Source organism: Enoplosus armatus, chromosome 4 (assembly GCF_043641665.1).
Source record: "Enoplosus armatus isolate fEnoArm2 chromosome 4, fEnoArm2.hap1, whole genome shotgun sequence".
NCBI lineage: Eukaryota > Metazoa > Chordata > Actinopteri > Centrarchiformes > Enoplosidae > Enoplosus > Enoplosus armatus.
Window position 1 is genome coordinate 332,080 of NC_092183.1, and position 69,985 is coordinate 402,064.

The 69,985-nt window shown below is 44.5% G+C and overlaps 5 protein-coding genes across 5 annotated transcripts in view; all 5 read left to right on the forward strand.

The window, feature by feature from the left end:
* Positions 1–11,912, forward strand: part of LOC139283711 (rap guanine nucleotide exchange factor 1-like) — a 12,763-nt gene extending 851 nt beyond the window's left edge. The window contains exons 3-23 of the mRNA XM_070903736.1: positions 892–1,088; positions 1,178–1,334; positions 1,966–2,234; positions 3,196–3,310; positions 3,595–3,661; positions 4,027–4,149; positions 4,959–5,120; positions 5,803–6,026; positions 7,138–7,187; positions 7,269–7,392; positions 7,467–7,545; positions 8,134–8,218; positions 8,811–8,903; positions 9,041–9,229; positions 9,313–9,397; positions 9,484–9,578; positions 10,288–10,366; positions 10,545–10,646; positions 10,751–10,848; positions 11,033–11,173; positions 11,282–11,912. Coding sequence (XP_070759837.1) covers positions 892–1,088; positions 1,178–1,334; positions 1,966–2,234; positions 3,196–3,310; positions 3,595–3,661; positions 4,027–4,149; positions 4,959–5,120; positions 5,803–6,026; positions 7,138–7,187; positions 7,269–7,392; positions 7,467–7,545; positions 8,134–8,218; positions 8,811–8,903; positions 9,041–9,229; positions 9,313–9,397; positions 9,484–9,578; positions 10,288–10,366; positions 10,545–10,646; positions 10,751–10,848; positions 11,033–11,173; positions 11,282–11,417 — 2,670 coding nt within the window. The 3' untranslated portion in view covers positions 11,418–11,912. The remainder of the gene's footprint in view (positions 1–891; positions 1,089–1,177; positions 1,335–1,965; positions 2,235–3,195; positions 3,311–3,594; positions 3,662–4,026; positions 4,150–4,958; positions 5,121–5,802; positions 6,027–7,137; positions 7,188–7,268; positions 7,393–7,466; positions 7,546–8,133; positions 8,219–8,810; positions 8,904–9,040; positions 9,230–9,312; positions 9,398–9,483; positions 9,579–10,287; positions 10,367–10,544; positions 10,647–10,750; positions 10,849–11,032; positions 11,174–11,281) is intronic.
* A 5,527-nt stretch (positions 11,913–17,439) lies between these two features.
* Positions 17,440–25,807, forward strand: pomt1 (protein-O-mannosyltransferase 1). Its single transcript, XM_070904095.1, has 20 exons — positions 17,440–17,524; positions 18,523–18,644; positions 18,999–19,105; positions 19,232–19,282; positions 19,854–20,000; positions 20,404–20,512; positions 20,583–20,639; positions 20,725–20,818; positions 21,172–21,327; positions 21,771–21,901; positions 22,002–22,097; positions 22,174–22,266; positions 22,676–22,772; positions 22,968–23,060; positions 23,174–23,294; positions 23,540–23,637; positions 23,908–24,021; positions 24,134–24,260; positions 24,818–24,995; positions 25,135–25,807. Exons 2-20 carry the CDS (start codon positions 18,532–18,534, stop codon positions 25,307–25,309), a joined length of 2,157 nt encoding a protein of 718 aa, XP_070760196.1. The 5' UTR covers positions 17,440–17,524; positions 18,523–18,531; the 3' UTR covers positions 25,310–25,807.
* Positions 25,808–26,921: 1,114 nt separating this feature from the next.
* snapc4 (small nuclear RNA activating complex, polypeptide 4) lies at positions 26,922–45,250 on the forward strand. The gene is made up of 21 exons (XM_070903737.1): positions 26,922–27,033; positions 27,198–27,241; positions 28,216–28,312; positions 28,469–28,491; positions 28,578–28,700; positions 28,831–28,971; positions 29,125–29,209; positions 31,061–31,142; positions 31,655–31,756; positions 33,221–33,293; positions 33,415–33,579; positions 33,732–33,882; positions 34,035–34,141; positions 34,684–34,775; positions 35,150–35,244; positions 36,616–36,728; positions 37,227–38,969; positions 39,736–40,437; positions 41,356–42,238; positions 43,317–43,621; positions 44,503–45,250. The coding sequence occupies exons 1-21, from the start codon at positions 26,922–26,924 to the stop codon at positions 44,617–44,619; spliced, it is 5,355 nt and encodes a 1,784-aa protein (XP_070759838.1). The 3' UTR covers positions 44,620–45,250.
* A 3,561-nt stretch (positions 45,251–48,811) lies between these two features.
* card9 (caspase recruitment domain family, member 9) lies at positions 48,812–57,631 on the forward strand. The gene is made up of 13 exons (XM_070903710.1): positions 48,812–48,925; positions 49,498–49,567; positions 50,493–50,630; positions 51,590–51,708; positions 51,827–52,033; positions 52,114–52,197; positions 53,322–53,573; positions 54,258–54,383; positions 55,504–55,692; positions 55,771–55,828; positions 56,394–56,521; positions 57,260–57,318; positions 57,409–57,631. The coding sequence occupies exons 1-13, from the start codon at positions 48,812–48,814 to the stop codon at positions 57,500–57,502; spliced, it is 1,638 nt and encodes a 545-aa protein (XP_070759811.1). The 3' UTR covers positions 57,503–57,631.
* A 1,069-nt stretch (positions 57,632–58,700) lies between these two features.
* Positions 58,701–69,985, forward strand: part of ccdc180 (coiled-coil domain containing 180) — a 29,605-nt gene continuing 18,320 nt past the window's right edge. Inside the window, exons 1-14 of the mRNA XM_070905011.1 lie at positions 58,701–58,760; positions 59,439–59,536; positions 59,623–59,723; positions 60,548–60,657; positions 60,809–60,937; positions 61,484–61,594; positions 63,295–63,390; positions 63,480–63,643; positions 64,801–64,902; positions 65,081–65,160; positions 65,563–65,651; positions 69,177–69,296; positions 69,406–69,579; positions 69,697–69,812. Coding sequence (XP_070761112.1) covers positions 58,701–58,760; positions 59,439–59,536; positions 59,623–59,723; positions 60,548–60,657; positions 60,809–60,937; positions 61,484–61,594; positions 63,295–63,390; positions 63,480–63,643; positions 64,801–64,902; positions 65,081–65,160; positions 65,563–65,651; positions 69,177–69,296; positions 69,406–69,579; positions 69,697–69,812 — 1,550 coding nt within the window. The remainder of the gene's footprint in view (positions 58,761–59,438; positions 59,537–59,622; positions 59,724–60,547; positions 60,658–60,808; positions 60,938–61,483; positions 61,595–63,294; positions 63,391–63,479; positions 63,644–64,800; positions 64,903–65,080; positions 65,161–65,562; positions 65,652–69,176; positions 69,297–69,405; positions 69,580–69,696; positions 69,813–69,985) is intronic.

A 69,985-nucleotide genomic window follows, 5' to 3' on the forward strand; every position in this document is an offset into this window, starting at 1 on the left:
AGATACACACACGTACACTGCAGCACACACACGTACACTGCAGCACACACACATACACTGCAACACAAGGTACACACACTACAATACAAGGTACATACACTGCAACACAAGGTACATGCACACACTGCAACACAAGGTACACACACTACAATACAAGGTACATACACTGCAACACAAGGTACATGCACACACTGCAACACAAGGTACACACACTGCAACACAAGGTATACACACTACAACACAAGGTACACACACACACACACACACTGCAACACAAGGTACACACACTACAACACAAGGTACACACACACACACACTGCAACACAAGGTACACACACACACACACTGCAACACAAGGTACACACACACACACACACACACACACACACACACACACACACACACACTGCAACACAAGGTACACATACACACTGCAACAAGAGGGAACACACTGCAACACAAGGTACACATACACACTGCAACACAAGACACACACACATACACTGCAAAACACACACATACACTGCAAAACACACACAGCTCCAGCACAACACCAGATATGACATGTTAATGAGTGTTAGAGGTGCTGGAAGGTGGATTCTGTTACCTTTGGACAGAGCCAGGCTAGCTTTTTCCATCTGTTACCAGTCTTTATGCTAAGCTAAGATAGCTGTTTCCATGTGAGCAGAAATCTGAGCAGCAGGTCAAGATATCCTGACTTTGAGTCCAAAAACAATGGATCCAACATTTCCCATAATGCACCTGGAGTCTAGTCTTTCATTAGAGCCACACCTCTACTTTGTTACACAGAACGTATGTTTGAAACATATGATATCATCTACAGTCAGTGGGCTCATGGGAAATGTTGTTCATTTAAGCTGTGTGTGTCAGTCGGTGTGTGTGTTAGCGAACCAGCAGCTGGCCGTCGTCAGCTCTCTGCAGTACTTCAAAGCTTTGGTGGACAGACTGGGAGTGGACAAACTGGTCCTGAACCAGTCTGTGGTGGGCGGACTGCTGGGAGGGGCGTCAGGTGGAGTCCTGGAGGAAGTCCAGACTCTAGTCCAGCTGGAGCCACACCTACACAATAGGTAAGTGACACGTGTTGACCTTTGACCTTGAACATCAATGAGTGACCTGTCTCCTGACCCGTAGACGTCCCTGTCTGTCCTCTCTGCAGTAAGACCATCGCTTCCTGTCTCACTCGTCTCTACCAGTCTGTGGCTCAGCTGATTCGCTGGACTGATCAGGTGATGCTGCAAGGTGTCGCCCATGACAGCAAAGAGTCCACAGCCAGCGTTACCACGATGATCAGGGCTGTGCTGGATGGGGTCAAGGTGAGGACAAATGATAGACTGGTGTTTGTGTCCTGGTTTGAATGAAAGTGGACACTGACGTAGACGAACTGAGAGCAAAGGATGAATTGTCCTTTCATGACCTGTCCCTCACTGGTCTTGTTGTTGGTCTAGTTCTGGCCTGTCATATTTTTTTTCTCAATGTACTTTTTGTCCTCTTTGGCCTGTCTTCTCATGTCCTTTGCGGTTTTGCTGTCAAATTCTGTCCTATTATTTTGTCCTCTTCTTCTTTTCCAAAGCTATTTCACCCTGCCTTGCCCTGTCTTGTCTTTTACCTCTTGTCTCTTCCTGTCCTTTTTTGGTCTTTCTTGGCCTTTCTTGTCCTGTCCTGCTTTGCCCTGACAAAAATAATTGGTATTTTGTCTTGTTCTTATTGTCCTGTCCCGTCCTGTATTCTGCCTTGTCTTTCCCTGCCCTAGCCTTTTCTTACTGTCCTTCCATGTCCTGATTTATCTTGTTCTTATTGTCCATCCTGTCATCCTCAGCCTTGTCCTGTCTTGTCTTCCTCTGTCCTATTATTTTGTCCTCTTGTTGTCCTCATTGTGCTCTCCATCCTGTCCTGTCCTAGCAGCATGTGATTCTGTTGTGTTGTAATCACCTGTTTGTCTGTCAGGAACTGGTTCGTTTGGCTGCAGAGAGACAAGATGGCCCCTCCCCCCTGTCTCCTGTCCAATTACAGGCTGCTGTGGGACAGCTAGGTGGGTTTGACGAGCAGCAGACATCAGACAGGACTTCTACCCGCAGGAGTCCTGGAGCTCCTGCAGAGGAGGAGGAGGAGGAGGAGGAGGGGTTGAGGATGGAGAGCAGAGGGGAGGAGCAGACAGTTTTAGCTCCTCCCAAACCCCTGATGCCCTTTACAGAGTCCCTCCCCCAGGGACTGAGGTGAGTAACCGACAACCGACCAGACATGTCAACAGATCCTCCAAAAGCAGAAAGGAAGCTCAGCATTCAGTGTTAAACACACTGGATGTGTTGCATTCACTGACCTCCTCCGGCTGCACGTTGGTGTTCATGTTAACTAGCGACAGTGAACACACCAGCTGTTCTCAGTGGTCTCTGTTTAAACCACAGTGTCCCTGATACACATGTTCCAACGTACAGATATGTAGAGGACACCACCGGTCAGCTGACTTCCATCACATTATTGGTATTTGGTATTTTCATGTCTTGCCCCAATTCAAATATTATGAAAGTATTAGATATTCAGTTCATGTGGTCTGTTATTGAGCCCCCCCAGACCTTCAGGAGGGACTCGGCTGTTAGGTTTAACGTTGCTCCTCTATCAGATATTCTGCTGTCAGGGAATCTGAACTGACTTTGAAGCTGTGAGGAGAGAACAGGCACTTTCAGTCAGCTATGTGAAGAGCAGAAATAGATCTATATAACAGGAAGTAGAAAGACTAAACACGTCACGTGTCGTCCTCCCCCCTCCTGTCTCTGCACTTCCTGTCTCTGTTAACTGAACGACAGCAGGAAGGAGAAGAAGTGAGAGAGACAGTTTCAGCTTCTCCTTGTTTCTTTTTATGGAAATCAACAACTTTAAACTTTAAAATCCTAGTAGGTCATGTGACATCACCTCCTGCTGCTGTTCAGTGAAGAAGAAGATGTGAAGATGTCTTCTTAAAGGGACGGACTTCACCTATAAAGAGCTTCACAGCTTGGTCTCATTCACACATTCACACACCGAGCCGCCATGCTGCCTCCATCAGGACCACCGTAGGGTTAGGTCCTGCCCATGTGACAGTGTAACCACTGCACCACCAGTTAGAGACTCACAGCACACAGAAGCTGGAGACATCATCCTCTAATTAATCTGTCTGTCTGTTTGTCTGTCTTCCCTCAGTCCTCCAGCCCTGCCGCCTAAAAAGCGTCAGTCATCATCAGGCCCTGCCCCCTGCAGGGTCGCCATAGTAGCACCAATGAGACGAGAGCCTGAAGTAGACAGACAGGTACAACAGGTACGCACATGTGACCGCTTTCATTCACACTGACTCAGAAATACACTGTTTATATGTGATAATTACACACAGGTCGTCTTAGTAACAGTAACTTCTCTTCAGAAACAGAATCAGATTCAAACATCAGAAAGTCTTTAAACCAGATTCAAACTGGTTTCATCAAATCTGAGACAAAAAAAACCCAGCAGATGTAAATGTATTTGTGTTTATTAATGTGTGTGTGTGTGTGTGTGTGTGTGTGTGTGTGTGTGTGTGTGTGTGTGTGTGTGTGTGTGTTACAGGAGGAGGATGACAGTTTGAAGCGTTGCTCTTCTTCGTCTGCAGACTCTACTGCTGAGAACACACACTGTGGTAACACGCATGCACGCACACACACAGACACACGCGCACACACACACACACACACACACACACACACCCGTACATTTCCAGTCAGCAGTGGGGTGTGAGTGACATCACTTCCTGTCAGTTGACTGAAACAGGAAGTAGTGTTTGCTGTTTCTTCCTGTCTGCAGCGAGGTGTTGAAGGCTCACTGCTGCCTTCTGCAGGACAAACACACATACACAAAACTAATTATTAGGGTTAATCATTATTGGTGTTGTGTGTGTGTATATATATATATATATATATATATATATATATGGTTGAAGAACTTAACTTAGTTAACAGTCTCTCTCTCTCTCTCTGTCTGTCTCTCTGACTGTCTCTCTCTCAGAGGAGGATCCAGACTATGACTTCCTCCACACTGACCTCTCCTCCTCTGAGACTCTCCCTCCTCTTCCTCATCCCTCCTCATTCCCCCCCGCCCTGCCAGAGAAGAGACGTCGCAGCGCTGCAGGTGAGGAAACACCTCAGCTACCTGTCTGTCTGTCTGTCTCTGTCTGACTCTCTCTGTCTGCCTCTCACTCTGTCTGCCTCTCTCTGCCTGTCTGTCTGTCTTTCTGACTGTCTGACTCTCTCTGTCCGTCTGCCTGCCTCTGTCTGTCTGTCTGTCTGCCTCTGTCTGTCTGTCTGTCTCTGTCTGACTCTCTCTGTCTGTCTGCCTCTGCCTGTCTGTCTGTCTGTCTGTCTGACTGTCTCTGTCCGTCTGTCTCTCTGTCTGCCTCTGCCTATCTGTCTCTGTCTGTCTCTCTGTCTGCCTCTGCCTATCTGTCTCTGTCTGTCTGTCTGTCTGTCTCTCTGTCTGTCTCTGCCTGTCTGTCTGTCTCTGTCTGTCTGTCTTTCTGACTGTCTGACTCTCTCTGTCTGTCTGTCTGCCTCTGCCTTTCTGTCTGTCTGTCTGTCTGTCTCTCTGTCTGCCTCTCTCTGTCTGTCTGTCTACCTGTCTGCCTCTCACTCTGTCTGCCTCTCTCTGCCTGTCTGTCTGTCTTTCTGACTGTCTGACTCTCTCTGTCTGTCTGCCTGCCTCTGTCTGTCTGTCTGTCTGCCTCTGTCTCTCTGTCTGTCTGTTTCTGTCTGTTTCTGTCTGTCGGTCTGTCTGTCTGTCTGTCTGCCTCTGTCTGTCTGCCTCTGTCTGTCTGTCTGCCTCTCTGTCTGCGTCTGTCTGTCTGTCTGTCTGTCTGTCTGCCTCTGTCTGTCTGTCTGTCTGCCTGCCTCTGTCTGTCTGCCTCTGTCTGTCTGACTCCTCTCTGCTCTTCTGAACAACAGGAACTACCAATCCTCAGGCCTCCCCTTCTTTTGGATTTGACCCCCTTACTCCAGAACAGAGCCCCACCCAATGTGATGATGCCGTTGTTCCTGATGAGTCACTCTCCTCCCCTCTGTCCCCCAGCAAGATGCCCCCCCCCCTCCCTGAGAAGAAACGACACAGTGAGTAAAAACAGAGCAGATTTTTGATACAGGTTGATCCATAATCCACCAATGATCTATCAATGATCCATCAGTGATCCATCAATAATCCACCAATAATCCATCAATGATCCATCAATTATCCACCAATTATCCACCAATAATCCATCAATAATCCACCAATAGTCCATCAATAATCACCAATAATCCATCAATAATCCACCAATAGTCCATCAATTATCCAGCAATAATCACCAATAATCCACCAATAATCCCCAATAATCCATCAATGATCCATAATAATCCACCAATAAGCCATACAGCAGCAGTGATGAAGACGAACAGCTGAAACTTTTTCTCTGTGATGAAGAGCAGCTGCTGTATCCAGTCTCTGTTTAATAGGATATCTGTCTCTCTCTCTCCACCTGTCTGTCTGTCTGTCTGTCCGTCCATTCGTCTGTCTCTCTCTCTCCACCTGTATGTCTCTCTTTCTCCACCTGTCTGTCTGTCTGTCTGTCTCTCCACCTGTCCGTCTATCTCTCTCTCTCCACCTGTCTGTCTGTCTGTCTGTCCGTCTGTCCGTCCATTCGTCTGTCTCTCTCTCTCCACCTGTCTGTCTGTCTCTCTCTCTCTCTCTCCACCTGTCTGTCCGTCTCTCTCTCTCTCCACCTGTCTGTCTGTCTGTCTTTCTGTCTGTGTTCAGTCCATCAGTACCTCCAGGTCTTTTCGTCATATAGCGCTCAGTCAGCAGCCATCTTCTACCAGCGACCTTTGACCTCCAGCCAGCGATACAGCAGCAGGCAGCGAGAGGTTGAGACCACCTACCACCTCACACAACTGGATGCACACCTGGAAACTCACACGGCAGACTCCGCCCCCTCCCCTGACCTTCCTGCTCCAGTTCTACCACCAAAGAAGAGACAACAGGTACAGACAAGCGATACACAGCCAGGTGGTTTCACCTGAGCTCTCAGTTGCTTAAAGAGACAGTTCACCAGTTTAAACCCGGGTCACCACGAGACCGCCGGTCTGCAACGCTCTGCAACCTGCCACTTTAAATATGAGTGAGGATGGTATGGTGAGGGTCGGGATGACCAGCTGACTTTGCTACAAGCTGATTGGTTGTAGAGACAGTGGATGTATAAAAAGAACTGGACAGCCTCGGAGGCGGGCCCCGTTCATTCCTATGATCATATGACCGACAGTGACAGTGACTCGGAACAAAACTCCACACCTTTTAGGACGTAATGATTTAAATAAGAGCTGTTTAAGCGTTCGGACTGGGAAGTTGATGAACCTCAAAAAAATGTCTCTCTCTCAATGTAAGTCTATGAGAAAAGACTTTTTGGGCCAGTGTGCATCACGTGACGGACCCGGAAGTTCTAATGACACGATTTGGTCAAACTGGCTTCAAAGCCCGGGCGCACCTTAAGCAGAGTCGCAGGTGACTTATATATGTATATATATTATAGCTTGTTCATCGTGTGGCAGCTGGTTTGAATTTATCTTTAAATTAAGAAGTTAAAGCACTTAAAAATGATGATGATCAATGAATCAATGATCAAATGATCTTCATGACATGACAGGTGTACTGATAGAAATGGACGAGACAGTATAGTACAGGTGATTACTTCTCCTTCAATGGTTTTATTACTGCTTCCTGCCGTTCTCACAGCCAGTAGAGGTCAGAACACACACAGATAAAACTTAATATGGAAATATGTACATGAGTGACAGTTGACATCGTCAGCCACCAATATGATAATAATCATCAGCTGACTCATACTTAGTATATAACTTGATGACATAAGAGGTCAGATAATTCCTCACATTGTGGGACCTGGTCTTTGGTCTCAAACTCTCCATATAGAGGACGTTAAAAAGAAGCGCTGTGAGACAGATCAGATCCGGTAACGTGCTGCAGCCTGAAGGAGATTACAAAGCTTCATCACGTGATGATGATGAAGCAGGAGCTCTGCGACCTGATCACATTGTTATCTGGAGTTTATCTGATTCAGTTTGTTCTTGTCTTCATCAGGATTCAGCTGAAAGCTACAGTCAGTTCGAAGAGGACCAGACCGGAGACAGGTGACACTCACAGACAGACACACAACACGCAGTACACAACACACACCGACACAGAGGCAGTGACGCTGCTCTGTTCTGCAGCTCCCACAGTCTCCAGCAGGAGGCAGAGCATGGCAGGAGGAGCAGGGAACAGCTGGAGGAGCAGGAGGAGGTGTTAGTGACCGACCAACAGGAGATCCTTCACAGAATCACAATGAAATCTGAGGTACAGTCCTGACCTCTGACCTCTGGACAGTTCATTTAGTGTCCTTACTCCTAACTCACCTGTGTCTGTCTCAGGAGGAGGAGGGGCAGGACGTGAAAGCAGCCTCTCCTGAGATCCTATTGGTCTATGCCACAGAGACTGACAGGAGCCCCGGTAAGTCTTCATCTCAGTCCTTACTTTATTATTATTAATATTTATTAAAATTCCCAAAAGCAACCAATTTGTGATTCCCACCGGAAACAAGATGACTGATAGTTAGTTAGCTAATTAGCTGGTTAGTTATAGCATAGAAATTAGTTGTATCTTGCGCACACAATCAGTAAACTTCCGTGGATTTATTGGGTCTAACTTGTGAAAGAAAAACAACAAATATTATTCACATTTGAATCAGAATCAGAAAAACATTATTGTCCATCGCAATGTTTAGCAAAAATATACACATAGCACTAAAAATAAAAATATTTATACACATGTAAAGTGATACAGCCAGATGGGAACTTATGGCACAACAAAGTTATTATCTTACATTCACATGCTTACACAGCATTTTTGACATTTTCCACAATAGAACTTTACTGGGACCAGTTAGTCTGCTGCACACTCCTGCTCCATAACTGACCCCCCCACCCTCCTCCAGAAACAGCAACCTGAACTTCAGTTCCTACTGAAACAACATGATGCAAAATAATTATCTTACCGTAAATAACTGATGCACTGGTGTGTGTGTGTGTGTGTGTGTAGAACAGGGCATGTACCGTGAAGCCTTCCTCGCCACCTACAGGAGCTTCATCAGCCCGAATGATGTCATCAGCAAACTACAGCACAGATATCCTCTCTGAGTCATCAGCTGTATAAACCTTCATCAGGACTGGTCAGATTGTGATCTCTGTGATTGGTCAGAGGAAAGAGAAGAACACCATCCATTTGATGGGAGAAATTGACAAAAGAGGGGAGATTTCCTGTCTCATGTTCACGGCATACATTTGCATGAGCCCTCTGGGTATTTCATTGAAGATTCAAATTCCTCTCATTTTATGTTTTCTTACTCACTATCACCATCCTCACTTTTTTAAGACATTACAAATGATATCTAGCTAAAGAAAAAGCCTGGAAAGAGAGAGAGTGGTTGCTATGGAAACGATACGCCGTCTCATCTAGTCGCGTTGGTGTAAACTGGCAGGTTTCAGAACGTTGCAGACCGGCGTGTTGCAAGTGAGAAAGAGGCTGACAGAATATCACAGATCAGAAAGTGTCTTTATATGCAGACGATCTGATGCTTTATGTTTCAGATTTTCTTTTATCTCACCTGTTCTTCTGGTCGGTTCTCCAGGTGTTTAAGGTGCCTCATGGTTCACAGACAGCTTGATGACAGTTTCAGTCCAGACTTTAGTTTGTTGTGAATCTTTAACCATCAACACGTACAGACACCTGTGTGAAGCACATGAACCTGCAGACCTGACAGCTGCCAAGAAGACTTTTCATCTGCTGGTCAGAGTGGTCGACGAGCTGTGGTGAGATCACAACGTAGTAATCTCATTATCTGGAGAAAACAAATGTTGCTCATTAGTTTTTCTCTGGCAGGGCACTGGGAGCTGTCCACATACTTTTGGCCTCATTGAACAGGTGTGAATAATGTTTGTGTGTGCAGTGCGATAGAGCTGGACTCTGATTTACTGCTGCTGCTGATGGACCTGGTGTTCAGCCTCCTGATTGGTGGAGAGTTGGGACTGGCCCACCTGCTGCGCTCCAACATCCTGTCCAAGATGGAGCAGAGGTGGCAGCTGATTGGCTCTCCTCAATCACTCCGCCCCCTCGCAGCCAGGGGCGTGGCTGCCAGGTAGCCTTTGACCCCTGACCTCTTGGATGACTGACAATTCTTTCACTCACTCAGACATGAACACCTCTCTTGTCCTCTTTTAGACCTGGAACTCTTCTGGACTTCAAGAGTCAGGATTTAGCTGAACAGTTGACTCTGTTGGACTCTGAGCTCTTTTGCAAGATTGAGGTACAAAGTTTTACTTTAATCTTTCACTTGTTCCAGTTTTTCTCCGTCAGTTGTCTGTCATTCACCTGTCTGTCTCACCTGTCTAGCTTCCAGAGATGTTGCTGTGGTCTAAAGAGCAGAATGAGGAGAAGAGTCCTAACCTGACACAGTTCACCCAACACTTCAACAACGTCTCCTTCTGGTAAACACTGACACAACTTGCTGATACACAACACTCTTCATCTTCTGTCAACTAACAATAGTTTAAATGAACTAGTTCATATGATGTCCACACTGAGGTCATGTCCCTGATCACCTCTGTGTCTCAGAGTCTCCATGTCTCTGTCACTGTCTCTGTCACTGTCTCTGTGTCTCTCTGTGTCTCCTTGTCTCTGTGTCTCTCTGTGTCTCCTTGTCTCTCTGTCTCTCTGTGACTCTGTTGTCTCTGTGTCTCTGTGTCTCTCTGTGTCTCCATGTCTCTCTGTGTCTCCATGTCTCTCTGTGTCTCTGTTGTCTCTGTGTTTCTCTGTGTCTCCATGTCTCTGCATCTGTTAGACATTCAAAGTGTTGCACGTGAAATAGCAAAAGTGAAATAGCTGTGTATTGAATGAATAAAGAGACTTGAAAGAGAAGTTCAAACCCCACCCACTTTCACACCTCCACACTGAGGTGACCAATCACTGAGTGACGTGTGAAAGTCAGTTTTAGTTACAGAAACTGTTGGACCAAGTCCCTTGAGTCCACTTTTGGAAAAGGGGTACAAGTACTTGGTTCGAGGCTGACTGAGGCCTTAAATATGAACACATTTAAAAATCTATATTTTTATTAGAAACAGGCTCAGTTGGTTTCTTAAACAATTATTATTCAGCTATTTATCGAATTGATAAGACCTCACCTCTGTGTGATTTCAGGGTGCGTTCTGTCATCATTCTTCAGGACAAACCTCAGGACAGAGAGAAACTACTGCTGAAGTTCCTGAAAACCATGAAGGTAAACACACACAGGTAGAGGGAGGAGCCTGGGTGGAGCTCATGTGGAATGATGCTGTATTTAAATCAAAGCTGCACCTGTACAGTTAAAGCAGCTTCAAGGCAGTGCTCAGGTTTAGAATAAAGAGTGTGTGTGTGTGTGTGTGTGTGTGTGTGTGTGTGTGTGTGTTTTCCTGTAGCACCTGCGGAAGCTGAACAACTTTAACTCATACCTGTCCATCCTGTCAGCACTGGATTCCGCACCCCTACGACGCCTAGACTGGCAGAGAAACACAGCTGAGGTCTGTGTGTCTTACTTACTTATTACTTACTACTTATTAATGAATATGTTAATGAGGCATGTGTGTAAAGTGTGTTAAATGTTTGTATGTTTATATGTTTCCAGGCTCTGGAAGATTACAGCTCTTTGATTGACAGCTCATCATCTTTCAGAGCCTACAGAGCAGCTCTGGCTGACGTGGAACCTCCCTGTATACCCTACCTGTAGGTTAATACCCCGTATACCCCATTATATATACCCTAACTGTAGATTAATACCCCACATACCCCACTATATATACCCTACCCGTAGGTGAATACCCTGTATACCCCACTATATATACCCTACCTGTGAAGTCTGTAAACACCACTGCATACCTGTCTCTCTCTAACCTGCCTGTTTGTCCAGGGGTTTGATCCTTCAGGACCTGACCTTTGTCCACCTTGGGAATCCTGACACGTTGATGACTTCACAGGGTTCAAAGGTCAACTTCTCTAAACGCTGGCAGCAGTTTAACATCCTGGACACTCTGAGGGGCTACCAGCAAGTGTCAGTTAGCTGTAGTACTATTTTTCCTGTTATAATTAGCAGTATTGCAGTATGTCCTCATCTATATTCACTTTTTGAAATAATACCTAAATATCTCTCTCTCTGCAGTCCTTACTCTCTGCAGCCTAATGATGACATCATATCCTTCTTTAATGACTTCAGCGATCACCTGGCAGAGGAAGCATTGTGGGAACTCTCTCTCAGACTCCGCCCACGAAATGCTCCGCGAGCCAATCAGAGATGACAGACTAAAACAGGACAAAACTGAGTTAACCTGCGCTAACCTGGATCGCTACAAGGCTAAACTATGGTAGCTTAACGTTAACTGTTGATATTGAGGAATGAGGTGGATAAACCTGGTGCTAACCTGAGCTAAACTGGTACTGAAGTGGACTAGACTGGTGATAGTCTGGTGCTAATGTGTCACAGAAACAAGGATTGTTCAAAGCTGTTCACATACTGGGCTAGTCATGGTTAATAGTGTGCTAACATGTGCTAATCTGGATTGTTGCTGCAGTAACCTGTAATTGTCCTAGCCATTTTGTTGAAACATAGGTTAGCCGGGTGTTAGCTGAGGTTAGCCGGGTGTTAGCTAAGGTTAGCCTGGAGCTGGTCTGGTAGCCAGGTGTTAACGTGGACTAACCTGTAGTCCCAGTGGGCATGGCTTCTTCCTGTATCTGACCTCAGAACTGTACATGTATTCACAACAATATTCCAGTAAACATTGCCGCTCACCTCATCTGTCTTCATATACTGTATTTATTAACTATTCTCTTTCCAGACTGCTTAAACAAAAAAAACCTTGAATATCTTTGGGTGTATCAGTCTGCTGTGTGCAACGCTGCAAACATCAGGACTGATTTATGATAATGATTTTTTATCAGTGTGAAGTATTTTTATTTGTCAGGTGTTTTATTTGCTGGATTAAATTACAACAGACATTCCTGTTTTTTACCTGTATTTTATCTGTAAACAGTTTCTCAATTGAATTTTCAGAGTTTGTTTTTTATATATTACGATATATATACACAATCAGTATTTCAGTATAATATTACAATTCAATTCAATTTTATTTATATAACACCAAATCACAACAAAAGTCTTTACAAAGACACTTTACAGATAGAGCAGGTCTAGACCGACTCTTTATAATGTTATTACAGAGACCAACAGGTCCCACCATGAGAAGCACTTTGGCGACAGAGGAGAGGAAGAACCTCCTTTGAGCAGAACCAGACTCTAGGTGGGCGAGAGAGAGAGACAGACAGACAGAGACAGAGAGAGACAGACAGACACAGAGACAGAAAGACAGAGAGGGACAGAGAGAGACAGACAGGCAGAGATGTATAGTAGCACTAGCAGTAGCCATAGCATCTGTAATTATAATAATAATGGAAATATGACTGATAATAGTAGTTACAGCTGTAATAATAACTGAGATATATGATTGATTCATTTTTAATGATGATATGATTAATAATATCAACTTTAATAGTAACAGAACTATGACTAATAATAATAACTGTAGTGATGAGAGGCCCATGGCAGCAGCACCCAGGCGTACCAGGACCACGATCCACAGGAACCTGCGAGACGACAAAGCACAAAGAAACTCCGGGAAGATATAAAGTTATTAACATGCATTGGACTGTGATGAATGTGTAAAGATGGAGATGGAGAGGGGGAGGAGGAAAGCTCAGTGCATCATGGGAAGTCCCCCAGCAGTCTAGGCCTATAGCAGCATAACTAGGGGGCTGGTCCAGGCAGGCCTGAGCCAGCCCTTTACTATAAGCCTTATCAAAAAGCAAAGTTTTAAGCCTACTCTTAAAAGTAGAGTGTGTCTCCCGGACCCAAACTGGGAGCCGATTCCACAGGAGAGGAGCTTGATAGGATCTGGCTCCTGTTCTGCTTTTGGAGACTCTAGGAACCACAAGCAACCCTGCATTCTGGGAGCGCAGTGCTCTAGTGGGGTAATAGGGTACTATGAGCTCTTTAAGATATGATGGTGCCTGACCAGTAAGAGCTTTGTAGGTCAGGAGAAGGATTTTAAACTCTATTCTGGATTTTACAGGGAGCCAGTGCAGAGAAGCTAATACAGGAGAAATATGATCTCTCTTCCTGGTTCCTGTCAGTACACGTGCCGCAGCATTCTGGATCAGCTGGAGAGTCCTCAGGGACTTATTGTGCTATGGTTACTATAGGACTTGGACTCAAGAGCAGACTTAGAGGCAGTTGACAGAGTTAAGAGAGAGAGAGAGGGAGGTGAAGGGCTGAGGAACAAGGAGCAGGGGATGTTCAGATGTCCGGGGTCCAGGTGAGGGAGAGGAGGTCCGGTGATGGGAGAAGGAGGCAGTGAATGGCGGAGAGCAGAAAGGCTGGCGTGCAGAGGGGTGTAGTGGCGGAGGCTTGAGGGAGATCCAGGGAAACGCTTGAGTGGAGCAGACAGAGGGAATGCAGGTAGATCTGAGACACAGGAGATGAGAGGTTAGCAAAATACACTTCACAATGAGAGATTACAGGATAAGTAGGCGGAGACTCAGTACCACGCAGGTAAACGGATGAACTGGCGAAAACTGGAGAGAAGAGCCGGTGTATATATGCCGGTGTGGCGGTGAGCAGACTTGCAGGTGTGAAGGTGAATCAGCAGGGCCAGTAGCTCCACCCAAGCGGACACATGGGAGAGACAACCCCAGGACCATAACAGTACCTCCCCCCCCCTAAGCAATTTGGATATATGCAAGGTTCTTATGGTCGGTCCACACGATGAAAGCGATGAAAGGGAGTTCAGCCCCCTCCAGCCAGTGTCTCCACTCTTCGAGTGCCAGCTTGACTGCCAACAATTCCCTGTTGCCGACGTCGTAGTTAGACTCTGCTGGAGAGAGCCTCCGTGAAAAGAAAGCACAGGGATGCAGCTTTTGGTCGGGCCCAAAACGTTGTGACAATACGGCCCCCAACCCAGTCTCTGAGGCGTCAACCTCCACGACGAACTGAGAGGAGGGATCTGGCTGCTTGAGGATGGGAGCAGATGTGAAGAGGTCCTTGAGGTGAGTGAAGGCAGTTTGAGCTTCTGGGGACCATGAGAAGGGCAAAGAGGTGGAGGTGAGTCTGGTGAGGGGAGCAGCTACTTTGCTGTAATCTCGGATGAAGCGCCTGTAGAAGTTGACAAACCCTAGAAATCTCTGGAGCTGTTTGTGGTTGGTGGGGAGTGGCCAATCAGTTACTGCTTGGATCTTGCAGGGGTCCGTGTGGAACTTGCACTTCTCAGCCTTGATGTAAAGGCGGTTCTCCAGGAGCCTCTGTAACACCAGACGAACATGGAGGATATGTTCCTCTTCGTTTTCGGAAAAGATCAGGATGTCATCCAAATAAACAACAACAAAACGGTTCAAAAAGTCTCTCAGTACGTCATTGACCAGGGACTGGAGGACAGCAGGGGCGTTAGAGAGGCCGAAGGGCATGACTAGATATTCATAGTGTCCAAGGGGGGTGTTGAAAGCCGTTTTCCACTCATCTCTTTCCCTTATCCGGACGAGGTGGTAGGCATTGCGTAGATCCAGCTTGGAGAATATGGTGGATGTGTGTAGCGGCTCGAAGGTTGATGAGATTAAGGACAAAGGATATTTGTTCTTAATGGTAATTGCATTTAAACCGCGGTAATCTATACAGGGACGTAAGGTGTTATCCTTCTTAGATACAAAGAAAAAACCAGCGGCTACGGGAGAAGTGGAGGGTCGTATTAAGCCGGCAGCGAGAGGGTCCTTGATGTATCTCTCCATAGCCTCTCTCTCTGGACGGGACAGGTTGTAAAGGCGGCTGGATGGCAAGGGAGCACCAGGGAGCAGATCTATGGCACAGTCACAAGGGCGGTGAGGAGGCAGGGATAGCGCAGAGACTATACTAAAAACTTCAGCCAGGTTGGGGTATACAGACGGATCTGTAGTTAAATCAGGAGGGGGTGGACTGGGTGGAGAGACAGGATTAACGGCAGGGGGAAGAGCTGAGCGCAGAAAGGTGGCATGACAGGAATCACTCCAGTTGATTATCTTGTTGTCTGACCAATCTATATGGGGGTTATGGGCAGACAGCCATGGGTGACCCAGGACTAGAGGTGCATGTGGCGAGGAAATGATTTTAAATGGAATTCGCTCATGGCCACCTCCTCATCTAGAAAATTGTCTTCTGCGCCGGAGTCAACAAGGGCTAAGAGGGGTAGTGAAATCTGTTCGAAATGGAGGGTGGCTGGGATTTGTAGCTTTCTACCTGTTGATGGGGCTGATGAAGTGGGTGAGCTCGCCAGTACGCCCACAGCTACTGGCTAGCTCTTTTGGGCGAACAGGGCAGGAAGCAATGAGATGTCCGGGTTTGCCACAATGCAGGCACTAAACCCTTTCTGATGCGCCGAAGACGTTCCTCTGATGTGAGGCGGGCGCGACCCAGCTGCATGGGTTCGACGGAAGCCTCAGAGGCGGGTGGTGACGGAGAGCTCCATGCTACCACTAGGGAGGAACGCGGAAGTGGGAGCCGGGCCGCCCGCTCCCAGCGCCGCTCGCGGAGCCAATTGTCCAACTTTATGGCCAGGGAGATAAGGGAATCGAAGTCAGGGGGTTCATCTCTGGATCCGAGCTCACCCTTCAATTGTTCACTCAACCCCTGGAGGAACGCGTTGTAGAGAGCCGGGTCATTCCACCCAGCGTCCGCAGCCAGAGTGTGAAACTCGATGGAGTAATCGCCTTAAATAACCCTGTCGCAGGTTATACAGCCGCTTGCTGGCATTGCCGTGGTGATCGGGGTGATCGAACACGCTCCGTAATCGGGCAGCGAACTGCTCAAAATTCAGGGAGGGGATATGAATGGCCGAGTTTTCGGCCTCTGCCCAAGCCAAGGCTTTCCCCCGCAGCAACCCGACAACATAACACACCTTAGATGCATCCGAGGTGAATGTCTGGGCCACTGGCTAAAAATCAGGGAGCATTGAAACAGAAAACCCTGGCACTTATCAACCTCCCCGGAGAAAGGTTCAGGGTCGGGCTGCAGGAAGAGACCAGGCCCAATCTGGGGGGGGGGGGGGGGGGGGCTGGTCCATCTAGCCAGCAGGAGCGCTGCTTTCCGCCTCCAATTCCTACAAAGACTGCTTACTGGACCAAAGGACACTCTGGAGACCTTTATCCTGTTGCATCCTGAAACGTTTTAGCAACCTAGATTTTAACCTGTTTTTAATGGATTCCACTGAGATGAGCACATCATCCCTGCCGGGTTTTTATAGGGTTTTAGGGTGTGGAACCTGCTGAAGAAACAGAGACAGGAGAAGGCGGGCTCCCTGTACTGGCTCCTACAGGAACCCGTCCTGTTGGGCACTTGACTGGATTGTCCCAGCTGGGGAGGAGCCACACTGTCCAGACTGCTGCAGACTGCAGGGGTCTCCATGCTGGGACAGGTAGTGGAGCTGTCTGGGCCTCGGCTGGAGGACCCCGTTAGGCTGGCCGTTCGGTTGGGATTAAGGTCCATCCGAGTCACCGAGCAGCTGCTGGAGCACTGGAGACATAAACTGACAGGACACGAGTGCCTACTATTTTATCAATGGTACAGTCGCTCCAAACAGAGAGGATCCGTATCCTGCCATCTGCCTGGTACCGGATTATAAAAACTGTAGCGGGCCTCTGATGGAGCCTGTAAATCCTGCCTCCCTGGAGGGGGCCTCAGGGAAAACCCTTTACAGACTAATGGTAAAAACTTTGAACAGAGACAAACTAAACGGACGGACTGACACTCCATGGAGTAGTTACCTGGGTTTGTACCCTAGATCTAGACCTTCATGGAGGTCTTTGTAAAAGCCTCCGCTGTCAAAAAAAACATGCTGACTTGCAGTGAATTGCACTGAACTGAATTGTATATACGTCTTTCATTATGATTATCCATATTGTAATTTTATCTATTTCCTGCCCATTTTCTGTTGCTCTTCCTGATCTTTGTTACATTTTTTTTTCTACAGAGGGTGCAGTGATATGTGATATTGGGTTATATAAATAAAGTTGGCTTGACTTGAGGATAAATTCATGTTATAAGTAAATAACAAATACAATATTTACAAAGGAATAAATGAATAAGAATGAATAAAATAATGGAAACATAAACATGATGTTGCTCTGTTGAATGTTTGTAAACATTAAGACGAAACCCTGGCTGCTCTCAAGCGCTGCAGCGGAACTCCGAGCGGCTCAGCAGGCAGCACTAATCAAACACCGGAAACATCGAGCGGAGAAGCAGCGAAGAGCTACCGGCTAATGGACTAGCCTGACCAGGCAGTTTACCGGCAGGATGCTCGGTTTGAAGTTCACGAAGTGACGTCGGCAGGTGAGCTTAGATAGCAGGAATGCAGCGGGACTCTGATAACGGTGTCTGATAGGTACCGGCTATCAGTGTGGCTAATGCCAACGGCTAATGCTAACAACTGCTAGCTGCGAGCTGGAAGTTTGAACCTGCAGGTGAGTCTGTTTCAATGTGTGTGGTTGTACTGACAGGAGTCAGGGGCATCAGGACTCTGTTCTCTGCTGGGGGGGGGGGGGGTGTTAATGATCGTTGTGGTTTTACATATTTACATATTGAATGATCCCCACGTGTTGCTGTACAGTCCTGTTGTCTCACTGTCTCACTGTCCTCTGACCAGATGAACCTCCTCTTTAGATCATGAAATTGAATTGACTCACAGCTTCATTTGAGTTTAGATGTCAGCTGTTGAGATCTGTGGAGGAGATTTACTGCAGTCAATATACATTTTATTGTGCAACGTGTTACAGTTAAATATCAAATATTCTCAGGAAATATGAATGGAGTTTGGTGTAGTATAGACTCAGAGTCACAGTGGCCTGGATTACTTGGTGTCATGTTCTATCATCAAACTGACTGAATCTTAATGAAGCAGCAGAAACGTCTTCAGTCTCCTGGTTTCCTCCATTTAACACCAAACTGACTTCAGAGCTTCTGTATCACCCATCACTCATCTCTAATATATAATAACATAATTTAACATAATTTAATACATTATACGTTTAAAATATCGGCCCTGCTACATTAAAGTGACAGCGAGTTGAGGTGCAGCAGCGTTGAGCCTCCACGATACAATAGCTGGACTCGTGTGGTGCTGATCTGGTTCCTGGTCTGGTCCCTGGTCTTGTGTCAAAGTCTGTTCCTTTATTTATTTATGTATTTATTTATGTATGTATAAATGTAATAAATGTGTTTCTGATGGTGCGACTGAGAGCAGAAGAAAGATAAAATATAAGTAGTAAAATAGTAAAATATAAATATTCAGGGTCTGTTCACTGTGATGAATCAAGTCTCACCTGTTTCAGGTGTCCACGATGCTGCAGCTCCCCCTGGTGGTGACTGCTCAGGTGGACCTGGTCCTGCTCCTGGTCTCCCTACTGGCCCTCTGGACCAGACTGAGCCACCTCAGCTACCCCAACGCTGTTGTGTGAGTGTATTCGTTTTCTACACCTGGTCATCCTGCACGGGGGGGCACAGACACACAGACCAACATTTCAATTCAATTCAATTCAATTTTATTTATATAGCGCCAAATCACAACAAAAAGCCATCTGATGACACTTTACAGATAGAGCCAGTCTAGACTGACTCTTTATAATGTTATTACAGAGACCAACAGGTCCCACCATGAGAAGCACTATGGAGACAGAGGCAATGAAAAACTTCCTTGCCACATTCACACCAAATTACATTATATTTTTGACAATTTTAAAAACTAATTGTTGGTGCATTTAAGGACCCTCAGAACACTTAAGTTTGATTTTGTGTATGTGTGTTTTAGGTTTGATGAGGTGTATTATGGTCAGTTTGTGTCTCTCTACATGAAGAGAGTTTTCTTCATCGATGACAGCGGACCGCCACTCGGCCACATGATCCTGGCCTTCGGAGGTCAGTTACCATGACAACCACACAACCGTATAAGATACTACATATGTGTGTCAGTTAGACACGTGTGATAACATGTTGTTGCTGTTCTCACTGTATATAAGTCATTCATGTGTGTGTGTGTTGCAGCCTACCTGGGTGGGTTTGATGGGAACTGTGTGTGGAACAGAATCGGAGCAGGTAGGAACATCTGTTACTATAACACCACCGGCTACTTTAAACCAGCTTTGATTTAGTTTGTATTTTATCATGTATGAAATGAGGTGTATGGTATATAAACTCTTCATCAGTAAAATTAAGTTGTGATAATTACACCAACAGATTATGATGATTTCTCAACAAGCTGCATGAAAATCATAATCATATCAACACTTTGAACATGACTTCCTGTTTGTGGTTCACAGAATAACTTCTTGGCTAAAGGACTTGTTTCTATGGCAACGGTTCCAGATATATTTTAAATGAACCAATATCCCCAGAGTCACGTCAGATCATCACATTTTAATCGGTCAAATCAGTATATGTCTTTTTGAAACCAGTTTGAAATGGTTCAAACTGTTCATCTCTGGTTAAAATCAGTTTAATATCAGTCACATATTATTTATATTTGATATTAAACCCTTTAAAACCAGTTTATCAATGGTTAAAAATAGCTTCATCCAGTTTGTCTCTGCTGTAAACTGGTATAAAACCAGTGTAAACCAGTTTATCTCTGTAAAACCAGTGTGGGTGTGTTTGTTTTGTCGCACAGAGTATCCCAGCAGTGTGAGTGTGTGGAGTCTGCGGCTGCTGCCGGCTCTGTGCGGAGCTCTCTGTGTTCCTCTGGTTTACCTGTTGACTCTGGAGCTGAAGTTCTCTCACCTGTCGGCTCTGGGAGCTGCACTGCTGCTGCTGCTGGGTGAGTGTGGACACATCGTACACCACCACACGATTATTAGGAACGTTGTTGTTCTTCATCAGTGCCTATAAGTAGGCTGCGAAACTCAGACTTCATGCTATCGGCCTGAAAATATGTCAAAATATGTTCCAACTCTACAGTCAACTAAAACGAGCGTGAGGCATTCAGGGGCTAAAATAAGCACAGGGCGTTTGGGAACTTAAATGCGTGTGGGGCATACAGGAGTGAAAATGAGCGTGAGGCGTTTGAGAAGTAGAAAGTGTGCAAACTAAAACGGACCCAGGGACTTCACAGACTAAATGAGCGTGGGGCATTCAGGGACTTAAACAAACCAGGTCTAATGTGTGTCTGTCCGTTTGACGGCTGGTTTAAACTTTTTTGTCTTTATTTGTTGTATTTCCAGAGAATTCTCTGATCGTCCAATCACGTTTCATGTTACTGGAGTCTGTTCTCATCTTCTTCGTGTTGTTGGCCTTCTTCTCTTACCTGCGATTCCACAACGCTCCCAACAGGTGAGACACCTTCAGAGTTGAAACAGGTGTCTTTGTTGTCGTCAGTAGTTCTCATTTCCTATCTCCTCAGCTGGTTCAGGTACTGCTGGCTGCTCGTCTCTGGAGCTTCCTGTGCTGCTGCTGTTGGGTGAGAAAGTGCTCTGAGATCAGTGGAAATCAAAGATATCGCCTCACGAACATTCAAGTCTTTGAATGTGTGTTTGTGATGTCAGGGTGAAGTACATGGGTGTGTTCTCCTACCTGCTGCTGCTGGGCGTGGCCTCTCTGCACACCTGGAACCTGATTGGAGACCGAACTGTCAGTCATGTGAGTCCAGATTCACACTGAGCACGCTCAGGGAACAGAAACATGTTATTGGTCACATGGTTTCACGCGTTCACTGCTGATCAGTTTCCTTCTGTTTACATTACTTAACTGTGTCGCCATCAGGCGGTGATGCGTTTGTGACTGTTGTCAAAACTATCTCTGTTGGTGCATTCAAGGACGCTCTGACATTTGAGATTTGAGAGAAACGTTTTGTACAATAAGCTATGAAATGAAAACCTTTTATGATTGTTGTTGATGTTGTTACAACAAACAGTGTGTGTGTGTGTGTGTGTGTGTGTGTGTGTGTGTGCGTGTGTGTGCGTGTGTGTGCGTGTGTGTGTGTGTGTGTGCAGCTGAGTGTGTGTGTGCAGTGTGTATGCCGAGCTGTGTGTCTGTTGGTGGTTCCTGTCCTTCTCTATGTGTTCTGGTTCTACATCCACCTGAGTCTCCTGCACCGCAGCGGACCACATGACCAACTGATGAGCTCCGCCTTCCAGGCCAGTCTGGAGGTACGCACACACACACACACATTTACACACGTATACACACATATGTACACACACACTATGGGGGGTGGAAAGGGTCACGGAGGACCAGACGCACATACACACATTCATGTGATTATTTTCCCGTGTGTGTGTGATTAGTAGAACCCAGCCATGCACATGCACGTGCGTGCGCACAACGAACAACAGTCTCTCATGTTGTCTTGGCTCCGGCTGTCCTTCAGCTGGACCCTTGATTGATCACAAACAGTGAATCTTCACAGCACAACACATTCACACATCCTGTGTAGACAGGAAGTTAAAGAACAAAATAACATGGAAGGAGCACCTCCTGTTTCAGTTTCATTTATTTATTTATTAAAATTTGACAAGGTAACATGAAGACATCCTGAAATGTGTCAAACATCACAGCGATCAACTTGGTTGTTGGTTGTGTCCCTCTTTAGGGCGGTCTCTCAAGAATCACTCGGGGTCAGCCTCTGGAAGTTGCTTATGGCAGTCAGGTGACTTTAAGAAGTTCCGCCTCCCAGCCAATCCCCTGTTGGCTCCACTCACACAAAGCCAACTACCCAATCAGGTGCTGCCAGCTCACACTGACACAACAGTCAATCAGAAATCTATCAGTTAAAGTTTTAATCACCTCACTTCCTGTTTCCTGTTTGTGTGTGTGTGTTCAGGTATGAAAATGGGCGGGGCAGCTCTCACCAGCAGCAGGTCACCTGTTACCCCTTCAAAGATGTCAACAACTGGTGGATCATCAAAGACCCCGGCAGGTAGGTCCCCTGTCTGTCCCAGGGCATGCTGGGAGATGTGGTCATCGTCCAACCTGTCTCTCTCTCTGTCTGTCAGACAGGAGCTGGTGGTCAGCAGTCCTCCTCGGCCTGTCCGTCATGGTGATGTCATCCAGCTAGTTCACGGGATGACCTCACGCTTTCTCAACAGGTAAACGGCTCACCTCGCTGCTGCTCTGGTGGTGCATTCGAGGACAGTCCACCATCTGAGAACTGATGCTCAGCTGCTGGAAATCATGGTGACACAGACAGTTTCTACTCAGGTTCTCTCAAAGGGTAATTCATTGTAAAACCTGGGCCCTATAAATGAGTCAAAGGTAGCAGTATTACTTTGCTAACACTTCCTGCATGAAGCTAGTCGCTAAGACCCGGGCACATCTGTCACACAAGTCTCCTGTGACCCAGGGACAACTTCACCAACTACCCAACCCATCACCGTTAATGTGAAGCTCTGTGATTGGCTGTTTGGTTTGTTAGTGAAATGCACCCTGGGAATCAGTGAGGACCTTTGTGACTCCATTAATCTGTGTCTCTACTGACACATTTGTTTTGTGTTGCAGTCATGATGTAGCAGCTCCCATGAGCCCTCACGCTCAGGAGGTGTCGGGTTACATCGACTTCAACGTTTCCATGCCGACACAGAACCTGTGGAGAGTGGTGAGATGAGCCGATAACCAATCGTTGTTTTTATATCAGAACGGTGAATTTTTTACATAAGAGCTGTGATGATCTGCCTGTCGCAGGGTTCAGTTCAAACTCCTCAAAAACTGGAAAAACCCAAGAAATATCATGCTCTGTGTGTGTGTGTGTGTGTGTGTGTGTGTGTGTGTGTGTGTGTGTGCCTGTGTACAGGACATTGCTAACAGGGAGGCCGAGTCAGAGTCATGGAAGACGATCCTGTCTGAGGTTCGATTGGTCCACATCAACACCTCAGCTGTCCTCAGGGTACTGACAGGAAGTGACCTCATATGACAGAGTGCAGTTCCTTGTGACCTGAGATAAATGTGTGTGTGTGTGTGTGCGTGTGTGTGTGTGTGTGTGTGTGTGTGTGTGTGTAGCTCAGTGGTGTGTCTCTTCCAGACTGGGGTTTCCGTCAGTTGGAGATCGTCGCAGAGAAACTGTTTAAATCTCACAGCAGCAGTTTGGACTGGACAGTCGAGGAGCACCGATATGGAACCAGTACGACCCTTGACCTCTGACCTCTTTCCTGCAAATATTATAACTGTCTCTCATGTTCTTTATGTTTCATGTTAAGGCTAATTAAAGATATTTTATTTAATGTTATTTATTATTTTACCTATTTTGTGACCTCAAACTATCTCGCAATGCATCATTACAAGTTTAGTGTGTGTGTGTGTGTGTGTGTGTGTGTGTGTGTGTGTGTGTGTGTGTGTGTGTGTGTGTGTGTGTGTGTGTGTGTGTAGGTCAGGAGCAGAAAGAGAGGGAGGCGGAGCTTCATTCTCCGACTCACATCGACGTTGACAGAAAAATTTCCTTCTGGGCTAAATTTTTAGAACTTCAGGTATAACAGTGAACGCATCATCACTTTATTTTCCAATCAGATCACAACTTTAGGTTAAAACTAAGAGCCAATCAGTTGTTTCATCAGGCCAGGCATTTCCCATCATGCCCTGACTCTTACAGTTGATGGAGAGCAGCTACGGCGCCTCGATCTTGTAAGGTTATTGTCGCCCACGTCTGCATGACGTCAGTGAGCGGCCTGGCTCATTTCAAAGCCTGTCGTGTTACCGTGGCAGCAGAGTGATGATGTCATGTTGTGTTGTCACGACAGGGGAAGATGCTGACGGTGAAACAGGAAGACTCTGAGCACAAATACAGCTCCTCCCCCCTGGAGTGGATCACTATGGAAACCAACATTGCATACTGGCTGCACTCCTCCAGCAACGTAACACACACACATTCATTAACCACCACATAACAAACACTAACCAGGAAGCAGGTTTTACTGTCTCAGTGTGTCTCCTGTTCTGTCCTGTGATTGGCTGTCTGTGTCTCAGGCTCAGATCCATCTGATTGGTAACCCGGTGTCGTGGGGCGTGGCCAACCTCAGCCTGCTGGCCTATCAGCTGCTGGCAGCCGTCTACCTGCTGAGGAGGAGGCGGGGCTTCAAAGACCTCCCTGATGGTACACACACACACACACACACACACACACACAGTCATGTTTCCATCACTTCAGAGGACATTACATTGACTCACATTAATTTCCTGGAGACTGACTCTAAACTAACTCTTCATCCTGAAATTTAATGACTTAAATGTGTTTGTTCCTTTTACCAAAAGGAAGGCGAGTCCCCACAATGTCACTATGTAAACTGATTTATGTCCCCACAACATGAGTAATACATGTCCACTCACACACACACACACACACACACACACACACACACACACACACACACACACACTAAACATCTACATGGTTTTAGTATTGACCTCAGGGGGGGGGCTGTTTTGATGTCCATGAGTCAGGATGGGGTTCTTGAACGTCACAGAGACGTGTTGTCACATACTGAAGACTCATTCATAAACCTCATTAACATAACGCTGGTGTCTGAGCGTATTCCAACATGCCGTTATTATAATAGTACAAATAATAATAATAATAATGATACTGATGTTTCTTCACACCTGATCTCTTTCTGTGTGTGTGTGTGTGTGTGTGTGTGTGTGTGTTTCCAGGTGTGTGGTGTCAGTTTGTGTGTCTGGGCTGTGTGTGTGTTGGTGGTTGGTTGGTGAACTTTGTTCCATTTCTCCTGATGGAGAAAACTCTCTTCCTGTATCACTACCTGCCTGCCCTCTGCTACCTGTACCTGCTGAGCCCCGCCCTGCTGGAGCACACACACACTCACCTGTTCAGGTACACACAAACACACACACACACACACACCTGCTAATGATATTATTGATGGACACACAGATGAGCCATGTGATGTGTTGGGACGTTGTGTTTTAAATATTACGTTCATCATTAATAAATAAATATTTGTTCTCTGCAGCAGAGGGACACACCAGCGGGCGCTGTGTGTGTGTGTGTTGGCCGGGTTGTTGTCGGTCTTCCTGTCGTATCGGACCTTCTGCCCTTTGACCTACGGCAGCCCCGAGCTGTCAGCCAATCAGCTGCAAGGACTGAAGTGGAGAGAATCCTGGGACATCCTGTACCGACGCCGGTAGAGAGAGTGAGAGAGAGAGATACTCTCTCTGTGGGACAGGGTGCGAGCTGATGCTGGGTCCTGATCCAGGAGGCTCTGAAGTTTGTGTTTCTGGACGGAATACTTCATAAAGGTCTGAAATCTATCACCTGAACACACCATCAGGTGTGTCTGTAAGGTCATGCTGAGGTCATGTTGAGGAGGAGCTTCAGTCCTCTGACCACAGACTGCAGACTCCCTAAACCAGACTGAGTCTCAGCAGGTTCACACTGTATTCAGACAGAGCACATGGAGGAGGAGGGAGGTGAAACAGCTCCAGGATCAGCTCTGAAAAACAAAAAAGAACTGATCATTTTTTGGAACAACTTTTTGATGTTTTAAAGTTGCAGTTTGATCGACATGTGACATGTCACTTCCTGTGGACTTGTGTAACGTTTATATCCTGAAACACAGACACTTCCTTCGGACTGAAAATAAAATTCAAACTGCTGCAACAGATTAAATGTGAACTAAAAGAAAACATGAACAGTAAAACTTGCTTTTATTTTGACTCTTTATAAAATGTTGAAGTGGTTTCAGCTGATTGGTGTGTGACGTTTCCAGACTTTATGTACATAGAAACAGTGTGAGCCTGTAGACCTGATCCAGGACCATCACACTCTGCATCAGGCTCCTGGGTCACCATCTCCCAGAACTCAGACATGAGGACAGACTGCCTCACAAATCTTGGTGCCCTAAAAAGTGAAACACAACCACAGACACACAGTATTAACGTCAACACAAACCAGGAAACATCTTGAGTTACTTCTCCAGTGTTCTGCTCCAGACTGAAGGCTGCACAGGTTTTATCCTGTAAAACATGTTGAATCTGGATTCTGAGTCTTTACTGTGATCCAGGAGACAAACCTTTCATGTTTTATTTGTTACTAATAATTTTAGAAAACATGTTTACATGGTGTTGTTACGAAATAATCTAGAAAATATTTAACCCTTTTTTACCTAACGCTAAGGTGTTTATGCCGAACCGTTGTAATGTAAAGTTACACCGAACTAAACGACCGGAAGTGAGGTCGGGAGGGGGGGGGGGTGAAGAGCGTACGGTCTGAGCTGCGGTTTGTTTTGGATGTTTGTCAGTTTCTTAGTTTAAACAGACAGACAGAAAATAAAACGTGCTTCTGTTCTTATCTGAAACGTTTAAACCGGAACTCCGTGTGGACGGGAAACATCGCGGGACAAGTTGCCCCACCGCACAGCCTGCTGGGTAATGTGGTAACGTCAGAGCTGCGTTGATTGGAGCTCCGCGGCGCGTGGAGGCACAAAGTAAAGATACAATATAGTAAAAAGTGGATTTACTGAAGAGACGGGAGCTGCTGCAGGTCAGAAGAGTCCCCTTATGACTGTATGTTGATGTTAGCTGCTGATGTTAGCATCAGAGTACTGCTCAGCGTAGTAATAGTACTGTGTTTCTACTACAGTTGCTACAGTAGTATCTGCTATACTGTCAATACTACAGTGGTATCTGCTGTGCTGTCAGTACTACAGTAGTACATGCTGTAGTAGCTGCTGCTTATCAGTATTTCAGTTTTTAAACAGGATGTGACTGTACTGACGTGTGTGTGCGCGCGCACGCAGACATGTCTGTCTCTCTGTCAGCAGAGAGAGACAGGATTCAGCGACAAGTGGAAAAGCTGGAACAGAGTCTCTCTGCAACACACACTGAACTGGAGATGCCGAGCAGTGAGACAGGTACCTGTCTGTCCGTCTCTCTGCATCTCTCTGTCTCTCCCAAAGGGCAGATTTTGATATTCCCGCCCCTCTGCCAGCTGTTTTCACTGCTGTTCCCTGTGTTTATTAAAGTACATGCAGAGAGCGAGACAGACAGTCTCAAAGGTCTTTGTCTCTTTGATCAGGTGATGAATCAGATGGTGATGACACAGAGGAGGAGGCGGGGCAGGTAACAGACACACACACACACACACAAATTCAATTCAATTCAATTCAATTTTATTTATATAGCGCCAAATCACAACAAAAGTCATCTCATAACACTTTGCAAATAGAGCAGGTCTAGACCGACTCTTTATAATGTTATTACAGAGACCCAACAGTTCCCACCATGAGCAAGCACTTTGGAGACAGTGGCAAGGAAAAACTTCCTTTAAGAGGCAGAAACCTCAAGCAGAACCAGACTCTAGGTGGGGGGTCATCTGCTTTGACCGGTTGAGACAAAGTGTCTCATTAACATAAAGACCATGTGTGTCTGTAGCTCAATTCAATTTTATTTATGTAGCGTCAAATCACTTAGGTTCTGTCAGTAGTTGTTTCTGTAGTTCTGTCTGTGGTCCTGTCTGTGGTCCTGTCTGCGGTTCTGTCTGTGGTCCTGTCTGCGGTTCTGTCTGCAGTTCTGTCTGTGGCTCTGTCTGTAGTCCTGTCGGTGGTTCTGTCTGTAGTCCTGTCTGTGGTTCTGTCTGTGATTCTCTCTGTGGTTTTGTATGTAGTCATGTCTGTGGCTCTGTCTGTAGTCCTGTCGGTGGTTCTGTCTGTAGTCATGTCTGTGGTTCTGTCTGTGATTCTCTCTGTGGTTTTGTATGTAGTCATGTCTGTGGTTCTGTCCGGGTCGGAGGTTCGATCCCCGGCTCCCCCTGTCCACATGTCAAAGTGAACTTGAGCTGAATAAGTGAAGTCCATTTATGTTCACTTCTGAAGACCCTGATCCGTAGTAAAATGTTTAAACTAACAAAGTAAGCGTGACATTTTACAGTGTATAAACTGATCAACTGACTGATGCTGATTTAACTGCAACAAACTGATCAGCTGATTAGTGTAGCTGTAAGATCACTGCAGTATGTTGATCACTGAATGATCATCTATTGATCAGTCTAAACATATTGTCCCTCCTGCAGTGTGAGACTGTGATACTATGTTCAGTCTGCAGTAGGTCTGTTGGCTCAGAGAGAGAAGATCCAGAGGGAGATCCAGAACCTGGAGAACGTCCTGGGACCACACAGTCCCATCTGTGTGTCAGGTACCTGTCTGTGTAACTGTCTCACTGTCTGCCTGTCTGTCTGTTTGTGTAACTGTCTGTCTGTCGGTGTGACTGACTGTCTCTGTGTTTCCATGTAAAGATGATTGTTAACAGACAGTATATTAATATCTGATCTTGTCTGGTGTGTCTGTTCAGATGATGACAGCAGCAGTGAGGAGGTCAGTATCAACTTTAGCTCACCACATATTCATCACTTACAGACGAGTCAGTGTTTTACTGACTGCGTCTGTCTGTCTCTCGTCAGAGTGAACTCGGTCTGTCTCTGTCAGTGGACTCGTGTCTTCAGATGAACCTCGTCTACCAGCAGGTGGTTCAAGAGACCCTAGACCAGCTGGAGACACTACTGACACACAACCACAGACAACAGGTCAGTACTGACACACAACCACAGACAGGAGGTCAGAACTGACACACAACCACTGACTACAGGTCAGTACTGACACACAATCACAGACAGCGGGTCAAAACTGATAATAAATATTTTTTTCTCTCTGTAGAAGGAGGTGGTGTCTCAGCTGTCTGGACCAATCAAAGAGTCTTCCAGGGAACAGCACCCCCCTTCCTCCTGCCAGCAGCCAATCAACATGTTCCTGGGACGCTTCCTCAAACCGTACTTCAAGGACAAACTGACCGGACTGGTAAGGCAGGCTGACCGACCCACCTTGTCTGTTGTAAAGCTCTTTGACATAAACCTGGTTTGTTTTTAAAGCGTGCTATAAATTTAACATTTGACCATGACAGTTTTGCTGTTGGCAGCTGACCAATGAGATGCTGTGTTTGTCGGTCTCCAGGGTCCTCCAGCCAATCGGGAGACAAAGGAGAAGGCCAGCAGGATGGCGGGCTGTCTGGACAACAAGAAACTGAAATTGAAACGATGTAAGAGTAACAAATTTAACAAATCACTAAATTTAATTGATCAAAGAGGAAATCAGGGTTCATATAAACCACAGAAACCTGAAACCTTTATGTGTGTGTGTGTGTGTGTGTGTGTGTGTGTTTATATATATATATATATATATATACATATATACACGGTTGTGGTCATAAGTTTACATACCCTGGCAGAGTTTGTAAAATGTGTACCATTCTTTAATGAAAACATGAATGATCAGGCAAAATAAATTTATTTTATTTTAAATGGGATTCAAACTAAACTCTGAGGCATCTAAAAAAAAAAGCACAATCATTAAATAAAGTATAACAATAGAGAAAATACTGAGATGGTCCCTGTTCAAAAGTTTGCATACCCTTAGTTCTTAATACTGTGTATTGCCCCCTTTAGCATCAATGACAGCTTGTAGTCTTTTGTGATAGCTGTTGGCCCTTTATTTTCTCAGATGGTAAAGCTGCCCATTCTTCTTGGCAAAAAGCTTCCAGGTCCTGTAAATTCTAGGGCTGTCTTGCATGAACTGCACGTTTGAGATCTCCCCAAAGTGGCTCAATGATATTGAGGTCAGGAGACTGTGATGGCCACTCCAGAACCTTCACTTGTAGCCAAAGACAGGTCGACTTGGCCTTGTGTTTTGGATCATTGTCATGTTGGAAAGTCCAAGTGCGTCCCATGCGCAGCTTCTGGGCTGATGAGTGCAAATTGTCCTCCAGTATTTTCTGATAACATGTTGCATTCATCTTGCCATCCATTTTGACCAAATTCCCTGTGCCGCTGTAGCTCACACCCCCCCAAAACATCAGAGATCCACCCCCATGCTTCACAGTAGGGATGGTGTACTTTTCATCATAGGCATTGTTGACGCCCCTCCAAACATAACGTTTATGGTTGTGACCATCAAGTTCAATCTTAGTCTCAAATGATCTTGTTCCAGAAGCTTTGAGGCTTGTCCAGGTGCTGTTCAGCATATTGTAAGCGGGCTGTTTTGTGGCACTGGTGTAGTAATGGCTTTCTTCTGGCAACTCGGCCGTGCAGCCCATTTTTCTTCAAGTGTCTCCTTATTGTGCATCTTGAAACAGCCACACCACTTTTCTGTAGAGAAGTCTGTATGTCAGCTGAAGTTTGTTGTTTTTTGTTGGTTCTACCTGACCGTGGCTTGGTATCAACAGAACCCCTTATTTTCCACTTTTTTATCAGAGTTTGAACACTACTGATTGGCATTCTCAAATGTTTGGATATCTTTTTATATCCTTTTCCTGTTTTATAAAGTTCAACTACCTTCTCTCGCAGGTCCTTTGACAGTTCTTTGGCTCAGAATCCAGCAAAGTCAGTGCAGCACTAGAGGAAATGTGCAGGAGCCTAGAGACTCACTTACTTTTTATACACAGACACTAATTACATGCAAACAGATGACAGGTGTGGACAGTTACCCTTACTAGCTATTTAAACCTGTTTGTGTCAACTTGTGTGCATATTATCAGGCCAAAACTCCAAGGGTATGTATACTTTTGATCAGGGCTGTTTGGGTGATTCAACTTGTCATTATGATTTAAAAAGAGCAAATACAATTGCGTGATAATGAATAACTTCGTCTGACCACTAACCCTGAATGAAAGAAAGGTTTTTCCATGATCAAACATATTTTCTGAAAAAATGGACAATATTTCACAAATTTTGCCAGGGTATGTAAACTTATGAGCACAACTGTATGTATATATGTATGTGTCTATATATGTGTATATGTATGTATGTGTATATATTTGTATATGTATGTATATATGTGTATATATGTATGTATATGTCCTCTTAATGTCTTCTACATGTCTCTGTGTCTTCAGGGGAGAGCTGGCAGAAGACTCTGTTGATCCACTCAGTTGCCAGAGACAGTCTGAGGAGACTCATCCAACCCAAACTCTCCAAGTAACATCTATTTATTATTATTATGAGCAGTAGTAGTAGCAAAATGTTGTTCTTAACTAATACTTGTATTATATTTTAGATATTTATATTATTACTTCGTGCCGCTATTTTACCGTCAACAATAATTCATTTTTATGTTCTCCAGACCAGCTCCTCTATTTCCTTTTGTGCAATGCATTGTGGGAGAATGTGTCCATCAACAGCTCACTCAAAAATCCAACAGTTTTTGGTGAATTCTGTCTGATTAGAGTGAACTTCATTTCCCAGTGTGACACAACAAGCCAACACACGATTAAACATTCAAACTTCACAACAACTTATCAACAGCCTGTTACCATGACAACAACTGTGTCTTCTGCTGTATCAGCTGAGGACATTCACAGAGTCACAGTTATTAGTTACTATTGTTCTTCATTTAGACTATTTAACATTCATTAGCTCTTGTTTTACTTACATCCACATAACCTCTGCCTGTCTGTCTGTCTGTCTGTTTTTCTGTCACTCTCTTCCAGGGTGGACTACCTGAGTCAGAAGCTGTCCTCAGCAGTGGAGACAGACAGGCAGCAGCTCAGACAGCAGATAGACAGTCTGGAGAGAGAGATTGACTTGCTGAAGTATGTATGTGTGTGTGTGTGCGTGTGTGTGTGTGTGCGTGTGTGTGTGTGTGTGTGTGTGTGTTTTGCTGTTGTAATTCTAGTTTTGTGAGGACCCATTTGAGTTTAAAACCTCAGGGTGTGAGGACATTTTGGCTTTTCTTCTCTTCTTGAAAGAACCATTTTAGAGTTTAGACCAAAGTTCAGGTTCAGTTTCGGGCAGAAGTTTTCAGACTGTGAGTTGAAGGGGGGTTGAGGAGGGAGAGACATGAGACAAAGACACCATGTGAGGTGAAGGGGGCAGGTGCATGCACAAAACTAACAGGAAATTAGTTATTGTAGTTGGTCAGCAGGTGGAGCTGCAGCAGCGACTCACACAACTCAGTCAGATCTGAACACAGACATGAAACACATTAAATCATTCAGTGTGACTTCCACTTCCTGAGGAGATCATTATCTCTGATGTCCATCCAGAATAAACCTCCAGAAATCCACTTAGACGTCAGAGAAGAGAGACGCTGCAGAACTGAGAATCATGAGGTTTTTCAGTTTTCTTCAGCATCAAAGTGATCCAGTGATAGTTGACTGTACATCCATGAGTACCAACCACCAACCGGGTCTGCAAAGTCAAGCCAGCGCTGAAGTTCCTTAAACCTGCATTCTTTCTAATGACCAGCAGGGAGCGACTCCACTGGTTGCTAAAAGAAGTCCGATTGTATAGAAGTCCATGAGAAAATGACCCGACTTCTCACTTGATTTATTACCTCAGTAAACATTTTCCTCATGAGTTTATGGTCTCAGTCTCTAGTTTCAAGTCTCCTTCAATACAGCATGATGTTCATTTAGTAAATTATGGTCCCATTTAGAGTAAAATAGACGATAAAGCAGAGTCTGTTTTAGGGCGGGGCTACCTTGTGATTGACAAGTTGCTACCACAGCAACCTGTCAGGACAGAGGTGTTAGGCTGTACTAAAAGACACTCTAGGAGTCCGCTGTACAAGCTAACTTTGTTAGCAGCTACTTCGCGTAGCCAGGAGCCAGGTGCAGTCAGGTTACAGGTGTAGGTAGGCCTGCATAGTGTCCTCAGGTTCTCAGACCCCCAGCTCCACCCTCTTGTCCAAATATGGTCACTACTGGTTCCAAAAGACCAAGATAGCGATGGCCAAAATGCTAAACTCAAGGCTTCAAAACGGTAGTCCACAAACCAACGGGGGACGACAGCCTTAGCAAATGGTCCACCAGGTGAGCTACAGGGGCACCACGTTCAGCACTTTTAATGGTGCTAATTTGAAACAAATAAAGGTTAAAGATGTCAGACGTTGAAACACTCTGATGTAGAGTAACAGTGGTTCAGGTGACAGAGGTTTAGGAATGTTTTATGTCAGATAGCGTCCTCACAAGTATTGAAATACAAACGTGTGTGTGAGGTGTGGTGTTTAATGGGAGTCTGTGACTGTGAGTCATTCTCTGTCTCTGATTGGTCAGAGGGAAGAAGGAGGAGGAGCTGATTGGTGCTCGATATGAAGAACATGACTGGCAGAAAATCTCTAATATTGATGTAAGTCCAAAAATCAGCCAATCACACGATGTTGACTGTAGAAGCATCAGACTGTCAGTCAAAAAGATCTCCTCCTCCTCTTCTCTCCCCCTCCTCTTCTCTTCCTCTCCCTCCTCCTCAGTTTGAAGGAACGAGGGATGCGGAGGACATTCGTTGTTTCTGGCAGAACTTCCTCCACCCGTCCATCAATAAGACTCGGTGGAGTCAGGAGGAGGTGCAGCAGCTGAAGGAGGTCAGCAGGAGACACGGAGAGAGACACTGGAAGACCATCGCCACAGAGCTGGGGGTGAGGACGAGGAGGGGAGGAAGTATCTCCTGTCTGTTTCTCATGTCTGTCTGTCCTCCCATCTTCCACCCTTATGTCTGTCCTGTCTCTCTCCTGTCTATGTGTGACCTGTCTGTCTCACCTGTCTCTCTCTCTACCTGTCTGTCTCTCAGACAGGGAGGACGGCCTTCTTATGTCTTCAGACGTTCCAGCGTTTCGTCTCTGGTTCGTTGAAACACGGCAGTTGGACTCCGGCTGAAGACGCTCTGCTCAGAGAACTAGTGGACAAGATGAGGATCGGAAACTTCATCCCCTACACACAGAGTACTGACATCGCACTCTGACGTCGCACTCTGACGTCAAAGAATTATGTTGATTTAAGAATTTTACCATCTGATGTTATTCAGCAACTACACAACAACACCTGTCTGTCTCTCCTGTCTCTTTCTCTCTCTCTCCACCTGTCTCCGTCTCAGTGAGTTACTTCATGGAGGGTCGTGACCCTGCCCAGGTGATCTACAGGTGGAACCAGGTTTTGGACCCGAGCCTGAAGAAAGGACCGTGGACCAAACAGGAGGACCAGGTATGCTGGGGGGAGGCTAAATGACCTCATGCAGTGATAGTAGGTCACATGGTAGTACTGACAGGAGTGCTGACAGTAACCATTAAATAACCACATGAAGAAGAGTTATACATGGAGGGATCCAGTCCATGCACATGTACACTATTTTTAACGAAAGTTCTGTGGACCTGACCGACTGAATCTTTAACGCTAAAGAACTGATCTGTTTCCTTTTAAAAAATAAATTGAAATCAAATATGGACACTGGTGCATTGAAATGGAAAAAGGTATTGCAGTAGTAAAAGGGAAAATAAAAATGGATACTCTGCTGGATGTACCTGTCAACAGAGCTGTGCTACAGTAGTTAATAAGTCATGATGAACAGCATGTTGTCAGTCGGTGTCAGTTGGTGTTGGTGTTAGCATGGTTAGCTTGGTGTCAGTAGGTGTTAGCATGGTGTTAGCAGGTGGAAGATGATCTTCTGTCCTGAGTGTGTCCATGTAATTATGGACTGATATTGTTTTAAAAAGCTCTGTCTGTCTCTCTGCCTGTCTGTCTCTCAGCTGCTGCTGCAAGCTGTGTCTCTTTATGGAGAGTGCTGGTGGAAGATCAGGTTGGATGTTCCTGGGCGCACCGACAGCGCCTGCAGAGACAGGTGAGAGCTGATTGGATAATACCGACTGTCCAGACATTAGCTGTAAGCTAGCTGATATTCAGCCTCTGACTGATCTCTGAACTTTCTCTCCTGTTTCCTCCGTGGGTCTAATCGCATCTCTCCTCTAACATTCACTTTGGTTTCAGTCAGAGCGTCTGACAGACAACATTTACTGTTATTATGCTCTTTTTTATCACTCAGACATATCAGATTTGAGAAAAGTTACAGTATGTGGCCAAAAGTATGTGGAAACCCCTGTGTTACAAATAACAACAGGGTTGTTTTAACAGGACGTAATTGTCCAGTTGACCTGTGTGTGTGTGTGTGTGTGTGTGTGTGTGTGTGTGTGTGTGTGTGTGTGTGTGTGTGTGCAGGTATCATGACTGTCTGAAAGCGGGAACAAAGAGAGGACCGTTTGACAAACAGGAGAAAGAGCTGCTGCTGCAGCTGGTGGAGAAACATGGAGTCGGTGGGTCACAAACACAGAATTCACTGCAGTAACTTCTCTGTTCTCTCTCTGTCTCTTCATCAGAGCTCAGAGTAGAAAACATTCAGGAAGCAGCTTCTCATCTCCGGCTGCACCTCAGATCAACTGTCACTGATTCATGTTCATTCAGAACAAAAGGAAACTGGTCTGTTGTCTGTGTTCCCTCTGTGAGGGAGGAAGCTCCATTCTGTGACACCACTGTACAACCAGAGTGTTTCTGTAGTTCAACAACTCCAACAGAGTGAGCTGTCTTCTCTTATAAAACCAGCAGCTGATCTCACGTCAGTTTCAGGAATCACATTCTCCAGTTAAACTTTCATTAATTTCAGGTCAATAACACTGGGGAACAATTTGAAAAAAAATTTCTGTTGAGTTAGATTTTTATGCTGATTAAAACTAAAATTGGCATGCTGATTCCAAAATTGCAGTCAGTTTTTTTCTAGCACGTCAAGTTTTTTCTCCACAGCTTACCCTCCAGATAAGCAAAATTCCACTGATTAGCTGTAGTAAGACTTGCCAGCTGATTACGATTGGACTCATCTACAGCTACGTGGCAACTTGTTTGTGCAGTCACAATTGAGACAGTGCGGTGAGAGGTGTGTGCAGCTCCCAATAGGTCAGTACTATCACACACATATCTGTTAAGTACAGTATTTTTCATATTTTTTAAGAAAACGGGGATCCTATAGTTCAAAAACTTGACGTGATAGAGAAAAACTGAGATCAGTTTTGGATTCCGCACCCAAAAATTAGTTAAAAACAGCTGTCAGACCTAACTCAACAAAAAGTGTGTTCCCCAGTGTAATTTAAGCTCCGTCCATCCATTTTCTAGATGTCCCTCCCCAGCAACGTTTTCCAGCTCCTCCTCCAGGCATTCCCAGGCCAGATGAGATATGTAATCCCTCCAGCGTGTTCTGGGTCTACACCAGGGTAGATCATTTAAGCTGATAAGCTTAATAGTTTTGGATCAAGTAGTTTGTGAAAAATCAGATGTGTCAGATTTAGATTCTACAGCTGTTATTTCAGTGTGTCATACATATTTAATCATCATTCAGGTAAATGGAAGTATCTGATCAGACTCAGTATCAGCAGATAATCAATATTTAACTCTGATCAGGGACAAAAAAAATTCTTCAAAAAACATCTTTAATTCATACAGAAGAAGTTAAAAGCTCACTTCTCTTCTTTTAACTGTTAGGCCAACACTCATTGGTTCTGCTGATGTGCTGTAGCCCCGCCCACTGGTGCTGCAGTGGTAGCTGAACTTAAATCATCAACTTTATTAGTCCACTTCCAGTTTGTCTCATGTCTTCATACAATGATGATAAGTGTGTATGTGTGTTTGTGTCTCAGGTCGCTGGGCAAAGATCGCCGCTGAGATTCCTCATCGTTATGACGCTCAGTGTCTCAGAGAGTGGAGGAAACTATCCAGACAAGCTCAACTTCCTATTGGGGTACACTCACCTGTTCTCTGGGAGGGTGGGGCTGTCTTTTTTTTTGGGGGGGGGGTCACCTGTTACACCTGTTACACCTGTTACACCTGTTACACAGTCAGTGATGCTGAATGCCCTCCCACAAATGCAAACCCCCAGGCCGAATTACTTCTCAACAGGCACGTTTCATTTGTGCCTCTATATATTTGAAATGGATTTTGTACCCAGAAAAAGAATACCATATATTAATATTTAATAATTAATCGTATGAATGTGGGGTCGAATACCAGGAGAATCTAAATACATAATTACATCATCAGCATAAAGTGAAATCTTATATCTTGTATGTCCTGTCCTATAGCTGTGGCTAATGGTTCATTGGCCAATGCAAATAATAAACACCTTATTGGGGCTGTGTCTGGTACTTGGTCCAATATCAGATATATGGGAAACAGAAAACAAGCTGCTGGACTCCAAGAGAGCTGACCGTGACTGATTCTAACTCTCTCTCGCTGTCAATAGAAAGAGAAGAACAATAAAAAAACACCAAAGAGTTGCGGAGGAGAGAAGAAGAAGAAGGTTGTCCCAGCCAAGAAGAGAATCAGGAGACAACTGATGAAACTGGAGGAGGAGGAGGAGGAGGAGGAGGAAGAGGAGGAGGAGGAGGAGGAGGAGATGGTGGTGGAGTACATGGACAGTGATGAAGAGGAGAAGAAGAAGAAAAAGAAGGAGGTAGTGGAAGAAGAGAGGATTGAGGAGGTTGAGAAGGAGGAGGAAGAAGAGGAGTACACCTTTCCCCCCATGCAGGAGTGGACTCCAACAGAAAAAGCACAATGTTTCACTTTCCTGAGCTTTCGACCCGTGGAGTTACCTTCCTCTGGAGGCATCCACAATAAGAAACCTGTCCGGTCAACCATCCTAGGCCGATTTGGACGCTCCGTGATCATCGGACCACATCCCAGAGAGCTGCAGTGGGAGAAACGCCACAGCAGCAACACCATGATGATGGTGTCACCTGACCAGCTCCGAGCCCACCTGTACCGCCAGGTGCAGAAGTTCAACAATCTGAGCTCCAGCCCCAGTGAGAAGGTCCAGACCGGCAAACCGAACCACCTGGGCAGAGTGACGGACATGGGGCTGGGCTACGAGCTGCAGGCTGCGGTGACGCCATGGATTGGCAACCTGCTGATCCCAGCAAAAACCAGACTGACGGCAGCCGATGCACTGAGGGAGCAAGGAGAGAAGACGGAGTTCTCCTCGACCCCCGTCTTCCTGCTCTTCCTCCAGACCATGAACGTGGACGCTGTGGGCTGTAAGGGGATGATAGAGCAGAGGAGAAACAGAGTGGACCTGACACCACTTTCAGGTCCTTTCTCTGTCCAGACGAATAGCCTGAAGAGCATTGCAGGACTCCGGCAGCAGAGGGTGGTCAAAGAAGACCTGCAGCACAAACTGATCCTGAAGCAGCTTCTGGAGCTGCAGCAACAAGACAAACAGAAACAGCAACAACTGCAGCTCAAACAGCAAGTACAACCACAGCAACACATGCTGCTGCAGCATCCTCCTCCTCCTCACCTCCCGTCAATGCCTTCTCAGAATCGTCCTGGCATTCTACTTCAGATGCATCCTCGGATGTCTCCTATGTTGTTTCCTCGAGCTGTCCTTTTTCCTCATCCTGTCACACAACCTCGTGCTGCCTCCATCCAGCTCATGCCTCCCTCTTCCCTAACCACACCGCCTCCAATACTATGCAGACCTCCTCCTGTAGGGGACGTCGCCTCTCCATTACCGGCACCTTCTGCTCCTCATAGTCTGAATGTCCATCCTGTCTCTGTGGTCCCAATGCCTTTGAATGCCACATCTACCTGCTCTGCCTCTTTCCGCCAACAAGCTGGACCTTTGACTCAAAACCTTGTAGTTGCCCTGTCCCCTTCCTCTAACCCACATGTTTCTATTGGTTCTACACTTCCCAGTCAGCACGCTGTTATTTCCAACTCCAGCAGCCCCGTCACTTCCCCCAGCCAGCCTTGTCCTTCCCCCAGTCCATCTAGCTCCATTCCATCTTTGAAACCACACAAAGGGAGGGGGCAAAAGGTGGCAGAGGATCAAGAGGCTGTTTGCAGCAGTCAGAATGGGGTGGATTTGAGCAGGGCAGGCAAGGGTGTGGGTGGAGCATGTACAGGTGTGGATGGTACAGGTGTGATCGAGGAAGGAAGGAGGATTCGGAAGATGCATCCAAAGACCAAAGCTCTGCAGGAAGCTACTGAGGCCAAGGTAACTGCCTTTTTAGGAATTCATGTCATGAGATGATTCATGTGAAACAAAAAAGTGTTTTTTAATGTCCAGCAGTATAATCAAATTTATCATAGCTTTTGGAGTTTAACAATCACAGTGCTGCACTCAGCCAGGCTCAATGAACCTGTCAGGGGGCAACTGGTTCAAAAATTAGCTGCTGTGACTCAGGTCTGTTTGGCGACACCTGAAGTTGCTGGACGTCTTCCTGGATCCATGCTCTTCATATATGTTATAATCTATTTATAAGTTGGTCATCATGATTGATCCCTCTTCTTCCTGAGCTTTCTTCCATTTTTTCCCTGTTAAAGGGTTTTTCATTATCAGAATTGGTGTCGTATGCTGTACAGATTGAAAATTGAGGAAAATTTGTGATTTGTGATAGTGGGCTCTATAAATAAAATGTACTTGACTGATGGCCCATAAGGTACTTAAAAAACCACAATGAGGAAAGACAATACAGGAGCAAATTTTACTGGTATTTGAGTTCCCTGAATTAGTCAGGACATACTCTGAAGGTCCTCTGAGGCAGTTTAGTTTTTAATCATGCTTTAGTCATGCACATTTGTAATAAATCAAATGGTCTCAGTTTAATTGCCTCACAGACAACCTGGGCCTTCAGGGGTCCTGAGGGTCTAGAGCCCCGTGGCAGTTCCCTCTTTGCCCGTTGCTCCCAGAACTTTAAACTTGTCATACACTTAATCTGATGTAATCGGTCTGACTTGTCTTTGGTTTTCACTCCTTTCAGAATGAAGCAAAGAACAGAGTTCAGACGCAGAACACAAACAGCACTGTACCTATCCGGCTGGTACCTCAGACTCCTCCTTCCTCCATGACCACGCCCCCCACAGCTCCTCAAAGACCTCCTCCTGCCGATGTCATCTCCTATCCGCTGACCAAAACTGTACCTCCTTCAGCACAAGAAACTACACCTTCTCCTCCTGCTCTCAGATTGAATGTCTCTCCTGTCTCTGGAAACTCGTCCCTGTTGCCCCAGAGCGCCACATCTGCCTGCTCTGATAGGACTGTGTCCTCAACCCAAAACCTCAGTTTAGCCCTGCCCCCATCCATACCGACCAATCAGCACACCGCTTCCTCCACTTCAAGCCTATTTGCTCCTCTCCACAATGATCATGATTACACCTTTGTAAAATTTGGCCTCACCCCCAGTCAACAATTAATTAAACCAAGCCACGCCCCCAAACAACTAAAACCCACGGGGTATAAATCTGACTCCGCCCCCAACAAGCCTCTCAAAGCCCCACCCAGACGGAGGAAACGAGGGAAGGGGGAGGATCAACTGAGTGTGACAAGCAGTCAGGATGACCAATGTGTGGGGGGGACAGGTGACGCCATGGGCAGGACAGCTACAGGTGTGATCCAGGAAGGAAAGAGGGTTCGGAAGCCCAGTCAGAGGGCCAGGGATCTTCAGGAAGCCACTCACGAAAAGGTAAGATATGTTTCCACTCATGGGCTATATTTCCACTCATGGGCCATATTTCAATCATTGCTCTGCGCGACAACAAGCGCAAAGCTGTAGGTGTTGGACACCTGAACTCTGTGGGCGTCTCTACCAAAGGGCTGGATGAAGTGGACTACTGTAGGTCAGAGGTTGATTAATAAATACACTTTTATTTGATCACATCAATCCAACATTATTTCAGTCTTAATTCTACAGTATCTCAAGTTGTTCATGGTGGAGACACAGTTTCCACTTTAAGTTGTAAAGGAAGCTGTGAATGGGGGGGGGGGTGATCCAACTGGCCACTGTCACCCCAACAACCAGCGATTGCTGATATGTTCCCACAGGTGTGTGCTGCACACGGGGGGCAGAGGAGTTTGATTTAATCTGCCTTCACATTATCCTACAGGCAACTCTGAGCAAGTCTTTGCTCAGCAATAAGCTGTAAAGAGGCTGAACAGCTGTCAACACTGTTTGAAAGAGTTGGATGGCGTCAGATGAAGGACGCCTCTGCTCACAGTAAACACCAACACTCCCTCTGTGCTCCAAGCTCCCAGTCCAGGCAGAGTCAGCTAATAGGACCACTAGCTGCACATCTAACTGAGCTAAGTAGCTAATGGTAGCAGCAGTTAGCGGCATTTAACTATTTTCCAAGCTACTGTAGCTGTCATATAGCCGCCTAATGTCAACATCTCTGTCCTGCTGCCTTCAGATGTCTGCAGAGATTTAATGACCTGAAGGAGAAAACTTTCCTACAGTGTAAAACAGCTGTAGACAGCAGATATTGTAAGAATCACTCATTCATTTATAGATAAATACACATATGTTCCTGCTTGTTGCGCCTCTCCAAAAAACCCAATGGCTTTCATGTTCTCTCAGTCTGACTCCTGTGTTTTTTGTTTCCAGGCTGAAGCCAAGAAGAAGAGAACTTCTTTTTCGCCTTGTAAGAAGCGCTCTCGTAAGTCTCGCTCTAAAGAAGAAGTTGTCGTACAGAACCATCCGGTGACTCAGCTCTCCAGGTTGCGTTTACTTCCCGGTCAATCGATGTGGGTCTTGACTCCTGGTGGGCTGGTTCAGCTGGCAGAAGCCCCGCCCCAAGTCCTGCAGCTGGCGTTAGTACCAAGCGCCCCCCTCCAGGCTCCACCCAGGGATATTTCAACCCATCAGCCGGGTCTGCGACTCACCACCGGCAGCCCGCGATCAATCGCACCTCAACCCACCGCTGTGTCCGTCCCCTTTAACCTGCCCAGACTGAATCAGCCATGCCCTCTTCCTGCCCTGCCTACCGGTCCCTCCAAGCCCTTACCCCCAGACTTCATCCTGCAACCTATCCCAAACTCCGGCTTCTCCCCTCCGTCCTCCTGTTTCCCCCAGCCTCCCCCAAAACTCTTACTGCCATATAAGGGCACGGTCAGAGTGGACCCAGCAGCACCCCCTCTCCTCAGGAGAGAGGCACTGCAATTCGACACTTCCCTGATGTTCCTGGAGTCCCAGGCGGCAGTGTGTGATTGGCTGAGCGGTCAGGGAGGGGTCATGGTACCTGGAGTAGGCGTGGCACTTCCCTACATACCGCCCTTCGTCAGCAGTCTGAGCACACTCAGTGCGCTTCTCCGGGCCAAGAAGTCTCTGACTAAATCGTCCCTGCAGTTGTTGTGTCAAGGGTCCAAACCCAGAGGTCCCCGAACCAAACTCAAATCTGACAGCAGCAACAAGAGGACATCCAGTAAGCCTCCTGACCTGCCAGACTCCACCTCTGACGTCAGACCACCCGTTGACAAACCAGGTAACACACCTGACACACCTGACACACCTAACAGACACAGAGGGGGATTTGTGGCACTCTTTCCTTTGTTTGTCCGTTGTTGTTTGTCCGTCACTGCTCACTTCTTCATGTCACGTGAAATATGGGGGTCGTAGGTCTAATTAAATGGAACAATAATATTTTTATGAATGGCTGTCCAATAATCACAGAAGATGTATGTGAAGGTGAGTGCCATCATCCTCGTCACATCTCCAGCACTCTGGACTCTTCCTCAGTTTAGCTCTGAATAACTTTGACAAAGTCCAGTAAATTTTATTTATAATCTAAATATGCTTCCCATCCTGCTGTAAGATGAGATGACTCCTATCTGAGTGATTCAGAAGCATGAAGTAGTATTTTGAAGCCTCAGCAGCCCCCCCACCCTCCACCCCCGCACATATGCCCACGCCTAACCCACCTTGGTCCACTGGCCTCTGTAACTTCTTAAAGTTAATACTCAGGCAATTGTTACTCCAAAGAAATATGTTACAGATCAAAGATCAAACTGCATGCTGTTTTATGAGAAACGCTTTGGCCTCCCAGGCTACTCCTGATGAGGGATTTGCTTCTCTAAACATACCTACCTGTGCTCTCAGGGCCTCATTCAAGTTATCGTCCTGCAATAAGCTTTAGTTCAGTCTCCATCCAAGAGTCCTGCAAGCCTCCAGGAAAGGGAAGGATACTGAGCATGCTCAGACAAGTGAATAGTACCAATAGCACAGGAGACTGCTCCTCATAACTTTTACTCTAGAATTGATTTGTCTCCTCTGCAGAGTTAAAGGTGAAGTCCTTTGTTAAGACGCCAAATATCCCAAGAGACCCAAGCTTGTTCTCATGTCCTGCATTATTGGTGCATGGCAATCAAGGATTTGATCCATCACCTGATTAAAATCACCTGACCACAGCATAGCCCATCTCGCTCAGCTTGACTAATTATTTTCTATTTATCTGTGTTGTGAATTTGTACGTTGAAATGATGAAAGGTGAGAATAAATGAATTGGATAGTGTCGGTGTGTAGCTGAAGTAGCACAAACTGTTCAGTCCAGGTTTGTTTGTTTCGTCCACCTGCAGCTCCGTCTGTCAGCTCTGACCTCCTGCAGGAGGAGGAGGCGGAGCTGGTGGCAGCGGTACGCCAGCTGGTGGCGGAGCGTTTCTCCAATAACGCCGCCTACCAGCTTCTAAAGGCCCGCTTCCTCTCCTGCTTCACTGTCCCCGCCCTCCTGGCCACCGTGCAGCCGATCACAAAGAAGACTTTGGCCTGCCCAACCAATGAGGAGGAGGAGGAGGAGGAGGAGGAGGAGGAGGAGGAGGAGGAGGAGGAGGTGGAGCTGAAGAAAATCAAAGAAAGAGGAAGACTGAGGAAAGCCAAGGTGAGCTCAGCTGCTGATGGAGGTCAAGCTTATTAAATAGTTTATTTCTTTATTCACGTTCAGTTTTTATTGTATTTTGTGTGAGCTCATGATGCTAAAAGCTGCAGTACTACTAACAGCCACTAGATGTCACCTTGTTGGCTCCACTGAGCAGACGATGTTCTTCTCTCACTTTATTCATCAGTAGTTTTGGTGTACCTCAGGGTTCCCTCTTAGCCCCTGTTATATTTATAGTTGATGCTTCCATTATAACATTGATGACACTCGACTGTATATCCACATAAAACAGAAGCTCATGATTTTCAGTCTCTTAAATTCTTCTCGAGAACGTCAAATACTTGATGGCCAAAAAGCTTCTGCAGCTAGTTTTGAAAGCAACACTCACATGTACAATGAAACAGGTTTTGGTCGCTGTATTGCTATGAGTCTGTTAATCAAACAAATCAAATCGAATATCTCTACATTTACAGTGTTACATTCACAGAAACACAAAGAGGACATTTGTACTAAACAGTCTGTAACTTTGACACATGACTAATGAAGCCTCATATTAACTTCAGATAAACCTCAGGATATATTTTCACACATAAGAGGAGCGTAGATTTTGTCCTCCATCACTTCCATTGAAATTGTGAATCTCAACACGAACAGGAGGAATGATTACAGCTGCACCTGAGTGATGTTTTAAAATAAACTACCTGTGAATCTGTCCTTTTAAGTGTTTCATATCAGTTTTAGATGAAGTTTTGAGTCAAACAAACGTGCAGCAACATACATGATCAGAAATACGTGTAGATCAATAACCAGGTGTCTCAGTCTTAAATATGATCAGAACCGGAATAAGACTCATTTATCAGTTTTCCTTCAATGTCTTTCTCCAGAGATCTTTGTTGCTGTGTGACGGGTCAGGAGCTCCAGCCAATCACTTCTCAGGAATCATCAACACCAACACACCCATCACCAACCAGACCGGACCAGACCAGACCAGTAGAAGCTAGACGAAACATTCAGTTCACGTGTTTAGTTTCTCAGCTGAAAAATGATCCTTGTTAAACGTGCCGTTAGTAAAAAGATAGAGATCTGAAAAGGCAGTTTGAGAAGAAGTTGATCATTTTAAAATAAGTGGTTTTCACCGGACAGCAACAAAACTCACTTTACAAACATGTTTTCATTCTTCTGCAAGTCGAATTTGAGATATCAGTGTCAAAAGGTGCATTCAAAGACCCTCTGAAATCTTTGTGAGCTGGCTGAGTTAGATGTTCTGATAGCAAAGCTCATAAATCAGCAGCTGATTCTCAGATGTTTGAGTGTCCTTGAATGCACCATCAAGGGATGAAAAAACTCAAATAGACAGAGAGAATTTGTTTAAAAAGTTTCTGTCTGCAGGTTGATTTTCATAGAATTTTATGCCTAAAGGAAGGAAATCAATCGATAAAATGTTTGATTATTGGAAAATGATCAGCAGGGACGTGAAGATGAGTAAGAACAGAATAGGTTGAAGCTCTGTGGAGCGTGATGAAATGCACTAAACTACGTTGTTTTTTTTGTTTGTTTGTTGTCTTGGTTACTTTTTATTCAGCTTCCAATAGAAAATGTTAAGTAATTATGAGCTGATTATTTTGTAATAAAGAGAAAGTTTATGTAAAATGAAGCAGTGTGTGCTCCTAGATTCGTTTGTAAGAACTAGTAAGTTATATACCTGGAAAGTGAGGACACGGTGGACTGTGAGGACATGTTTTGGTAAAACTCATAACTTCCTGTTTGTTCCTATGCATTCTGATCTCAGTTTGACTTGTGACTTTCACACTTGAGTTTCACTTCAGCTCAATCAGACTTCTAAGAATCCCCATAAATACAAATCAGTGCTGATGTGACATCACTTCCTGTTTCAGTTAGCTGATGTTTCCTGTTCACGCTAAGTCATTCCTCCGCCGACTTCTCTAATCCTTCTCTTCTTCCTCTTTCTGTCACTTTCTGTCCAAACGAACTCTGCTGACGAGAAAACAGATGAATAACTGACAGACAGATGATTTGAACTCGTTTTACATCTGAAACGTGATGAGATTATAAAATAACATTAAAACAGCTGCGATATTCAAACACTGCTCACATGTTATAATACTTCTGTGTTTCAATGAGATTTTAAATGAAGGACTTTTACTTCAATTTAAGTACATTCACATTGTTGTATTACTTTTCTGTAGTAAATAATCTGAATACTTCCAATCTGCCTGTTCAAATAGTAGTATATTATATACAGCAGTAGAGTGTATATATAATAGTATCTATAGTAGTACATTATATACAGTGGTAGAGTTTATATATAGTAATAGTAGAGTGTATATATAAACAATGACAGTAACAAAAAGAAAACAAATTTTTTTTCAAAAATTCATTCAGAGGTTTCCGTCATTCAGTCCTGTTCATGGATTTATTTGCAGCTCTGCTTTTGAGTTTTGTATAACGTCCATTTTCCCCATTTTTCTTCCGGTGGAGCTTCTCGTCGTTTCAACATGTCAGATTTTCCATGAAGAAGATTTCTTCAACAATTAGAATATCCCTGTTACCTTCCCCCAGTTCGTCAAAGTGGCTTTTTTTATTTGTATATCAGTATTTTAACCAAATATCTGTCTTTTCACACTGTCCTCAGAGAAATTAGATAAAGTACCAAACAGGGATTTTATGTCTTCGTTTCTGTTGTAGAACTTTACATTTCCCCAAAACAAAGTTATTTTCTGACATTTCCAAAGAACACGCAAGTGATCAACATCAAATGATTCAAACTGTGTGAAACATGACGTCTGTGTTCATGTTTCACCGTCAGGTGTCTCCAGCAGATTGTCTTTGAGTTGGTGGACGTTTTATCATTGTCATCATCATCTGACATCTCAATATTAGCCTATTTTTTCATTTCTCTCTTTTATATATTAAGTTGAGTTTTTGTGATTAATGTTCAATTCATGACATAATGCCAAAATGATTCTTTAGTTCTTTTCCTTATATGCTATGATTTGGATCAGGAGGTTCACTTCCCAACAGAGGTCTGCTTTGGCTTGTGATCCAGGATCAGTCTCTTGTTACAGAGCTGATCTAACTTTACAGTGGCTTGCAAAAGTATTCAGCCCCCTTGAACTTTTCCACATTTTGTCACGTTACGACCACAAATCTAAATATATTTTATTGGAATTTTATGTGAAAGACCAACACAAAGTGGCACACAATTGTGAAGTAGAAAGAAAATTATATATGATTTAAAAAAAAATTTACAAATAAAAAACTGAAAAGTACGGTGTGCAAAAGTATTCAGCCCCCTTTTCTCTGAGTGTAACCAATTGCCTTCAGAAGTTGCCTGATGATTGCTGAATGATCGAATGTTGACCTAATGACTAAATAGAGTCCACCTGTGTGTAATCTAATCTGAGTACAAATACAGCTGTTCTGTGACGGCCTCAGAGGTTTGTTAAGAGAATATTGGGGAGCAAACAGCATCATGATGTCCAAGGAACACACCAGACAGGTCAGGGATAAAGTTGTGGAGAAGTTTAAAGCAGGGTTAGGCTATAAAAAGATTTCCCAAGCTTTGAACATCTCACGGAGCGCTGTTCAATCCATCATCCGGAAATGGAAATTGTATGGCACAACTGCAAACCTACCAAGACACGGCCGTCCACCTAAACTTACAGGCCGAACAAGGAGAGCACTGATCAGAGATGCAGCCAAGAGGCCCATGGTGACTCTCGACGAACTGCAGAGATCCACAGCTCAGGTGGGGGAATCTGTCCACAGGACAACTATTAGTAGTGCGCTGCACAAATCTGGCCTTTATGGAAGAGTGGCAAGAAGAAAGCCATTGTTAAAAGAAAACCATAAGAAGTCCCGTTTGCAGTTTGCCAGAAGCCATATGGGAGACACAACAAACATGTGGAAGAAGGTGCTCTGGTCAGATGAGACCAAAATTGAACTTTTTGGCCTAAATGCAAAACGCTATGTGTGGCGGAAAACTAACACTGCACATCACTCTAAACACACCATCCCCACTGTCAAACATGGTGGTGGCAGCATCATGCTCTGGGGGTGCTTCTCTTCAGCAGGGACAGGGAAGATGGTCAGAGTTGATGGGAAGATGGATGGAGCCAAATACAGGGCAATCTTGGAAGAAAACCTGTTGGAGTCTGCAAAAGACTTGAGACTGGGGCGGAGGTTCACCTTCCAGCAGGACAACGACCCTAAACATAAAGCCAGGGCTACAATGGAATGGTTTAAAACAAAACATATTCATGTGTTAGAATGGCCCAGTCAAAGTCCAGACCTAAATCCAATCGAGAATCTGTGGCAAGATCTGAAAACTGCCGTTCACAAACGCTCTCCATCTAATCTGACTGAGCTTGAGCTGTTTTGCAAGGAAGAATGGGCAAAAATTTCAGTCTCTCGATGTGCAAAGCTGGTAGAGACATACCCCAAAAGACTTGCAGCTGTAATTGCAGCAAAAGGCGGTTCCACAAAGTATTGACTCAGGGGGGCTGAATACTTTTGCACACCGTACTTTTCAGTTTTTTATTTGTAAATTTTTTTTTTAATCATGTATAATTTTCTTTCTACTTCACAATTGTGTGCCACTTTGTGTTGGTCTTTCACATAAAATTCCAATAAAATATATTTCTGTTTGTGGTCGTAACGTGACAAAATGTGGAAAAATTCAAGGGGGCTGAATACTTTTGCAAGCCACTGTAGATCAGTGATACTGATTGTTAGTGACAACTGGTCACTAAATGTGTTTCATATATTTACCTGTGAAAAGAGGGAAACGTAATAGAGCTGTGATGTGATTGGTGGATTCAGAAGAATTTAAATGAATCATGTCAGAGGGAGGAGACAGAAACAGGAAGTGAGAGAAAAGACTTGTTCCTCAGAAAACACAGAAGCAGAGAAGACGATAGAGACAGACAGAGAGGAAGAGATAGACAGAGAGACAGGCAGAGAGAGAGAGAGAGACAGGCAGAGAGAGACAGACAGAGAGCGAGAGACAGACAGACAGAGAGAGACAGACAGACAGAGAGAGGCAAGCAGAGACAGGAGAGACTTCAGGTTAGTACTAACTGTCTGTTGTGTATTCAGTGTGTGGAGCTGTAGTGTGTACAGTAGTGAGTAGTAGTACTCGGTCTGTGTACTCGGAGTACACCACAGTGTGTGATGGATGGAGTGTGTGAGGACGACCTCTGCTGGCTGCAGCTGGATGATTTCAGGATGCTGCTCATCAAAACCATCGACCCTTCAAGAATCACTCCGTACCTCCGCCAGTGCCAGGTAACTCCTCCTCCCTCACCTCCTGCTGCTCCTTCTACTACACCTTCACCTCCTAATGCGCTGCTGCTACACCTTCTCCTCCAATCAATCTCCATCTCTGCATGTCTAGATACTCCTGCTCCTGCTCCTGCTCCTCACATCACTGCCTACCTCCTACAGCATCAGGGTACTTCCCCCTGAACCTCCTGCACCTCCTCTTCCTGCCACACCTCCTCCTTCAATCACTCCCTACCTTCACCAGTGCCAGGTACTCTGCTGCAGCTACATCTTCTACATCTCCTTCAGCTCCATCTACTCCTGGTACTCCTCCTGCACCTCCTTATACTCCGGTTCCCACCCTCCCCCTCCTCCATACATCACACACTACCTCCACCAGAGTTCAGAACTCTTGCTCGGCCTTCTCCTCCTGCTCCACCACCTTGCCCACTGATACATCTTATTGTCTCTGCTCTTTACTCCTTATGCTCTTATTGCTCCTCCTTTTGCTTAATACCATGCAGCGCCTCCATCTCCTCCCCCCTCTGCTGTATACGTCAGGTGCTGATTGGTTGTTTTGTGGTGGGTGCTGTCAGGTGATCAGTGCTGAGGATGAGGAGCAGCTCTTCAATGATCCCGCCCTCGTCATCAGGAGAAGAAAAGTCGGTAAGAAACACGTCGTGAGAAGTTTCACCACAAAGTTCCACGACATTCTTGGCAGTCTCACCTGAAAGAATGCGACATGCGACATCCAATCACAGATGTCGTATCAATGTGAGTGAGATGATGTCATGCAGATCAACTCAGGTTATGTCATTGTTCAAGTCCAATCTAGTCTGACTCACTGGATGTAGGCTGTTGGGATAAGTCTGCCATTGGTCGACTATTTCAGTCTCATTCTCCTCCTCTTGCTCTCTGCATGTCACCGTCACTGCATCCTGGGCTTAGCCCCGCCCAAGACGATTGTGATTGGTTTAAAGAAATATATACAAGCAGAGCATTTTTATCTTCTATCCCTGAATGATGATCTGTTGAGTCAGACCTTTCTCCGAAGTCTGGAGATAGGTCCGACTATGCCACTCTACGTCCAATCAGACAAGTCAATTCCAAGTCACACACATCATCTTCAAGTCACTCAGGTCACGTGTGAGTTGTGAGTCGTGAGTCTTTGAGACAAAACCGTTGCAGAAGGTTAAAGTTGCAGCGTGGAAACTGGCCTAAGGCACGTCACCTGTTTCAACAGCCAATCGGTTTGTAAGGAAGTCAGCTGGTCAGTTTCAAACTGTCACCGCATCTGTTTTTGCTCCTGTCTGACGCAAGCCTTAAAATGTACTCAGATAAAATCATATTTTAAGATGCAACAAATCATAACCAGCTACAAAGAACCCCTGAAAAGCCGACGGTTAGAACGGTGGTACAGAGAGCCGTTGCTATGGAAACGATACACTGTCTCATCTAGTCGCACGTAGCTTCAAGTTTCAACTCGTCTCGCGGTGAATCTTCACTGAGGTCGAGTCACGTCCATCACTGGGATTATGTGTTTGACACATAGCTGACCCAAGACCTTTGTTCTGACCTTTGACCTCTGCAGGAGCCCTGCTGGACATCCTGCAGAGGACAGGGGTCAAAGGTTACACCGCCTTCCTGGAGAGTCTAGAGCTGGATTATCCACAACTGTACAGCCGCATCACCGGGAAGGAGCCCAACAAGACCTTCAGCATCCTCATCGGTCTGTTTACCTGTCTGTTTGCCTGACTGACTGTTTACCTGTCTGTCTGTTTACCTGACTGTCTGTTTACCTGTCTGTCTATTTACCTGTCTGTCTGTTTAGCTGACTGATTGTTTACCTGTCTGTCTGTTTACCTGACTGTCTGTTTACCTGACTGCCTTTTTACCTGTCTGACTGTTTACCTGTCTGTCTGTTTACCTGACTGTCTGTCTGTCTGTCTGTCTGTCTGTCTGTCTGTCTACCTGACTGACTGTTTACCTGTCTGACTGTTTACATGTCTGACTGTTTACCTGACTGTCTGTTTACATGTCTGACTGTTTACCTGTCTGTCTGTCTGTCTGTCTACCTACCTGCTGACTGTTTACTTGTCTGATTTTTTACATGTCTGACTGTTTACCTGTCTGTCTGTTTACATGTCTGTCTGTTTACATGACTGTCTGTTTAGCTGACTGACTGTTTACCTGTCTGTCTGTTTACCTGACTGTGTGTTTACCTGACTGCCTTTTTACCTGTCTGTCTGTCTACCTGACTGACTGTTTACCTGTCTGACTGTTTACATGTCTGACTGTTAACCTGACTGTCTGTTTACATGTCTGACTGTTTACCTGTCTGTCTGTCTGTCTGTCTGTCTGTCTGTCTGTCTACCTGCTGACTGTTTACCTGTCTGTCTGTTTACATGTCTGTCTGTTTACATGACTGACTGTTTACATGACTGACTGTTTACCTGTCTGTCTGTTTACCTGTCTGTCTGTTTACATGTCTGTCTGTTTACATGACTGACTTTTTACATGTCTGACTGTTTACCTGACTGTCTGTTTACATGTCTGCCTGTTTACCTGACTGACTGTTTACCTGTCTGACTATTTACCTGTCTGTCTAGTCAACTGTCTATCTATTTTCCTGTCTGTCTAGTCAACTGTCTGTCTGTTTACCTGACTGACTTCTATCTCTCTGTTCAGACACAGCAGGTGAATCTGGTCTGACCCAGTTCTTGATGTCGGAGCTCAGCCGTCTGCAGAGGGCGTTGCAGGACGAGAGGAGGCGTCGCCAGCAGGCCTGCTCCGTCGCCAAGGAACAGGTGGGCAGGTTACTAAGGAACAGTTGGAGCTGGTGATCACAGTGTTCTCTGATGACAGATGGTGCTATGCTGGTTAAATCGTTGTGTTTTGGTGTTCTCGTTTCTTTGCTGGGTCCAGGAGGTGTGGTCTCGGCAGCAGCAGCTGAGGGACCGCGAGCTGAAGAAGCTGACTGAGCGCGTGCAGAAGGTTCGGGAGGAACGGGAGCGGCTGAGCGAGGAAGTGAAACAACTCCGAGATCACAACTACAGTCTGATGGCCGACATCAACACTCTGAGCCAAGAGAAGAGCAACGCCCTGCTGGCCAATAGAGACCTGCAGATAGAGGTCAGCTGACCTCTGACCCCTCACACAGACAGCTGCCAGGGATCTGACCTCTGACCTTTGACCTCTGTGTGTGTGTGTAGGTGGAGCGTCTGAAACACACGGTGCTACGAGCTGAAAGCCAGACTCGACTGCTGAGACGACGAACAATGAGGCCGCTGCAGGAGGTAGAGAGACATCTGACAGTTCAACTGCTTCCAGTGCTCACGCCTCAACTTCAGTTTAGTTTATATATATATACATATATATATATATATGCCTCCCCCCCCAGTGACACCATTAGTGTTGGTTCTTATTGATAAAGGCTACCCCAGAGGGTCATGGGTGACTTTGTAAATATTTGATGAGGTCATCCCAACTTAAAATCCGATATGTTTTTAGAGTTGGTTGGTGATGCTGCTTCATGCCGTGTGTGAGGGTCCAGGATGTGTGGAGGTTCATTATTGTGTCACTTTACAGTAATGAACTTTTGCATATGACCTTAAAACGTGGTGAAAAATCAGCCGACCTGCCATCACACCGGCTCACTACATGCTTCCTTGTTTGCTGTCTGCCTGGTGTTTGTGTCTCTTCTGGTTTCACCTCTGTCTCCTTCTGAGCATGATGCTGCTTTTTATCCTGATCAGCTGTTCATGTTTTGCTTTTTTCTGCTCTGACTTTACATAATGTGTGTTTTATTGTTTTTTTGTTTTTGTGATTTTATAGATTTTAGAAAGACATAAGAATATAAACAAACATTAAACAAGACATATACCACTTAGAGGACCAAGACATTTACCATTTTCTATTTAGTGTTTTGAGATTCGAGTGACATTTCAACTATAACTAACTGCTTTCATCATTCAACTTCAACCAATAACTTTCATCTCTGAAGAGCAACGCTTTCAGTGCTTAAACTTCAACTGCTTCCACTTTAACTGCAATTCCCACGCAACATTTCACATACATGGCATTAACGTTCTGAGACATTTCAGCCTGTTTACAGCGTTTATAGCTGCAACGTTCAGCAGAAACACTTTCAGGTCAGTTTCAAAACTTCACTTTAAAACTCTTTTAAAACGTTTGAACAGTAAACAAACATCAAGTGTTTGAAATGAATAACGTTTTTAAAGAAGACATAGAGAGAAATGTAAGAAACGTTCGTTCTGATGGATCAAATACCAAAATGAAAACAAACAAATGGTCAACACGTCATGGCCAAAAGGAAGTGGACAGCTGAACGTGACACTGTGACATTAATCAGCTGCATTAGTGAGGTTCAACACCAACATGTTGAAATGTGTGTTTTCAGAGCAGGAGTCTGGCTCTGCCCACAGAGACCTTCTTCCACCCCAACAGACTGGAGGAGCAGAAAGAGGAAAAACAGGAGGAGAAAAAAGAGGAGAAGCAGGAAGAGAAAAAGGAGAAGCAGGAAGAGAAAAGGGAGGAGAAGAAGAAGGAGACGCAGCAGCAGGAGAGTCCAGCTCCTCTTCAGATGAACCTCCTCACTACAGTGTTCAGACTAAGGAGAGACCTCCATAGAGCAGAGGAGCAGAGAGCCAGGGTGAGGGGAGCTGGTGGGGGGTACTGTGGACCGTTTCCATTTAAACAGTCCACACTAGTGAACCACATTAGTTAAAAGGACGACTCATTTATTTTTGCTGCACATCTCGTGTCCACATATTTTCTAATAAAATAAAAACAAGTTCATTTCATGTTATCAATGAGAGAAGTCCGGAAATGTATTCACTTTCTTTTAATGGAACTCAAAACTCCCTGCATTCTTCACAATAAAAGCCCCTGGAAGTGAAGCGATTAGTTCCCCTGAATTGGTGGAGGCTTTTATTGTGAAACAGATGGAGGAAGTGATGAATTAGCTTTAACAAAATGCCGGACCAGAAAAGAGGGAGGCTGCTTGATTGATTGATTAATTGATTGATTGATTAGGAATCAGTTTGTGTTTAAACAATGTCACATCAATACGACTGTTGGTCTTCCTCATGAATGTAAACACTGATGCTCCAACTTGGTTAGTGAGAGAAGAATGTGCCTCATTAAAATGTCTACAACTTTTAAATAGTTAATGTTGTATGAAAATGATTTGTGTCTATGTCTGTGACATAATCAATAACTAATTCAGCAGCAGGCAAAATAAGACCATACGTTACAACACAATAAAAGAGCAGCTGATCAGCTGATCAGGTCAGGTGTGCTGGGTGGATGTGAGACTGGGTGCGTTTGTTTTCAGAGTCTGGAGGAGAAGGAGGAGGAGGAGCTGCGATGCGCTCAGCTGAAGGGAGATGCCAGGATGTACCGTCAACGAAACAAACAAACCCTCAGACAGCTGGAGGAGGTGATCAGAGAGAGAGACATGGTGAGGAGGAGGAGGAGGAGGAGAAGGAGGAGGAGAAGGAGGAGGAGGAAGAGGAGATCAGAGAGTCAGAGAGAGAGACAAGAGGAGGAGGAGATCAGAGAGTCAGAGAGAGAGACAAGAGGAAGAGGAGGAGGAGATCAGGGAGAGAGACAAGGGGAGGAGGAGGAGGAGATCAGAGAGAGAGACAAGGTGAGGAGGAGGAGGAGATCAGAGAGTCAGAGAGAGAGACAAGGTAAGGAGGAGGAGGAGGAGGAGATCAGAGAGAGAGAGACAAGAGGAGGAGGAGGAGATCAGGGAGAGAGACAAGGTGAGGAGGAGGAGGAGGAGGAGATCAGAGAGAGAGAGACAAGAGGAGGAGGAGGAGATCAGGGAGAGAGACAAGGGTGGGGAGGAGGAGGAGGAGGAGATCAGAGAGAGAGACAAGGTGAGGAGGAGGAGGAGATCAGAGAGTCAGAGAGAGAGACAAGGTAAGGAGGAGAAGGAGGAGGAGATCAGAGAGAGAGAGACAAGAGGAGGAGGAGGAGATCAGGGAGAGAGACAAGGGTGGGGAGGAGGAGGAGGAGGAGATCAGAGAGAGAGACAAGGTGAGGAGGAGGAGGAGGAGATCAGAGAGAGAGACAAGGTGAGGAGGAGGAGATCAGAGAGAGAGACAAAGTGAGGAGGAGGAGAAGGAGGAGATCAGAGAGAGAGAGACAAGGTGAGGAGGAGGAGGAGGAGGAGATCAGAGAGAGAGACAAGAGGAGGAGGAGGAGGAGATCAGAGAGAGAGAGACAAGGTGAGGAGGAGGAAGAGGAGATCAGAGAGAGAGACGAGGTGAGGAAGAGGAGGAGGAGGAGATCAGAGAGAGAGACAAGGTTAGGAGGAGGAGGAGGAGATCAGAGAGAGAGAGACAAGGTGAGGAGGAGGAGATCAGAGAGAGAGACAAGGTGAGGAGGAGAAGGAGGAGATCAGAGAGAGAGACAAGAAGAGGAGGAGGAGGAGATCAGAGAGTCAGAGAGAGAGACAAGGTGAGGAAGAGGAGGAGGAGGAGGAGATCAGAGAGTCAGAGAGAGAGACATGGTGAGGAAGAGGAGGAGGATGCTGATGACATGATTGTAAACCCCTCTGATTGGTGTTTCAGGCTCTGTCGTCGCGGGCAGAGCAGCAGGAGGAGGCGCGGCTGCTCCTGCAGGAGAAGGATCAGTACAGAGAGCAGGTCAGACAGCTCACCGAGCAATCTGATAGGCTGGAACTCCTTCTGCTGAGGTCGCAGGGGGAGGAGCTACAGCTGAGGACACGCCTCCGCAGACTCACCTACAACACTCACCAGGTGAGGAGAAGGTGATGAAGGTGTTGGTGACATAGGCGATGATGATGATGATGTAATAATGAAGGCTTTCTCCCTCAGTGTGAGAGGAGTGTGAGCAGTGAGGAAGAGGAGGAGCCCACAGAGACTGCTGCTAAAGGTGAGAGCCATGTCATGTGCAGTGGTGTCATGTGATGAAGTGGTGATGTGCAGTGGTGTCATGTGATGCAGTGGTGTCATGTGATGAAGTGGTGATGTGCAGTGGTGTCAAGTGATGAAGTGGTGATGCGCAGTGGTGTCATGTGATGCAGTGATTATGTGCAGTAGTGTGGTGATATGCAGTGGTGTCATGTGATGCAGTGATTATGTGCAGTGGTGTCATGTGATGCAGTGATTATGTGCAGTGGTGTCATGTGGCGATATGCAGTGGTGTCATGTGATGATGCGTTTATGTGCAGTGGTGTCATGTGATGCAGTGATTATGTGCAGTGGTGTCATGTGGTGATGTGCAGTGGTGTCATGTGATGAAGTGGTGATGTGCAGTGGTGTCATGTGATGAAGTGGTGATGTTCAGTGGTGTCATGTGATGAAGTGCAGTGGTGTCATGTGATGCAGTGGTGTCATGTGATGAAGTGGTGATGTCATGTGATGAAGTGGTGATGTGCAGTAGTGTCATGTGATGTGCAGTGGTGTCATGTGAAGTACATGTGACTTGGTGTGATCAGGCAGCAGTGAGGAGGTCTGCAGTGGGACGTCGGGGGAGAACGAGGAAATGCCAGCGCTGCAGCAGCCCAACTCTCCTCTAGGAGGAGCCACAGAGTCTGAACAGAAGCCCAGCCCTACTGCATCATGGGTAATATACCTCAGGCTAAGTTATCTGTCTTCAGTGTTTCTATTAGCAGACAACAGAGCTGTATGCCTCAGAAATCTAAACACATACTATTTGGGGTGTTTCAAAACATGCACACCAGAAACTCCTTCATAAGTTACTGCAGAGTAACAGAACAGGTTTAGACCAGATTCTACCAGTTCAGCTGCATTACAGACTTCACTCTGAAAGACCACATGAAGACTGACTGTACTGTGACTGCACTGACGTCACTTACAGGAACAGTTCAACATTTAGGTAAATCCTCGTCTTCTCTTCCTCTCTGAGAGTCACATGGTCAGATTAAAACCACTCTCCTGTCTGTACAGTAAATTTGAAGCTACAGCAAGTAGCTGGTTAGCTTAGCATAAAGACTGGAAACAGGTGGGAACAGCTATCCTGGCTCTAGTTCAAAGGGAACAAAATCAACCTGCCAGCACCTCTAAAGCTCAGGTGAGGTGGATCCAAGTCCACCAAATCACTGCAGTGAAGAATGCTGCGTTCAAGAGCAGCCTGCAGTCCTCTGGTGCCACTATCTGGCATCAGCTCGACAGGTACACGAGTACACCTGAACAACAGACTGCAGCAACTGTTTGAAACCTTTTCATGTTTGTGTCTTTGTTTTAATGTATCTGCCCAGTTTTTACTTTCTACTGAGTGGATTATCCTGCACCTGTCTTTCTATCCAACTGTCTCTCTCTCTGTCTGTCTGTCTGTCTGCAGGAGGAGGACGCAGACGGCTCTCTGATTCCCAGAAGTCAACCAAACTTCTTTTACCGCAGGTCAGCTGGGATTCTTTTAAACTTCATATATAAAATATTTCTGCAGTTATCAGCGTCCATCTGAGCTTGTTCTTGTTTACATGACAACAGGAAGCGAGCCGTCAGGTCTAAGCTCTGCTGTAAAGAGTACACAGCTGGTAACCTTGACGACAGCAGCGGCAGTGACATCACCGACTCTGACTGAACACAAGCTGCCACCACAAAGAGTCTCCACTCAAAGTTTCTATTTCTGCAGCTGTTTGAGTTTTTCTTTTTTATGAACCAATTTTCATCAATCATGTCAGTTCATCACTGTGTTTGTCATGTGACTGTGCTGAGCTGCTAGTTTGTATTTTTTCCACCAAAAATAAAAAATACTCACCTAAATCACTGTTATGAGATATTTTGAGATAGTGTGTTAATAATTATTTCATAATCTCATTGATTTACTGTCATAACTTTGACTTAGTAAGAAAAAATATTGATATAGTTTCTAATAATTTTGACTTCATATCTCTAAGTCTCTTTTATCTGATATGAATATATTTCTTTTTTTCTGCAGCAAGAGAGCAAAAGCAGTTCTATATACATTATAATGATCTAAAGTGCTGTTACTGACAAACTGACGTGTGTACTCAGGTTATATCTTTTATGGTTAGACAGGTAGAAAGTATTTCATTGTTTAAGGAGGGAACATCATCATGTCTGCAAACGTCCAGATAAACACATTTCCTACAACAGATACATGCAGATAATACATCACCTGCACAGTCATGCCCCTGTGTGACCCCTCTTTCTGGTTCAACCTCAGCAGCCTGTTACACCTGCACATGTTAGTATCTCATCATTTAACACATGAATATTTTCATTTCATCTGTTTGTGTCCGAACACGTCTGTGTTACCTGACAGAGCTGAATAAAACAAGGTGTTTTCTGGTGGAAACTGAAGCCTCATTTTTTCTTTTATTAGCAGCCAAAGATATTTAATAAACTAAATAATATAAAATAAAAAACAAGCAGCTGATTTTGATCAGGTCAACCACAGTGACTTTTCAGACGCATGAAGAGGTGAAAGTCTTCAAGTGTTCTTCTTTTCTGTACAATGATAATTTACGATTTTCTCTGCGGACCCGGAACGCCGCAAAGCACGCTAGTTGCCATGGTGACGGAGAGACGCTCAGACCTGCGGAATGAAGTGGGTACAAACGGATTTTATATTGACAGAAAGAGTAAAAACACACGACCAGAGAGAAAAAGACTGACCGCTCAACAGATCCACCTCACGGCCGAACTCTCCTCCGGCCCGGAGAGCGCACCTCCGGCCCGGGGAACTCTCCCAACAGCTGGGGACTGAAAGATCCGGACTAGCATCGTAGACTAGCAGCTGGCTAATTGACGTTAGCATGTGTGAGAGCAGAGCGGTTCCGAGCGGGAAGGTGTACCGGCAGCTGTTTGACGCCCAGGTGGGTCAGAGGTCGCAGTCTGATGGACCTGGTGTGGACCAGTAGAAAGGGTTATAAACCAGGTCGGTTTTGGTAGTTGAAACGATTACTCAATTAATGTAGTTGATCGACAAAAAAAATGAATTTAACTATTCTCATAACTGAAAATCTGAAAGATTTGTTGGTTTTAGTTTAAAACATAACACGTAGTTTAGTTAAAGGAAGAACCAGATTGGATCTTCAGGTTAACAGGCATTCAGCTGGTCCTCAGGTGGAGGTGAGGTGTCTGGACTCTCACTGACTGTAGAGTTAAAGGGGCCTATTCTGTTCATGTCCAGCTCCATATCTTTATTCTGGGACTCCACTAGAGCAGCTTTGCATGATCCACAGATCTAATAAGTCCTTCTTCATCTTATGGTGGCCCTTCATGCGGCCCCTCAGTTCACCCTCTGTCTGACACAAGCCGTTTGAGCTCCCGTCTCTTCAAGGCCCGCCTCCCTAAAAGCCCACTTTCTTCTGATTGGCCAGCCAAGTTCCAGAAGTCTTTGGAAGAATTTCTTTGGCAACATTTAGCATGAATATCCAGCAGTGTAATATATTCTGAATGACTGAAGTTTTATATTTCTGGATATTTAACAAAGCAGAGTTTATTATTGTCCTCAGTGTTTGTTATATGATAAATATTTGTGTGTTTTGTAGGTTCAGCTGTCCAGATCTCTTCTGGCTGGACGGAAAGACACAAGGACAGACTGTCTGTCTGCTGATGACAGTAACACGCTCTGCAGTGCAACCAGCAGGTAGACAGACAGACAGAAAGACAGTCTAATCATGTTCATCCATGACCTGCATATTTAACATGTCTGTCTCTCTGTCTCTCTGTCAGGTTGTTGTGTCCTCTCTCCATCAGGGGGCAGCTGGTGGATGATGATGATGATGATGATGATGATGTTGTTGATGATGTCAGCAGACTTCCTGACTCTATGGGTTCGTATCGTTGCGCTCTGACATCACCTGATTGATGAGTTGTAGAGACAAACATAGAGAGATGTCACCACACCTGCACACTCATGGACTTGAGTCCACGAATGTCGAGATCTGTCCAAATCCACAATTCATCAAGTCCACCAGAAGCCTCAAGTAGACTTCAAGGGAAGGAATAATAACAATAAAACTATTGATGATAATCAACAATCAGTCTACGCTTGAAATACTTATTTCTTGTTTTCATATAGTGAGACTAGACATTTTATTACAGAATACACGTCTAATAATTTGCATTAAAAGTCTGTTTTTTATCCAACTTACAAAAACAGTCACACCACCAGTCGATGTGGATCCTCAATAGACATTTTGATATATTATTATAATATAATGAAAACAACAGACCGTCTTATATAAAAGGGAATGAAAAGCTTTAAGACTCAGAAAAGTCCTGAGATGGTTTCAGGATTTATGTCTGAGGGAGTGACTGATGTCTTAAATTCGTCTTAAAACTAATTTTAACCCCTTCGTGGTCCAGCACCCTCACAGACTTGACGTGACGACGTTGAACACATTATCTTACGTATGACTGGAGGTTCGGATTGAGCCAGAGAATATTCAGTGACAGCAGGTTTGATCTGTCAAAGACAACCTCACCTGCCAGGTGGAGTTATAAAGACAACACCTGATGGAACAGACTGTAACACTCTAAACCAATCAGTGTGGCTAAAAGTCCACTGATTTTATATTCAGTCCTGACAACCAATCACAGCTGTAGCTCCACCTCTCATCCTCTCTCTCTCTCTCTCTCTCTCTCTCTCTGTCAGTGGTTGATCGGCCGAGCTCTGACGTCATCCAACGACTGATGGAGAAAAAAAGCAAAAAACACAAAGAAGCTCTGAACCAGCTGGAAACAGAGCTCACAGAGCTCACTCAGGTAGTACACATACTGATATACCACAATACAATACACCTGAGGTAGTACACACACTGATGTAGTACACATGAAGTAGCATACACAGCGATGTAGTATGTGGTACACATGATACTGCTTCTTACCTGAACTAATTTACTTATTGTGTGTTCAGGTGTGTGAGACTCAGGTGAGGACCGTCGGGATGGAGCTGCTGTCCTCTCTGAAGGAGGTGGACCTCAGATTTAACACCTTGAAAGACAGAATGGAACAGCTGGAACACCTGGAACACGTCAGTCTGCAGGTACACATCATGTTTAGAAACAGCAGTTGACCAAACAATTTCACCTTCAGGTCCATTTAGTAGCTGTTCTGGAGCTTTTGATCATATCACTGAAACTTAGCCTGTAAGAAGTTCTTAAAGTAAAGTATGGAAATGAAAATCAACTCCATCTGCTGACGTAGAGCATGTGACATGTGACTGACAGTTTGATTGGTGGCTGATCAAAATGTTCTGAGGTGTGATTGGCTGGGGAATTAGGACTCGTGACTTCAGTGTTTCTATAATCCTGGCTGAAGATGTGAGCCATCGTGTGTGTGTGTGTGTGTCGACGGGTATTACTAATGTTGTGGGGACATACGTTTGTTTACACAGTCACAATGTGGGGACTCGCCTTCCTCATGTGGACACAATGCAAGTCCCCATAATTCAGTTTTAGGGTGAAGACTTGGTTTAAGTTTTTGGGTGAATATGGTCTCCAGGGAATGAATGTAGTCAATGTAATGTCCCCGAAAGTGATGGAAACACGATTGTGTGTGTGTGTGTGTGTGTGTGTGTGTGTGTGTTCAGGAGGTGAGCGTTCTCTGGGAGGAGGTGGAGGAGGAGGTGAAGCTGAAGAAGATCAGAATCACGGAGCTGAACCACAAGCTGACTGAATGTGAGACTCAACGAATCAACAAGGTCAGACTGAGTTTAACGTGTTTCATCGGTTTAATGGCCATGAGCAGGAATGACCTGCTGTGCTGTGTGGAGGGACAGATTGTTGACATGAAGTCTCATTGTTGTTTGATAGAGAACCAGTTTCATCAGAACGTTTAGACTCGTTACTGCAGACCTCTTCAGGTACGGTGATGATGGTGGCTGTCTTGAAGCAGGTGGGAACACTCTCCTGTGACAGTGATATGTTGAAAATGTCAGTGATGACATCGACCAGCTGGTTGGAACATGTTCTTAGTACTTGGCCAGAGATGTTATCAGGCCAGCAGCTTTACTCATATTCATATTACTTTGCGCGGCAGCTGGTTTCGCAAGATCACACGAGAATCCATCTCGCCAGGCTTGAAGTTATGGGCTTGTGGCCGAAACACAGTGGTTCAGACCAAGTAGCATCTTATAAGGAACTACAAGCAGCTACAGGCGTGGTTTTGGTGTGACAACAGCGAGTGCCTTTTATGCACAAATTTTCCTTACAAAGGAATGCTAATCACATAGCTAGCTGGCAGCTCAGACTGACACTTGTTGTGTCACGTGTTTCCTCTTCGGTGATGGTTGGATGGACAGATGATTCATCCAATCCCCTGGGGCGTCAGGTTAGTTGTTGAGGCGATCAAAGCGAGAATAGACGGAGTTCAGCTCCTCTGGCGACGTGGCCTCACACATGATGGGGGCACACCTGTTTTTGTAGCCAGTGGTGGTCTGGACCGCTTGCTGCTTGTCTTTGGTGTTGTTGGTGTTGAGGTCTCTCTCCAGGCTCTACCTTGTCACCTGACCGAAGGGGAATGATTTTATTGTAGTCTGATTGTCCAAAATGGGGGTGGGGGGAGGTCTTTGTAGCTGCCACGAATGTTCTTATGAACATGGTCCATGTTATTGTTTCCCCTGGTGGAGGTGTGGACATGCTGGTGGAATTTAGGTAAAACAGTTCTGAGATCTGTTTGATTAAAATCACCAGCTACAATAAAAATACCATCAGGCTGCTTTGTCATGTGACTGCTGATGACCTCATACAGTTCCTGCAGTGCATCTTTTTAATTGGGAGGAATGTAAACAGCAGCAACAAAGACACTGGTGAAGTCTCTGAGCAGATAATATGGACATCTTAACATTAAAAACTCGACATCTGGGGAACATTGTCCATCAGCTTTGACTACGTTTGAGCACCAAGCATCTTTTTTTGAAAGATTTTTTGGGCATTTTCTGCCTTTATTGGACAGTGACAGTGAAGAATGACAGGAAATGCAGGAGAAAGAGCGAGGGGGGGGGGGCGGCAGGCAGCAAAGGGCCCAGGCCGGAATCAATCCCGGGCTGCTGCGGCGAGGACCCAGCCCATGTGGTACGCGCTTCACCCAGTGAGCTACCAGGGCGCCCCAAGCATCATTGATGTAAACACAGTCACCGTCAGGCTGGATGGTCGGAGGATGTTGTGAACAGTGATCGTGTCAAGGTCTGCCGCATTTCATCCAATCCCTGCGCTTCCTTTTCCGACGTTGATGAGTCATAGTTCATCTCTGTCATAGTTCATAAGTGCTTAATAAAGGTGAAAAAATAACAAATCAAAACAAAAATGTAAAAGTAAAAGTTTGAGGGAGCTATATATATATATATATATATATATATATATATATTTCTGACCATATGTCTACTCTATGTTTTTCTTGTAGATCAGAATTGTGCTCAGGAAGTACTGCCACCTGCTGGAGAAGATCAGCTTCCTGCCTCCATCTGACGTCTGCAGATTGATCCACACTGAGGCTACGGTAACGCACTGTAACCCCCGACCTTTAACCTCCAACCTCTGACCCCTCACATTCACACTGACATTCACAGTTCTCTGTCTGTGTCTCAGCTGTTGAATCAGTCTCTTCTGGCTAACCGTCGCAGCGTGGCTCGTCTGCTGCTGCTCCTCCAGGAGGAGAACCTGCAACGCAGGTCACTCCTCCGTCTGCACTGGGAGGACAGTCTGAGCCGCTGGAGGAGGAGCAGAGTCCACGAGGTTATAGGCAACTTCAGGTGGGTGAAGAACCAGGAAACTGACCGGCTCAGATAGCTTTCAGACTGGTTTAGACAGGACTTAGACTGGTTCAAAGTGGTTCAAACAGGTTTTAGACTGGTTCAAACTAATTTATGATGCATTGCCATAGATTAAACAAAGCTAACTGAGTGTTTTCGGTACCCATGACGTATAAAAGAGGCGTGACACAGCTGGAATACACAAACCATGGCGGGAACAGGACTCTACAGATGTGGGCTCTCCTTTGTATTCATAAGTTTAGTTATTTAAGATGATCAAATGCACGATCAAACATTCTGCCCTTCACCGTTTGTAATGACGTTTCACCTTCATATCACCGATGTTTTGATCGTTGACAACAACAAGAACATTCTCTTTGTAGTGCTTCACACTACAAAATACAGAAATATATATGTATATATATGTGTGCTAAAAAAAGTGACTTTCGTACATTCTTGTCACATTGCACCACGTTGTGAATTGATTTAAAAGTAAATATATAAGTTCTCATGGACTGTCATCTGACAGAGATCACACCAAAACAACGGGCAGATGATGCAGCTCACTTTAAAATGACGGCTCAGAAGCACAGATGTCTCATTTTGTTAAATGTCTGTTGCCTCAACTCCTCTCTCTTCGTGTCCCCTCCTCACCTCCTCCTCTCACATCTCAGGTGGGACGGACTAAGACGGGAGGAAAGGAATCGAGGATGTGTGAGGGGGCTGACTAAAGTCACATAAGTACCTTCTGTGACTTTAGTCAGCCATAAAGTGCGTAAAGAAGCTCAGGTTGCAGCATGATAGTTATTGAGGCTGTGTGTTGTGATTGCTGCTCCCTGTTTATGTAATGTTACTACGGCGGACATTTGAATATGACAATATGGTCATCTGCTATATCGCAGATTAATTGATATTGGAATGTATCGAATATATTCAATATATCACCCAGACCTAGTTCAGTTCAGACTGGGTCAAACTGGTTGAAACAGGTTTTAGAAAGGTTCAGGTGGGTTTTAGACAGGTTTAAACACGATTTAGACTGGTGCAGGTGAGTTGAGAACCAGGTTGTATACAGGCTCAGATGACTTTGCCTCAACAGTAGTAGTATAAGTACTAGTTGTTGTTGAACGGCTGTATCAGCAGTACTTGTGCTTTAGGAGTCTCTGCAGCAGTGATGAGGATCAGCAGCTGGTTCAGGAGATGAAACAAACTCAACGAGATCTGACAGAACAACGTCGTGACATCATCTATCAGACCTGGTAACAACAACAGAGACTCTGCTGTCCGTCTTCTGATTGGTTCAGTTCATCTGTCACAGCGATACAACTGTCTTTGCATTGGCTGTAGGATCAGTCCTACAGTCCAATGACGATCCCATTTGTTTACATGCTCAACCCCCGGCTTGTTGTCCAATCATATCCTTTCTGTGTGTTTCAGCTCTCTGGTCCCGCCCTTCTGCTCCACTGCGCTGGTCTCTGATTGGTTCAACCAGCTGACAGCCATCAATCAACAGATCGGTAATATTTCCATTTGTGTTTCTGTTTCCATCCAACTGTTTTTATTTGCATCATAATTTTGCACATATAAAAACCTCTCTCTGTAAAAAGTGATTCCTGTGTGAAACTAACACAGATGCCATGTTCTCCATCATGTTCTCCACATGGTTCTCCATCGTCTGAGCTTCCACTGGAGCTCTTTAATGACGTCATCTCGTCGCGTCCTCTTCTTCTTCTGTGGTGGTTTAATGGCAGCGACTGGAGAATTAGCTCCACCAGCTGGTTATTAGCTCCAACGGCTGTTTATTAGCTCCATCAACCAGTGAACTCATGTTGTCACAGCAGCAGTAGATGAAACAAGCAGCAAGCCAGAACGTGCTACATTTGAAACTTTAGTTTCACTTATTGTGTGTGTGTGTTCAGACAGTCTTCATGCTGACTTCCTCTATCAGCTGCGCTGCAGTCATGAACAGACGAGGCAGGATCGACTGGCTGAGGTCCAGCGCTGTGAGGTAAAAATACTTTCAAGTACATTACATATGAATCTGGGTTTCATTACAATTACTACATGTTTCACTACATATACTAGATGTTTCATTACGTTTACTACATGTTTCATTACATTTACTACATGTTTCACTACATTTACTACATGTTTCATTACATATACTAGATGTTTCATTACATTTACTACATGTTTCATTACATATACTACATGTTTCATTACGTTTACTACATGTTTCATTACATTTACTACATGTTTCACTACATTTACTACATGTTTCATTACGTTTACTACATGTTTCACTACATATACTAGATGTTTCATTACATTTACTACATGTTTCATTACATATACTACATGTTTCATTACGTTTACTACATGTTTCACTACGTTTACTACATGTTTCATTACGTTTACTACATGTTTCATTACATATACTACATGTTTCATTACAATTACTATATGATTCATTACATTTACTACATGTTTCACTACATTTACTACATGTTTCATTACGTTTACTACATGTTTCATTACATTTACTACATGTTTCATTACGTTTACTACATGTTTCATTACATTTACTACGTTTCATTACATTTACTACATGTTTCACTACATATACTACATGTTTCACTACGTTTACTACATGTTTCATTACGTTTACTACATGTTTCATTACATTTACTACATGTTTCACTACATATACTACATGTTTCACTACATTTACTACATGTTTCATGACATTTACTACATGTTTCACTACGTTTACTACATGTTTCATTACATATACTACATGTTTCACTACATATACTACATGTTTCACTACATTTACTACATGTTTCATTACATTTACTACATGTTTCACTACGTTTACTACATGTTTCATTACATATACTACATGTTTCACTACGTTTACTACGTTTCACTACATTTACTACGTTTCATTACATTTACTACGTTTCACTACGTTTACTACATGTTTCATTACATTTACTACATGTTTCATTACATATACTACATGTTTCACTACGTTTACTACGTTTCACTACATTTACTACGTTTCATTACATTTACTACGTTTCACTACGTTTACTACATGTTTCACTACATATACTACATGTTTCACTACATTTACTACATGTTTCATGACATTTACTACATGTTTCACTACGTTTACTACATGTTTCATTACATTCACTACATGTTTCATTACGTTTACTACATGTTTCATTACATTTACTACGTTTCATTACATTTACTACATGTTTCACTACATATACTACATGTTTCATGACATTTACTACATGTTTCATTACGTTTACTACATGTTTCATTACATTTACTACGTTTCATTACATTTACTACATGTTTCACTACATATACTACATGTTTCACTACGTTTACTACATGTTTCATTACGTTTACTACATGTTTCATTACATTTACTACATGTTTCACTACATATACTACATGTTTCACTACATTTACTACATGTTTCATGACATTTACTACATGTTTCACTACGTTTACTACATGTTTCATTACATATACTACATGTTTCACTACATATACTACATGTTTCACTACATTTACTACATGTTTCATTACATTTACTACATGTTTCACTACGTTTACTACATGTTTCATTACATATACTACATGTTTCACTACGTTTACTACGTTTCACTACATTTACTACGTTTCATTACATTTACTACGTTTCACTACGTTTACTACATGTTTCATTACATTTACTACATGTTTCATTACATATACTACATATTTCACTACATATACTACGTGTTTCATTAAATTTACTACGTGTTTCATTACATTTACTACATGTTTCATTACATTCACTACATGTTTCACTACATATACTACATGTTTCACTACATTTACTACATGTTTCATTACATTTTCTACATGTTTCACTACATTTACTACGTTTCATTACGTTTACTACATGTTTCATTACGTTTACTACATGTTTCATTACATTTACTGCGTTTCGTTACATTTACTACATGTTTCATTACATATACTACATGTTTCACTACATTTACTACATGTTTCATTACATTTACTACATGTTTCACTACGTTTACTACATGTTTCATTACATATACTACATGTTTCACTACGTTTACTACGTTTCACTACATTTACTACGTTTCATTACATTTACTACGTTTCACTACGTTTACTACATGTTTCATTACATTTACTACATGTTTCATTACATATACTACATGTTTCACTACATATACTACATGTTTCATTACATTTACTACATGTTTCACTACATTTACTACATGTTTCATTACATTTACTACATGTTTCACTACATTAACTACATGTTTCATTACGTTTACTACATGTTTCATTACATTTACTACATGTTTCACTACATTTACTACGTTTCATTACGTTTACTACATGTTTCATTACATTTACTACATGTTTCACTACATTTACTACATGTTTCATTACGTTTACTACATGTTTCATTACATTTACTACGTTTCATTACATATACTACATGTTTCACTACATATACTACATGTTTCATTACATTTACTACATGTTTCACTACATTTACTACATGTTTCACTACATTTACTACATGTTTCATTACATTTTCTACATGTTTCACTACATTTACTACGTTTCATTACGTTTACTACATGTTTCATTACGTTTACTACATGTTTCATTACATTTACTGCGTTTCGTTACATTTACTACATGTTTCATTACATATACTACATGTTTCACTACATTTACTACATGTTTCATTACATTTACTACATGTTTCACTACGTTTACTACATGTTTCATTACATATACTACATGTTTCACTACGTTTACTACGTTTCACTACATTTACTACGTTTCATTACATTTACTACGTTTCACTACGTTTACTACATGTTTCATTACATTTACTACATGTTTCATTACATATACTACATGTTTCACTACATATACTACATGTTTCATTACATTTACTACATGTTTCACTACATTTACTACATGTTTCATTACATTTACTACATGTTTCACTACATTAACTACATGTTTCATTACGTTTACTACATGTTTCATTACATTTACTACATGTTTCACTACATTTACTACGTTTCATTACGTTTACTACATGTTTCATTACATTTACTACATGTTTCACTACATTTACTACATGTTTCATTACGTTTACTACATGTTTCATTACATTTACTACGTTTCATTACATTTACTACATGTTTCACTACATATACTACGTGTTTCATTACATTTACTACATGTTTCACTACATTTACTACATTTACTACATGTTTCACTACATATACTACATGTTTCACTACATTTACTACATGTTTCACTGTTAGTTAAGTCTCGTGGCACTCTTCAACTACTGAACTCCTGAGTGTCTGATACATGAATGAAAGTGTCACAGTGTCTGTGTCGCAATATGACAACATAACTATCACGTTGTTTCTTGCTTTCTAACCATGTTCTCCTGCAGGAGGCGCTCTCAGCTCTGCAGCTGTCAGAGGAGGAGGTGAACGACGTTGTCAGCTCTCAGCTCCTCACTCTGATCAGAGGAAGCCAAAGTCAGGATGACGAGCGATTGGCTGCCTTAGATGTCAGTCACACAAACCTCACTGAGACTATACATGTTTCAGTAGGCTGAATGTCCAAAATATCTGTATTTATGTAACCTGATCTGTCTCTACCTGTCTGTCTGTCTGCAGCTGTGTTGCGACTCTGTGGCCCGTCGCGCTCTCAGTCTCAGCAGGTGTGTGTTTGTTGTCATGCGAGGAGCAGTGTTGCTATGGGAGACACACAGCAGCAGGTTGAAGAGGAGAGAAGAAGAACTACAACAACACCTGGATGACCTCAGATGCTCACAGCAGCATCACATTCAGGTGAGTCTCACAGCAGCTTCACGGGCCCTGACTTTTTCCAAAGAGGCGGGGCCTGAGATAGGACAAGTCTTGTAAACGTCTGTGTTCTCCCATGATGCTTTGCTGTTGTGTTGTCAGAAGAAGAAGGTGCGTCTGGACGACCTTCTGGCTGGACTCCGTCAGGAGAGCAGTGAGGACGCTCTGAAGATGTCTCTGGACAAAACTGTCCACTACCTGCAGGACTTCAAACACAGGTACTGCAGGACACATGCTAATGCTAATTCTAATGCAGAGTGAGTTAGCATTAAGTGTCACTACATGGATCAAACATGCAGCTCTCAGATCAGTTCGTCTGCTGTTTGGAGGAAATTGTTCAATATAAGTTAAAATTGTGTTTTTGTTCCACTTCCAACCATTTACCTCTGAA

Excerpts from the sequence above, each read along its gene's own strand:
- card9 (XM_070903710.1), top strand. The coding sequence starts at position 48,812 with ATGGATGGAGTGTGTGAGGACGACCTCTGCTGGCTGCAGCTGGATGAT. Across the intron at positions 49,568-50,492 it reads CATCAGGAGAAGAAAAGTCG|GAGCCCTGCTGGACATCCTG; the intron begins GTAAGAAACACG and ends TGACCTCTGCAG. Across the intron at positions 54,384-55,503 it reads TGATCAGAGAGAGAGACATG|GCTCTGTCGTCGCGGGCAGA; the intron begins GTGAGGAGGAGG and ends TTGGTGTTTCAG.
- pomt1 (XM_070904095.1), top strand. The coding sequence starts at position 18,532 with ATGCTGCAGCTCCCCCTGGTGGTGACTGCTCAGGTGGACCTGGTCCTG. Across the intron at positions 20,513-20,582 it reads TTCCACAACGCTCCCAACAG|CTGGTTCAGGTACTGCTGGC; the intron begins GTGAGACACCTT and ends CTATCTCCTCAG. Across the intron at positions 24,261-24,817 it reads CTTCAAAGACCTCCCTGATG|GTGTGTGGTGTCAGTTTGTG; the intron begins GTACACACACAC and ends GTGTGTTTCCAG.
- snapc4 (XM_070903737.1), top strand. The coding sequence starts at position 26,922 with ATGTCTGTCTCTCTGTCAGCAGAGAGAGACAGGATTCAGCGACAAGTG. Across the intron at positions 33,883-34,034 it reads CTTCATCCCCTACACACAGA|TGAGTTACTTCATGGAGGGT; the intron begins GTACTGACATCG and ends TCTCCGTCTCAG. Across the intron at positions 34,776-35,149 it reads GACAGCGCCTGCAGAGACAG|GTATCATGACTGTCTGAAAG; the intron begins GTGAGAGCTGAT and ends GTGTGTGTGCAG.